At 35.1% G+C, this 72,089-nt stretch overlaps 3 protein-coding genes and 1 pseudogene across 11 annotated transcripts in view; 3 read left to right on the forward strand and 1 right to left on the reverse strand.

Moving 5' to 3' along the window:
* The window catches only part of LOC147409946 (large ribosomal subunit protein uL3y-like), an 8,820-nt gene extending 1,099 nt beyond the window's left edge, over positions 1-7,721 (forward strand). The window contains exons 2-11 of one of the 9 annotated variants that reach the window (XR_015175493.1): positions 1,703-1,970; positions 2,175-2,580; positions 2,688-2,750; positions 2,871-3,133; positions 3,938-4,118; positions 5,648-5,752; positions 5,904-6,205; positions 6,296-6,368; positions 6,831-6,885; positions 7,327-7,712. Coding sequence is in view for 2 of the 9 variants with exons in the window: in XM_086432131.1 (XP_086288257.1) it covers positions 4,594-4,906; positions 5,648-5,752; positions 5,904-6,148 (663 nt within the window). In the remaining 7 variants the exon portion in view is untranslated. The other 8 variants (XR_015175494.1, XM_086432131.1, XM_086432132.1 and 5 more) reach the window with 8 other exon arrangements.
* Positions 7,722-28,474: 20,753 nt separating this feature from the next.
* LOC147409947 (lignin-forming anionic peroxidase-like) lies at positions 28,475-29,986 on the forward strand (annotated as a pseudogene).
* Positions 29,987-35,328: 5,342 nt separating this feature from the next.
* Positions 35,329-35,931, reverse strand: LOC147409948 (uncharacterized). Its single transcript, XM_086432035.1, has one exon. The coding sequence runs from the start codon at positions 35,929-35,931 to the stop codon at positions 35,329-35,331; it is 603 nt and encodes a 200-aa protein (XP_086288161.1).
* Positions 35,932-37,390: 1,459 nt separating this feature from the next.
* On the forward strand, positions 37,391-38,917 carry LOC147409949 (lignin-forming anionic peroxidase-like). Its single transcript, XM_086460053.1, has 3 exons — positions 37,391-37,686; positions 37,778-38,135; positions 38,409-38,917. Exons 1-3 carry the CDS (start codon positions 37,453-37,455, stop codon positions 38,795-38,797), a joined length of 981 nt encoding a protein of 326 aa, XP_086316179.1. The 5' UTR covers positions 37,391-37,452; the 3' UTR covers positions 38,798-38,917.
* Positions 38,918-72,089: the final 33,172 nt, after the last annotated feature.

Consider the following 72,089-nt stretch of genomic DNA (forward strand, 5'->3'; position numbering starts at 1 on the left):
ATGAATGTACTCATCTTTTAAAATAGTCAGTTTTTCATTGCCATTTATCTAACTTGGGAAACTTTTATAGGTATATATACGAATATGGGGTGCCTGATACAGCTTTACTCGAAAAAAGGAAATGATTAACTATCTAAAATTTAGTGTATTTATGTTATATGAAAATATTTAAGAAAGTTAGTCATATTTTTAAACCTTTTGGACAGGCTTGTTTGTGTTATTACTTATCAGGGCTTAAAGAATACATATTCACCTTTCTTGCTTTCGTGGTGATTTGTACAAAAAAAAAAGTGTTGTTTTTAAGAGAGTAAAGAATTTGTTCAACTCTATGAGGCCAAGATACCTTTGTATTTGTTGGTCATCCATCAATCTCTATATTTATGGTATCCATTTTTATGATTTTGTCTCTAGGTGTGGAAAAATCATATATGGGTTGTGCTAGTCCTATTGATTTTTTTGTTTTGTCTGATATGTAGGATGGAGTAGCCAAATATATTGGAAAAAAGAAATAGATTTTTGGTGAATCAAAGGGGGAAGTCACTTAACATAGGGAAGCTTTTTGGTGGAATGATGATGTTCAAAAAGCTGTCAAGTCCAAAAGAAGGGTAAAGTGAAGGACTAGAGGAGGTGAGAAAATTGTTTAACAACAGAATAGATTGAGAAAAACTTCAAAAAGGTGTAAAAATGCTAAAAAGGGAGGCAAAAATAGGGGTGAAGTGAAGGACTAGAGGAGGTGAGAAAGAATTAACAAATGAATAGATTGAGAAAAACTTCAAAAGGTATAAAAATGCTAAAAAGGTATGCAAAATAGGGGAAGAGTGAAGGACAATGTGTTGACATCATTGAGAATAAGGTTATCGAAAAATGATTTTGATATATGAAAAAAATAGGAATATCAGGAAACAATATGATATTGTTTTGTGTTGGGCAAGTTAGCCATTGAGGCTGTACCATGATAGTCATGATGATGAACAAAGAAAAGAGGTAGAAACTTCATATTGTCATTTTTGACCCTGAGAATTAGAGTACCTAGTACGTAGTTGGTGGGAATATGGGGAAGGAAATGAGCCTCCTTGAAGTTAAAACTTGGTGACTAAGATGGAGAGATGCTTTTGAAATGCTGTGTGACTGATGTCAGATCTTTTTTAAGAGTTTGTTAAAATGTTCTGATCTTTTTTAAGTGATTGTTTCAATCCATCATCGAGCATTCACGCATAAACATAGGAAGAGACTTTCCAAATAAATTACTTAAATGGTGTCAAATTCAACTATGTTCCAAGATTAAAATAAAATGGGTGATTAGAGAAACTATAGCATACATGCTTAAATGTGCACCTATAAAAAAGTATTATATGCTCAAAAATTTTATTTGTCTTCTTGTAGTTATTTGCTAGTATTGTAGTATTTAAGAGATTTCTATATAAAATTATAATTTTTCAACTTCATTAACAGTTGAGGGTTTAAATTTACTTACCTATTAAATGTGTTACACCTGTAACACAACTTGATGAAACTCTTCAATGGAACCTTGAGGTCATGAGTTTAATTTCAACTCACCATACAAGAAAGAAGATAAACAAATTATTAGAAAATCCCTCATGTCGATGCACTGTTATCAATTATTTGAGGGTTTTGGATTGATCATGTTGTTATTATGTACTCTTGTCATCCTTGCTGACCATTTCATATCGCTTTTTCACAGTAAGCACTCTTGGAATGTATGCAGAGATCAGGACTCTATATACCACACCAAGATAAAATTGCCTATGCTTTGTAAGTAAGGTCATCTGAGAGAGAGAAATTTCAAAAGCATCATAGGTGGGAAACAGAAAACATAGAAGACTTGGACCAATGTCCGATTCAAGACGAGAACATTATCGAGAAACCTGATCCACCAGCCATGACGTTGCTTCATTATTTTATCTCAAGATAACATATCTTTTTTAACTGATGTGCATACATGTGAAAAGGTAAATGTGTGTTTATTCTATGTATTTTGTTTTTATGTTTGTTTTTGGATGGTTTGCTTTGTGTACTATCATGTTAATTTTCTTTAACGTGGGAAACATTAAAATCTAAGAATTTTTTATGATACTTTCGTGTTTTCAACACATACATTTGGTGAAACATTTCAGTTTTTTTAGTGTCTATTTGGTTATTTTTTCTTTGATCAGAATGTCTTGCAAATGAGAGTGCTCGGAAACTGCAAAGAACAACATTGTGTGAGTTTCCCAATCTGTTTGTTGAAGATATGTTGGTGTGTCCTAATCGGTATGATAGTGAGCTAGAAAGTCTCTAGTTTTCGTGAAAGTTCGTGGATTGATCTAAAAGTGGAAGCAGGTTCAGAAGCAACCATAAACTCAGCTGCAGCCGTTGCAGAAGCAGTAACAACAGTCTCAAAGCTCTTCTAAAGGAAGCGGGAAGTGGAGGAAAAAACTACTATTTCTGTTTCTTTTGTCTGGGGTGATTGGGTCCATATGGTTATTTTGATTCATAAACAAGAGTACAATTTTGTAGATGACAGAGATGCTTGCCAACATGTGTGATGAGAGGGCCCGGATGTTGCAAGATCAGTTCAATGTAAGCATAAACCTTGTCCATGCCTTGGTCATTCTCATCTCAACCTTCTACAATTAATCAGGTTATTCTATCTTTTAACCCAAATTTTGGTTTCATTCATTTTTCAGATCTTTTAGGTAGGAATCATGAAGACCCAATAAAATTAATTGATAAGAGTCATGAAGCATTAGGTAATACCCTTTGCACGTAATTACATAGATGAGGATCGAGGTTGGCATGTCTTTGGTTTCAATATTGTATTGTAGGAATTATGATGTTGACTCTCTCTTTTCCACAAAAAACTTTTGCAGCGTATATAGAAAGAACAGGTTTTGAAAGGCCACTAACTAGTGGAGTTGCTTACGCTTTGAAAGCTCTGCATTCTGAGAGAGCAATTTGAGAAGCTGCACAAATGGACAATAAAGAAAATGAAGACAGAGGACCAATCCCCAGTTCAAGATTACATTCTTGAGAAGTTGGATCCTTCACCCATCCACTATGAATATGCACCTATTATATTCTCCCAAGAAACTGTCTCCCATATTGTCTCCTTTGATATGATGTCTGGCAAGGTGTGCTTTCTTTTCATTGCAATTTTGTTTATTTTTTTTACTCTTATTTTAAAATAGGGGTAATAGATGGGGAAATCTAATGCTGGAGCATATATGCAATAACATAGTATGTGTTCATGTGTGTGTGTATGCATAGTTGTACAATCCGTTCCATTTCCATATATGAAGGACTGTCATTAATGAAGGGGTGACATATAACTGTGTAACGTCTTTCATAGTGTCTTCACAAGATCTAATAACATATAGCTAAAAATTTCTTAAATTTTCATAAAATTCCTTCAACTGTGAGAAGTATGTGGGTATCTATAATAGAGGTGCCAAGCCATAGATAGCTTCATGGAGTTCCTTATTAGGTACTACTACTTATCGAAATGTTTGTGAAATAGAAACCTTATATTGCTGTCTAAATGAGATTAATTCTTTTATTTTATTTTATGTTTTCAGTTAGCTTCCTTTCATTCAGTGGATACTTGAACAAGACCCCATCATCCAAAATTGCTTAGTTTTATCATTGCCATGGTTCTGAAATACCAAATGTATTGTTTTTAATTGAGGGTATTTTATGGACTGCTTATGTGTTTGGTGGGCATTATATTATGACCTGCTTATGCCTTTCACTCAATAGTTTGTGGATTCTTGATTACACACTCTTTTCTAAAGTTATCATCTTCATTTCTTAGCTATGAGCACATTTCTTGGTGCTTGACATGGATACAAGGTGTCTGACATGATACCTTTTGATCGGTATTCTTACATTCGTAAAGCGGATTTTAGATTTTCATTGCTGATGTTCTGCATTAGCGGAGTGTGTGAGGCTGCAGACTACAGTCCCCGAAGGTTATCAACTCCTAATCGAGTCCATGGCCAGTGCCTCTTCATACTGCATGCCTTCTTGCCTTCCATCGTGCCATTGAAGTTCGACCTTTCAATTGCACTAAAAGTGTCCTTGAACTGGCAAAGGAACCATCACATTTCTGTGTGGATGAGGTAAATGTATGTGGTCAAACATTATATGTATGCCATTTCTTCTTCCAATTGGTGTGAATATTTATTTTCCCCTAGTGGAGTTTATTTCTAAAAACATAACTAGAGGTCTTTCATGTTTGAGCTTATAATTCTCTGGTTATGTGGTCCTCTTTGGCTTCTAGCAAACTTTATTTAGGGCCCATTAGGATGGAACATGAAATATGGCTGATGTTATTTTTTAATGAGCCCCAACTGTGATTTGAATTCATTTGCATGGCTATACCCATTTTCTATTTGAAATTCATATGGAGGTCTTAAAATACAGTTTGCCCTGTTATAGGGGAAATGTGCTTTCTCTCTATAAATGTTAACTCCAATTTCATTTGCACTATGGAGTCTAGTTCTTGTTCAAATGTGGCTTAGTGTCATAGGTACGTTTTGAATAAAAGATTTAAGGCATCGTATAAAACTGTCCCTTTTACTCTTTCTTTTAGTTATGCATTATATGGTTGGGCTAAGATCGTCAAATATGGGCTTTTTTCACATAGTGTGTGTGGCCAAGGGCCTCCAATCTTTCTCATTGAGCTGGCCAGCAGCATTTGTTGTTCTTCACGCAGTTTATTTCTTCATCCACTATATATTTGCTCGTCAGGCAGCTCATATTGGAGCCTTGTACTTTTCATTTCTTGCCATGCACTTGGCTTCTGGTGTGCCTGGTGTATTGGCAGCACTAACAGTGGTGTTCAATTCATGTCTTTTTGGTGCAATAACACCTTATTATAGTGGTTGTGCTGCAGCTTATTATGGAGGTACATCCTTTTCTCTATAAAATATTTGGTTTTTTATTTTATTTTTATTTTATTTTTTTATGCTTGTTTTCAAATTAATTTCTCTTTTTTCAGTCTCCTAGGATTTAATAACCGTTTCCACGCATTCTTTTATCATATCTCATAATCGTATAACTTCTTTTTGGGTAATTTCCGTTCATGTTGTAGTGGCATAGAAAATGGCCCTTTAGCCATTCATATTTTTCACATTTTTCCAAACTGCTCCTACACTATCTCTTAGTTGGTCATAATAAAACATCATGCACGAACCATTGTTGGTTGTAAAATAATTTTTAGAAGTCAAGTTTCAAAGCGTGATGTTGGAAAAGATTCATAACAATTTTATATTTAAAATAAGAAGATAACTTTTGAAAAAACATATTTATCATGTGGATCATTGTAAAGATCTCAGAGAACTTTCTAATGGAATAATTTTTATCATATATCACCTAACTTCTGGGAAGTTTTGTCTTATGTAAAATTCTGAACGAAAGAGGCACATGGAGTCGCAACATGGTTGCTTGAAAATATTGTAAATTTTACAAGGAAATCTTTGTGGTTGTGGCCCTTTCTATGCTTTTAATTGATAATATTCAGGGTATTCACGAATAGTATAACAGTGACAAGGACATTTTCTACAGATTCTAGATCTATTGTTTATTGTTTTATGACAAGGTTGCCACTTTTTACTTTCTAACTCCTCGCTCAATGGGATTCATGCAGTGAGGGCCTTTCCTAAGGATGACCCAACAAAACCTTGTAGATTGACTGCATTTATGGGATACAGGTTGACTCACATTGTGAGAGATGTTGATAAACCTGGATCTAGTGAGCCTTTTCTCATTTATAGTCATTCTTGATCCAAGACCCACTCATTCTGACGCTGATGATGCTCTTGAATTTTATAATATATCTTTCTAAATTATGTTCATGTACTACTTACTATGTTGTACTTACAAATTCCTTTCTTTTAACACAGAGCTTCACAAGAAAGAAACACGTGAGGCAGTGACTATAATAGAGACACCACTTATGATCATCGTTGGAGTTGTTGGTTATGTGAAAACTCCTTGTGGCCTTCGTTCTTTGAACACTGTTTGGGCTCAACATCTTAATGAGGAAGTGAAGAGGAGATTTTACAAGGACTGGTGTAAGTTGAAGAAGAAGGCATTCACCAAGTATTCAAAGAAATATGAAACTGAAGAAGGGAAGAAAGATATTTAGTCCTAACTGAAGAAACTGAAGTACTGTTCTGTAATTCGTCTTTTGGCTCATACCCAGGTATTCCTTCTCTTCTTGAGCTTATTTAGTCTCTTTTACATATTGAGATGACCATATTTATATTTTACATCCCCATTTGTGGTTTTATAGATTAGAAAGATGAAGGGACTAAAGCAGAAGAAAGCTCACCTTATCGATGTAACCAGAGCATAGGACCTATTATGTAAGATGGTTTATGTTTCTATTAGTTCGGGTCAAATAGGTAGACATTGATGTAGCATAGTCAGTTTTAATTTTTGTTGGTAATCGGCTAATGGGATAATATTAACATTTTTCTTATGAAAAGGTTCAGCATAACCAATGTTCCATTTGTCAAAAACAATGATCAATGAAAGATAAGTTTTAGTCAAATGTAAACAAGTAATGTATTATTGACTTAGATGCTCAAGCCTAAGCTCGAAGTTACTTAGGACATGGGTGTGTATTGATCATTAGATATATCTTTAGGATGCATTGACACCTGATAGAGTCTTGAACAAAGTGATTTGATGTGTACGTGCGTGTGTGCACATATATTGTGTGCATAAACACACCATTTGTCAAGTGATATGTGAGCTTGCATAAATTGAACATGATCATAAGTATGCTGTGTGATCCACTTTTAAAGTTGTAGTCCTTGTTGCAGATCTATGGTGATTTAGAGGGAAAACTAAAACAGATGACCCTGCCATAGGTTGAGGGTAAGTGGTAGAACTTGTCATTTTCTATTGTCACTTAATATATTTTTGTACTTAGTATAAATTTTTCACTTATACAATTGCCATTATGATGGAATCAGTCACCTATGCATTTTTTTAGGTTTTTATAACTAAGACACTGAATTCAGCCACCAACAATAACCAACAGAAATAAGTGCTTGTTTCTACATTGATTTCTAAGATTACACCTAGAAAATACACTATGCACACTCCCTAGTCAGGATCCATGGCTACTTCTTCCCCTTAAAAGCTCTGGAACTCAAAAGTAGGCTATTTGCCCCCTTTCTTTAAAAGATGTGTTGGTTCATGGGGCAAGGTAACTATGATTTAATCTTTAACTATGGTCACACTTCTTTAACTATGATTTTTTTCTTTTACTTTATCAACTATGATTTTGATAATATTTTCCTTTTTTTTATGCAGGGTTACCAGGGACCAATATTTGAGTACTAAAGAGTTCATTAATGTTGTTATAGAGGAGCTGAGAGCAAGACTATTGGGGAAAGCAAAGTTGTAAACCCCTATCCAATTTAATAATATATGCACATAAAACACATTTAGAAAGCAATCATTCTCTTATGCCTGTTCTGTCTCTATCTGCATTATTCTCTTATCGTTGATCATTGTTGCCGATTTTGTTTAATATCATTTCATACAGATTATATCATTGTTTGGTAGTATCCACATGTTTCTGAATGTTTGTTACTAGAAAAATTAGTGTTGCACAATGGGGTTTTGTTCCTGTTGATGAGCGGATGCAAATAACTGATAAAGATGGCAATATGGTCTGTGATAAATTTTCTTAATGAGTTTGCAGTTTTTGATATCTGTTTCCAACAATTACTGATATGGTGCTTTAATATGTAGGTTCCTCATTTGTACTGCATCGGTGATGCAAATATGTGATATATTTATGAAAATGCTTTAATCATGTCATTCTTCTCTATCTCTTCACTCTATTTCTGAAAATGTTGTTCAGTTCAGGAAGGGTTTCTTCCCGCCTCTGGGGGAGAGAGCAAGTAATACTGGAATCTTCCGGAAACAAACCAATTCCGATAGAGGGAGGGGAAGCGATATTGAATAGATGAGTGGGTTGATAGGGAGGGCCGGCCGGAAATCAAAGAGAAGTGAGTGGGATCAGGAGACGCCTAGATAATTCTTCAATTTCTTTGAAATATTGTTTAATGCAATATCTGCTCTCTTAAGGAGACCTCGTGATTATGTTGCTTTCTCTCTCTCTTTGGTGATTCCATGTGCTTTGATGTCAGATTACTTGATCAGTTCACAACCTGAGTTGCACCCTAGATGACTTGTGTTACAATTATCTTAATGTGTTGTCCACCAAGATTGTTTAGCTCCAATTCTATTTGAAGTTCATATTGGTTAATGACAGATCTTAATTAGTTGCTCCATGCATTAATAGTTTGATATATATATAAAATGTTTAAACTGTTCTATCCACCGAGCCACTATTTAGCTTGAATTCTATTTTAATCATCAAAACTTTTATACTCTTAACTTTCTAATGAGACAGAAATGATATTTTTATTGAAGAAACATTATACTCTTTTTTCGTTAAGTTTGTAAATATCTTTCTCACTCTCTTTTGTGCTCAACCCATTATATTATCATGCACCGATATTTTGCCTTGTTTACTGCTTTTTTGTTTCATTTTTAACTTTTTCATCCCATGTGCCATGTTAAAAGAATTGTCGTATCCATCATTTCTATTTGAACTACCTTTTGATGGATGAAACATCTTACAAAATTTTTTTGTTCCATGTGTAGTTAGCTCGATTTTGAAGCTAAATAATAATTATTCATGGATTCTTTACAGGGTATGAAACCTATCAACTAGTTCTATTCTACTGTTGGTAATAGGTGTGCAGAAAAAAAAATAAATTAAAAACTTAATTTTTTTTTTATATAGTTTAGATATCGGTTTGTAATCTATGCCTAAAATCTCAGATTTAGAACATCAATCTTATAGACATCGGATTTTAAATCGATGTCTAAGATTTTTTTTTTATATATTTAAATGAAGATTTGGAACGGTTTTTAACCGTTCCTAAGTAACTTATTGCAGCGGATATTAAAATCCGCCTCTATATGTTGTATATTCTATTATTTTAAAATTGATGTATTGCAGCGGATATGAAGATCCGCTGTTATATGTTGAATATTCTATTAATTTAAAATTTTATCTATAACAGCGGATACTAAGATCCGCCGTTATATGTTGAATATTCTATTAATTAAAAAATTGATCTATTGCAGCAGATATTTATATCCGCCGTTAAAGATATTACATTTAACAGCGGAGCCTATTTTCCGCCGCTACATTTAGCGACCGAGGATCTTATTTCTGCTGCTCATCGCCGCAATATCTTTTAGCAACGGAAAAATTACCTTTTAGCAGCGGAAAAATCCGTCGCTGTAGACCAAAAATGTTGTAGTGTGATTTTTAATATTTGGTGTTCTATAAATATTCCGATGAATCACTTTAGGGAAGCCTAGTTTCCATAATGGAAGAACGGTTCACAACCGTTCTTAAATTATAAATGCATGTGAAACAACTCATGACCGTTTTAAGTTATGATACATTAGGAATGGCTTTAAGTTGTTCCAGACTCCAGAATGTGAAATGGCCTTACACCCTTCCAATTCATTTGCGATGCCTCGATAACGGATGGTCCTAAAGCCGTTTTACACTAATATTGGAACGGTTCAAAACTGTTTCAAATAGCCATATTTGGTGTAGTGATACTTCAAGCTATTGAGTTTTTTGTGGCCAATGTTTTAGAAATTTTGTTTTGAAGTTGGAACAACTTCATTGTAGTTTTCTCAATGTTAAGCAAACGCAACACTTTCCCTAATTATTGTTTTGCTTAAGATGTGGTAGGATTGTTTTAATTCCCTACTCTTGATGGATGGTTTACTTTCAGAGATGTTGGTATTATATTGGTATGTTTAATCTAATTTGGTTGGTTCTAGTGTGGCAATTATATTTTTCTTTGAAACTATTTCTATTGCTTGAGAATTTGAGATTATCTGTTGTAAGATTTCTTCAATGTGTTTATTGTGGTTTCTAGTGTGGCAGTTATAGTTCAATTTTTGTTTCTAAATTGTCTATTTTAAGATCATTTCTTTTACTATTATTATTTTTTAAATTTTTGAACAGAGTTCTAGTGGCAGTAAGTAGATTGGGAGATATGCATGCAATTGAGTTTACTAGTCAATTCTAAACCTTTCGACATTAGTTTTTCACAATTCATCAAATTATGATGAAAGGCCCTCATGGACCAGGCATCGCTACTTTTTATTATTATTATTATTTAAGACTGATCTTTGGATTCAAATTATGTTTTTATTTTTCCACAAGGCATGATCTTTGGAGATAAACTTGCACAAGTAAGATTTAGAAAACTTAAATAGTGGACTTCCCCACATCTAGTATTGTAGTTAGAAAGTGATAAATTGATTGTATGCCTCATTTGCAAAATTGCAATGATTTAAATACACAAGTTTTTGGGGTTTACTAGATTTCGATCAAGCATTAGGTTTCAAAGTTGCAATTCTTATTATGATTTAACCCCTAATAAGAGATACAAAATGTTATAATTAGTATGTTGTCAAGGGGTATATCCTTTATTTGAAGACACGAGTATCTTAAATGTTCAACAAAAATGTAGAGGAGCATGTCTAAATCACCCAAGATTTAATTTGGTTTATGTTATGTATTTTAATTATGTTTTTAGCTACTTTCATAAAGAACTTGGTACTAAGGAAATGCTCAATACCGAAGAATACACAAGGATGTTATCCATGGTCGATGAAGCTCAAGAATCATCAAGGCAAATTCAGGACAGAAGCCACCCGAGAAAGCGCTTTCGTTATAATGAGGATCACTCTTGTTGATGCATTCTTGAATGTTGTAAGTCCTTACTTCAAAAATAAATAGTTTGTAGATTGTTTGGTAAATGCAGAAAAATAGCAAAATGGTATATTCAATTTTTTATATATGATTTAAAAAGTTGTCTGGGATCACACACACACACACACAAATGAGTATATTCAATTTTTGTATACTCTCCCATTTTGCTAAAACACCCTATGAAATATGTGTTCATCTGAATTCAAATAGTATTTCTATTTGAATGGTTGATGGGCGCTTAGTTCTAGTGGAAACTGATTATGGGTAGTCATTTTGAAGAAAATTCTAAATGGATTTCTGTTTCTTGATAAAGTATGTGCTTTGAGATATATATAATTTTCTTACCTATCAGTTTCTAGGGAACATTTAACACAGTAATTTTACAATTGAGATAATGTTACCAAGGTACATGTAGGTTTAGAAGTGAGAAAGCGATAAGTTGAGTTGGCGAATCTATAGCAGCCCTTGATCCTAACCCTTGAAAGTTATAAAGGCTCAATCGACGTGCCCTTGATCTTAAACTTCAGGACTCCGACAGGTGGGACTGGCTAAAAAGAGAGGGAAGTACAAGTGCCCATAATGACTAAAAGTGAAAGGAAGTCATCTTCTTAGCATTTTGAAAACCCTAGAAACTCAAAAGCTAGAAACCTAACGAAGGGGTATACACCGAAACTAAATTACACTAATAAAGGGGAAGTATAAAAGTAACTGTAGCTCGTCAACCAATAGCAAGACCTCTTACTCTACTGCCCAAAATTAATTAATTACCAAGCAAGCAAGGATATGAGAGAGAAGTGTACCTTCCAAGATTGTTTTCAAGTGTTACAACTAAGAGAGAGTGAGGTGAGCATATTTTTATAAGCTTTATAATAACTTGCAGTTGTTAATGAATTGATGAGAACTTTGAATTAGATATCAATATTTTCATTTACTAGAATTTTATTTCGCTTAGAGATGCTTGGTTAGTTGGTCAAATGATCATTTAGTTTTATTTTGTCCATTTCTGTTGATCTGTTTTTATTTTAAAAAAAAAAATTGCACCTGTGAGGTTGTTTTATAAGAGGGAGGTCTTGTAGACTCCCCAAGCTGAGTTTGGAAGAGATTCACTCTTTGAAGATTTGAAATGTAACCAACACGAAAAGGAACTCACATCAATCTGACACAATATGAACATGAGCATGAGAGGGGAGAAGGGATATGGTTCTGGAGCAACTTGGCCAGATGTTACACTACTCAATTAGTGATTGATCCAAGGACAATTGGGGCCTCTTGGTATGCTTACTTTTCAAACAAAGTAACGATTGAAAGGAATTGTGACGAAAGTCTTTCAGCACTTTACGTTGTATTTTGAGGTGAATTACCCATATATATGTTTATTTTATTTTATTTTGTGATCAAATCATGTCATTGTATTTGTAACTACAGTTTGTTCACTTCAAAATTTTGAGAGGGATGATGGAATCCCAAGCCACAAGGATTACCTCCTGCAGCTGTTAGGTTCTTATTGTTGTGGGGGCAGATTGTCTAGGCTGTATTTGTTTCCTGATTAATCTTGCTTCCTCATTGTGGTTGGCAAGATGGGTGGAAATTTTATGTAAAATGGACGTTATTAAGTGCATAATATATATATAGATTCATTAATTGGGTTGTTAAAACTAATATTATGTGGTAGTAATTTTTTTACATGGAAAAAAAAAACCACTGTCTTGGGATGTTGTTTTCTATCATTTGACATTCCATGTAAACGACATATAAACAATAAGGCCTATATATGGTAGGTAAGATTTACAACAATGTCAAAAAAAATTAATTCATATTCTTAACTTAGCAGTAAATAAAGAAATTTTCTATAAATTATGCATTAAATAATAAAGAAATATTAGAAAGAGCTCTGAAAATTCTAGAGAGAGGATCTATCAAAAGAAAGGTTTAGGAGGATTCATTAAGCTCCTTTTGGGGGAGTAGACAAAGAATTTCCATACTTTCTGTGTGTAGGTTTTCCTGTAGGATTTTATGGCGGCTTTCTCATTTGACTCTTGGAAATATCTTCTTAAAAGGAGTAGTCATTCAATGGTTGATAAAACTCTTGATTTTTATCCTTAATCATTACAGGGGGATACAGTGGTACTTCCGGAAGCTGAAATTATTTCAGAAAGATTACGATGGGAAAACTCTCTGATTGGATACCTTCTGGGGAAACGTCATTCTTTTCCAGGATTGAAAATCGCAGTACAAAGGATGTGGAAAATCAAAGGAAATATAAAGGTGTTATCAATGGAGGATGGATTCTTCTTATTTAAATTTAGTAATGCAAAGGACTGTAATATGGTGCTAAATTCTGCAATTTGGAGCATCGGAGGTAGGCCATTAATTCTGCGAAAATGGTCTGTGAATGTCAAACCTATGCGTGAGATGTTCTCTTCGATTCCAATTTGGATATGTCTCCCTCAGCTACCAATCCAGTATTGGTCTTCAATTTGTTTGGGAAAAATAGGAAGTAGAATTGGAATTCCCTTGCATTTTGATGAGGCAACTGCAAATAGGTCTAGGCTTGGGTTTGCTCGTCTCTTTGTAGAAATTGATTGCTCTAGTAAATTCTCGGAGTTAGTCATATTAGAGAGGGAGAACGGGGAGAAATTTAATCAAAGAGTTACTTATGAATGGAATCCTAAACCTTGTAAAGTGTGTGAAATGTTTGCACATAGTAATAATCAATGCCCGAAAGTAAAGAAAATGATCCCTGCAAGAATTATCTCAGCTTGGGCTGCAAAGCAAGTGGATGAACCTGACAGTGGTCTGGAGGAGAATGGAGTGGATGAAGGAACGAAACAGGTTCTAGAGGAGGGAGAATGTGCAGACAGTGAGATAGCAGGTGAAGGCAATGAGATAGCAGGTGCAGGTAGGGCGGAGATCAATGGGGAAGAAAAAGCTGACGTGGAAGATTTGGAAAACAAAAATATAAGAAAGTTAAATTCAAATTCGAAATCTGGGTTGTTTGTTGAGGGAGAATCGGATGTAGTAGTTAAGGATACGGCATATGTGCTTGAGTTTACTCTAACAAAAGATGGGTGGATTGTTGCTAACAGATGTGGTGGGTCAAACTCAAACTCAAGAAAATCTGGTTCAGTTAATCCATTTGGAGCGAACTAGGCTGAGGAGAATCCGAATATTGACTCCAATCTTGAGTTAATTTTAAATGTACAACCAATGAAGATTACTAATGCTTTCCAAGCACTGCGGGATGAAGAAGAAAATCAACCTACTGATTAGATTCTGTCGGTAGATGATAGCACTAATGGCTTGACAGATTTATAGAAGGATGATTATGAGGTTGGTAGTAGAAATAATATCTTATTCCGGAAAAAACAGAGTATGAAGAATACAAGGAAGAAGCAGGTGGTTGAAGTTGTCAATAGATCCACACGGTCGAAGTCCATCCATATTAAGGGAAATCCAATTAAATTGTTATAATGTCTATTGGAATGTGGAATGTTAGAGGGCTAAATTATGCTCGGAAGAGGAAGGCCATTAGTGATTTCATTAGAGATGAGAAAATTGAGTTGATGGGTCTCTATGAAACTAAAGTTCACGAGGTAGATGCTTTGAAATTTCAGAAACGACTGGGCAGATTATGGAAGTTCATTGATAATTATGCTTCTCACTATTATGGTAGACTTTGGGTGGGATGGAATCCATTGTGCTTCTTTGTTCAAAAATTATTTGAATCAAATCAAGTCATTCATTGCATAGTAACTTGCTTGAGGGATGGATTTGTGAGCTGTATGTCGTTTGTTTATGCTGGGAATTATGAGAGTGATAGAAGAGTGTTGTGGACTGATCTTAGTCTGCTTTATACTCGGGATCCATGGATTATTTTGGGCGACTTCAACACAGTTAGATTTCAAGAAGAAAAGGTAGACTTGCTTCGGGCCGAGCAATGCAAGAATTTAATAATCTTATAAATTCGGTTGGTCTGCACGATTTGAGGACCAATGATGATTGGTTCTCATGGACAAATAAATCGGTTGGTGAGAGACGAATTTTATGCAGATTGGATAGGGCGTTAATCAATCTGTCATGGTTGGTTAAATTTTCTCAGCTGAGATTGAGTTATTTGCCTTGTGGTGTTTCAGATCACTCCCCGTTAAAATTGGTGTTTCCAAATAATTCTAGGGGGGTCCCAAAGTATTTAAATTTTTTGCGTTGTGGATTGGAAAACCAGGGTTGAAGGAAATGATTTTTGATTCTTGGAATCAAGATATAAGGGGAACTCCTATGTTTAAACTCACCAGGAAGCTTCGGATGGTTAAATATGGATTAAAAGAATGGAATAAAAAGTATTTTGGTAATATTCATGGTCGAAAAGAGAGGGCAAAGGAGAAATTGTATCAAGTACAACCAATGATTCAGAAACAACCAATGGAGAGTTCATTGCAAAACCGGGAGGTGGAAGCTTTGAGGGCTTATAATGAGGAACTAGATTTTAAAGAACAATTGTTCAGGCAAAAGTCAAGGGTTCAGTGGCTTTGAGAGGGGGATAGAAATACCAATTTTTTTAATTCTTTAGTGGAGACCAACATTGCACGAAATGGAATAATGGAGTTGGAAACGGATCAAAGAGTTCTGCTTAAAGATGAAGATCAGATTGGAGCTTGGGCAACATAGTATTATTCTTCAATGTTCCGTAATCCAAACAATTCTGTAAGTTTTTCGGTGCCTTTTAATTCTAAATTTTCTAAGGATCATGTGCATATTTTTATCAAGACCTATTAGTAAGGAGGAGATAAAATCTGTTATTTTTGATTCCCCGATAAATAAATCACTAGGTCCGGATGGTTTTGGAGTTGAGTTCTTTATCAATTTTTGGGATGTTGTTGGTGAAGATGTATGTGAGGCGGTGATAGATTTTTTTAAGAAAGGGAAGTTGCTAAAGGAGATTAATGCAACATTAATTTGTTTGATTCCTAAGGAAGAGAATGCCAATCATCTTGAAAAATTTAGACCCATTGCTCTCTGCAATTTCATTTATAAAATCATTTCCAAATTGTTAGCTAATAGATTAGCAATTTGTCTTCCTCAGATAATTTCTCCTAATCAATCAGCTTTTGTTAAGGGTAGAAAAATCCAGGATAATATTCTCCTTGCTCATGAAATGGTGTACAATTATCATAGTCCTAACTCTCAGCAATCCTTTTGTGCAAAAATAGATATTAGAAAAGCCTATGATTGTGTCAATTAGGAATTTTTGAAATCAATTCTCATTCAATTAGGGTGTCCTATTATTTGGATTGACAGAGTTATGGAATGTGTTTCCACGCATAGATTCTTAGTTCTTATCAATGGGTCGTCCCATGGGTTTTTCAAAAGTGAAAGAGGATTGCGGCAAGGAGATCCTCTCTCTCCTTATTTGTTTACAATAGTTATGGAAGCATTTTCTTGCATTCTAACTCAAAAAATTTATTCACATCAATTGAGTATTTCTAATATTTCAGGTGTTCCGAGAGTGTCACATTTGGTATTTGCAGATGATGTTCTTATTTTTGCAAATAATAATATTTCTTCAGCGTCATCTATTCGAGATGCCCTGAATCTCTTCTACAATGTCTCAGGTCTTCAAGTAAATGAAACAAAGAGTCAAGTCTTTTCAGTGAATCATGCAAAAATCAAAATCATATTCTGATGATTCTTAGTTTTTTGAAGGGGAATTTTCCTATTAAATATTTGGGTCTTCCTTTATTCTCTTCAAGATTAACTCATTCTCTTTATCAATCTTTGATTGATAAAGTTGCAAAAAGGATGGAGGGGTAGAAATCAAAATTGTTATCTTATGCGGGGAGATTAGAGCTCATTAAATCGGTTTTATCTAGCTTCTAAATATACTGGTCGACGTCTTTCAATATCCCGATAAGTGTCTTAAAAAAATTTGAAAATATCCTTAATAATTTCTTGTGGAGTGGTCCTTCCCTTGGTCATTCTATTCATCTTATTAATTGGGGAAAAATTTGTAAATCATTTGATAAGGGAGGCATTGGCATTTGATGAATTAGGGATATCAATAAAATTGGCAAGGCTAAATTATTTTGGCATTTGTTGGAAAATAATTCTCTTTGGACGGAATGGATGAGAGCCAGATATGTGGGAGAGGCTGATGTTTGGGGATGCCAACCTCCAAATAGTGCTTCTTGGGCATGGAGAGGTGTCTTGAAGGAAAGAGAATTTGTGAGGAAGCATGTTCGATTCTTGATTGGGGATGGTGAAGGCACTAAAATATGGAGAGATCCTTGGCTACAGGAAGTGTTATTTCTAGATTTGGAAATCGAATTATTAATCAATTTGATAGCCACAAGAATGCAGTGATTCGAGATTTCATTGAGGAGAATAGATGGGTATTTCCTAGATCATATAATGATCGTATGAAAGAAATTATTAATAGTATTTCATCTATACGAGTTCCTAAGATGTTGTTAAAAGATAGAGTAATCTGGAGACTTACATCAAATGGTCTATTTTCTACGAAATCAGCTTATGATGTGTTAGAAGGAGGTTAGGAATCAGTGGGATAGAGGAAGATCATTTGGAGTAGGAAGGGCATTCCAAGGTTTTCCTTTATTGATTGGTTAGCAATTCAAAGGAAATTATCGACTGTGGAAAATATTAACAAAAGGGGATTTAAATGAATTTCAAGGTGTGTCTTGTGCTGTACACCAAATGGATTTGGAATAAATGTTTGCAAGAGTTTGGAATTACAAGAGTTGTAATGGGTACAATTGAAGAGGAAATGCAGGTACTCAAAAGCATCCAATTTCAGGAAAAACAGGTTTATCAGATGTTGTATGTAATGTTCTGTGCAGTTATTTATCTCTGTTGGAAAGAGAGAAATCAACGGTTGTTTGCTGAAATATCTGTTCAAAAGGAAGTGATTCTAAAATAAGTGGAAGTGGTAGTGAGGCATCTATTTGATGGGATGATCATCGTGAACATTAATACAGAGGTGACGTTGCAAGTGTTGAAGAACTGGTCATGTGGATTTTCGTTGATTCCAAGATCAATTCAAAGTCTAATGTGGATACCTCCAATGACTAATGTGCTGAAAATTAATACAAATGGGTTGTTATCAATATTGGAAGCGATGCGGTTTGCATGGATGAGGGAGTTCAAACGGGTTTTGATCTTATCAGATTCAATGTATTCTATCAAGTGCATAAAGGGAGAGTTTAGTCCGTCATGGAAGTATGTAGAGACACTAATGGAGACCACAAATCAAGGCCAAGAATTTGACGAATGTGATTTTGAATTCCAATGGAGAGAAGCAAACAGGGCAGCGGATTTTCTAGCTAAATTGGGGGCTGTTTCGGATGGTTTTTTTATAATTCAGGATAGTTCCAATATTCATCAAGATCTTCTAAGAATTGTAGAAGAAGATTCATCTTGTATCTACACTCGTTAGAAGTGTTTCATTTTTAGGGAGAGGTCCCTTTAACCCCAGGTTATCAATAAAAAGAAAATAAAATAAATAAGGCCTATATACGACTAAAACTCATTTAGTGGGACCTACTATTACACCATATATACCACTATTAAAAAAGCCATTTTATTGTTGGTTTTTTTGTTTTTGTTTAATTAAGACATGAATGAAATCATTCATGCTAATCTTTAACCCAAAAGCACAGGAGGCAATATCTTGAACTGTGTTTCTTTAGTTTTTGGGTGTCTCTTAAGAATAATCAGCAGCTTTGTGCTACTGTTAACCATTGTGATTTTTCCCTTACAGGACTTGGATAGAATTACCCATGTGATGTGATTTATTGAGTGTTGGTTGTATACATGTAGAATTTTTCTCCATTGGCTTTTTTTAGCCATTTGATCTTTTGTTTTTATGTGTATATATCCTTCCAAATTACTGGTTGGTGTGGTGTTGTCTATCTTTATGATATATGAGGTATGGAGAGCAAAATCCTAAAGCAACACAATGTTTTCTTTTTGTCGGGAGAAGCACTGTTTCAGACCCATAAGAATTTAGAACACCTTACCATGATGGAGAGGATTTTAGGCTTATTGCCTTTGCACATGTTGAAGAGAGTGGAATGCGCCACTACAACATTTTTGATCTACAACGACTGTTTCTAGCAGCGGATGATTTTATCCGCCTCTGTATGTAATATTATTGCAGCGGATACTTTTATCCATCACTATAAATAGAACTTATTATAGTGGATACTTATATCCGCCGCTATAGGGCCCCTTTACCCCCAATCCAGTCTATATAGCAGCGGAAAAATATATCCGCTACTACAAAATATTGTTTTTATATAAAACGGGTTTTCTTAAATAAATATAGCAGCGGATCATAGTTTCCGCAGTTATAGAATACAATTTTTTCTTTTAAATATAAAAAATTCAGTTTTGTGAGTTCTTTCTATCAATAATTTTTTTTAAATTGAATATAACAGCGGATTATAGTTTCCGCAGCTATAAAGTATATAAAAAAAATTTCAATATTTTTTTTAATTTACTATAACAGCGGATTATATTTTCCGCAGCAATAGAATACAATATTTATATATATAAAATTCAATTTTGTGAGTTTGAATATAACAGCGGATGATGTTTTCCGCAGCTATAAAATTTTTTAAAAACGAATATAGTAGCGGAATGTAGTTTCCGTAGCGGAATTTGATATATACCGTCGGTTATAACAGCGGATAGAGAGTTCGACTGCAATATGATGGTTAGTTGTAGCGGATCGTTTAATTCGTCGTTAAAAGGTCTGTTCATAGGCAGCGGAAGATCGATCCGTCTGTAAATTGTCTACACTCTCACACGCGGAAAATGGAATTAATTTGAGAACGAAAGAAGAGGGCGCGAAATCCGTTTTTCCTTTTCCCTCTCATTTGCTCCCTCGTTACTTCGTCTGTCACTCTCTCTCGTTTTCATTGTTGTCTGTTGGTGCTTGTGAGAACACTTCGAAAAGCTAGATTGCAACATCCGGTAAGATCTCTCTCTTTCTCATGTTTCAATATTTTATTTTTAACAATTGATACTCTGCAACTCATCCATTTCTATCTGATTCTTGTTCATCCATGGATTCAACCACCCAATACGACTCAAATCTCAAACCCTAGAGTTCCATCGATTTTTTATTTGAGTTTCTTCTGCTAATTGTGATCTGTTAAACCTAGGTCTTTTTTTTTGTTGTTAATTATTTGAATTTGTATATTGTGATTTGTTAAACTCAGATATCTTTGGATTTCTGGGTTCCAAGGTTCCATCCAAGGTAGCTCATTTGGTTGGCTGTTTTAGATAGAATCCTAACAATGCGTGGAGTTAGAGCACTAGGGATATTTCTCTACTTCATTGGAGCTGAATTGCATGATTTATTACTTGCTCACACCTCTTCCTTGTGGAACATATTCTTTCATTATTAGAATCCCCCAAACTGTTGAAGGGGTTTAATTTGGGGGACATGTTGTAAACTATGTGATATTTCATTATAAATAGGATTCATGTTTAACTGATCTTAAATTTATGTATAAGACATGATTCTCGGTGAAAAATGATTCAAACCTAAATCTAACTCAATTAAGACTCAATAGAACTTAATATTTCATGGGTAACTCAAGCACTCCATTAGACTTGAACTATCTTAATAATTCATTACTCTAATCATGTAATTTTGATAGCTTTGTATAGTTTGTAACTTTCTTTGATAACAAAGTGTTGTGTTAAGGGGGATAGGCTTGCTCTTCTGTTAATTCGGGATGTAATCTAATGGGATTTCTCATTCTTGTACACTCTACATAATAGTAATACAATCCTTGCTTATTCAGTAAAAAATAAATAAAAAAAGGTAAAATCCAAATTCAACACTTCAGTTCCAACAAGTGAAACTTCTATTGAAGCTAGAAAGTTGACCAATTTTTAATATTTCCAAGTATATACGAAGACTGACATTATGTCAATGTTCGACGATCTGACTCAGGATGGTATGTGGATTCTTATACAATATATGGATGGATTTGATACAAATGGCTATCCTTAATTTGACTACCTATAAATTCCTTATATGTTGGTGTTCTACTTTTTGTGTTTTCACACCTGTTATGCTTTTCCATTGAAATAAAGTGCAAAATTTACCTTTACCTGTCTTATAGCTATGTTACATAATTGATACACAGCCCACGCTTAGAGGTGAGCAGAGTATCTTACCATCATACTAAACAAGGCATGGATGGCTTTGCCCACAAAACAACTCTCTTCTTTGGATTTTTAATCTAATGTTTATATATATTGCTCTTTCTTCCTAGTTTTGTGAGGAGAATTTCTAATACTTGCATCTAGGAATGCTAGATGTATTCGAGAAGGATTGCTCAAGCTTTTGACTGCATATATCTCCCCCAAATATCACTTTTCCCATTTTTTTCCCATAAATTCCCCCTACCTTGTGTTGGGAAGTTTTTGAGGTTATTCAATCGTCCAAAATTCAAGAAATTTGAGGTGATTTATCATGGAACATAAAATCAAAAGTGCCTTCACAATAAACAAGATTGATAACAATAGACAGTTGTTTATGGGATTGAAAGTGAGGGCTTTTAGTTTTATGAAATGCTTGTTTTTTGGGGAATAAAATAGGAATCCATATGATTGTTGGTGGTGGATTTGATAAGAGGGTTTGATTGAGATTGAAACTCCACGTAATGGAAACATAAAATATAAATGATTGTGGCTATTTGTATATGTGATAGATGCATCATAGAAAAGCCATGGATCTGGTGGTGGCAATATGAGTTATGATGAGATATGGATGATGGGGTAATAGTTGCAAAGGAACAACTATGAGTTCATTTTGCAAGTGAATGATGGTATAATGGCTATTGGTGATGGTAACAAATGGGGAAGAAGATGGTGCGAGGTATGAAAATAAAACAAAGGACAAAAATCATGATTGATTTCTTTGGTAAAAAGTTTAGCTATATTACCGATAAAACAAAGAAATCTTTAGAAATTCAAGAAGAACATTAGCTTGTTTGCTGCAACTTTTAATTGACTCACCGAGATCACATAGTCATCAGGGATTGATAGATTTGACTCTGCATTGGCACCAAATGATTTGATCCTAGAACATTTCCCTAAAACCATATGAAATAATCCAAGCAGCAAGGAACTTCCCCTCAAAACCAAAAGCTGATGCATGACCGGCTTAGAGTTGATCCACATGTCTCAGTGAATCCATTTTGGTCGGTTCCAAAGACTACTAGGAACATCGGATATAAAAGAAGAAATTCTTTTCAAAGTTAAACTCAATTCATTAGTCAAAATTAACTTCTCTTTACATCAAAGTAAATTATATATCTATAGGCTTTTCTTACTTAATCTTTCATCTATTTGAATTCAAACAAAATATGTCTACAAATACTCTTGATCTTATCCTCTCACAATAAACAATTAAATATATTATGGAATATTAAATTTATAATAATTGGAGCTCATAATTGTGCTTTTCTTCATTCTCCTCTTGTAGATCCAATTCTTTCGATAGAGGTTTAATTTGGTGTAACTCGGGTGCATCAGAGCATGTATTCTCCTACATCATTGTGGAACAAGTTCCAATAACTATTGAATGTGTGCTGACCATATTTTCAAGAAGAAAAATACATGTTCCTCTCCTTTTTCCAGTTCATTGCGTTTTCTGCATTTGTCTATGTAGAAAATATGCATTTATATTTTTGAGAAGCATAAATTTTTTTTGAGAATTACAATTATAATTTTTTTATTAATAGCAAAGAAGAAGGGTATGGAGATTTCACTTTATCATTCCACAAAAAATTTCTCACTCAAATATAGAACTAATTTTTTGATAAGTACATATATTTTATTGAAAGAAAAGGAAAGTGAAAGGGAGGTTGATGTGTGACCAGCCCAAAAATACAAGGAAACTAAAGTGTCCTTTATCATATTTCCTTGTCAGGGGTTTGGTATTATTTTTTCTCGTTGTTCCAAAATACTGGATTCTACCTGCGTATGTGCTGGCTATTTTCTCTATTTGATCTGGTGCTGCATTTAGTTCCATAGGCAGAATCCTTTGGAGTCTTCCTTTTACAGTGTGCTAGTGTGTATAAAGGGAATGGAATTCTAGAGCTTTGGAAGGAAAGGAAGAAGGCATGTATAGTGCAGTCCTAGGCATTGAAACAATTGTATTCTTGTGGTGAAAGCTCTAGAGGGGTTTTAAATCTTCTTAGAAGACTCTGTTTTTAGTTGGGAATCAGTCATGTTGCGCAACAACCATTTTGGTGCTTTGTCATGTAGTTTGTTTGTTTTATTTTGTTTTGTATCTTGTGTTATTTTTGTTTTGTTTTGTTCAGTCTGGGTTGATTCCTAATTGGTACTTGACCTAAAAAATGTTTGCTTCCCTTACTCTTTGTTTCTCTTCTGTTTAATGATATTGCTTTATCTAAAAAAGGGCACGGAGAGCCAACCTTTGAGGTCGATATGAACTACCAAGGAAATAATAAAGGAAAATGGAAGAGCTTTTACCCTTCTACATGAGTAATAGTTTCCACCAAAAATAAATTCTTCAACATATGCACGTCGATAGAAGGAATGTTATCTAAAAGATTCATTTCCTTTCCTTTGAAGGCCCTCCTATTAACTAATCGAAGATCATGTAAACTTAAGCTCTTTGATTGAAAGCACCATATCAGAAAGTTTCATTAGCTTATCTTTTAATGCCCTCCTATTTCTTATCACAAAGGGAAAACATCTTCATATCACTCACTTGCAAAGATTGAGAGTTGAGGTATGCCCACTATGGAAAACTTTTTTAACCGCTTCAGGGATAGTTTAATAAATCCCAAAATGGTGGAAAAAGGAGCTCTGAAAATCCTTAGACCATGTACAGTTTAACATAAAATTATCAACAAAATCACCACTCTCTTTACACATCGAAAAAGGTCAAAATTGTCCAATTTCATGAAATCACGTGATTGATAATTCAAATCCTATCCAAGGTAAAGTTTGACAGAAACAATGAGATTTTGGAAGGGATCTTGGACCCCCAAACCTTTAGATACTGGAAACGGCCCTATGTTGGGAGTGGGAGGGTCACCAAAAACTAGAAATGAACTATTTTAGGACCTATAGTGGGTTCTGCATGCTGGGTAGAAGATGCCTTCTACGGGATCCCAAACATTAAAAGGAACTCGTTGAGAATAAACTGTTCCAATTCCATATCCCACAATCTCATCTTTGTTCAAAAGGGAAATATGGGATAAATTAACAATCAGGAAATAAAATTCAAAGTGTAAATCATTCATAAGAGGAGAAGATATGTAACTATAGAACCAATTCTAAGAACAGCTCAAGAGGAGTTTAGATTGATTACAATCATTTAGTCTGTTACATTAGTTAGTGATAAGAGGAATGACAAACCTTAAAATTGGTTCTATCCAATTAGAACCATCTTGCAACTGTAATGAGATTCAAAAATTGCATCGAAGTGTTCACTTATTTATTTTTCCTTAAAACTCCATCATTATATGTAGTATATTTATTAGTTAAAAACTTATCTATTGCTGCGGATAGTAAAATCCGTCGCTATATGTAGTATATTTTATTTATAAAAACTGATTTATTGCAGCGGATATTATGTTCCGCGACTATAGGCAGTTAATCGATTGCAGCGGATATAAATATCCGCTGCTATATGTAGAATATTTCAGTGATTAAAAATGGATCTATTGCAGCGGATAATAAAATCCGTCGCTATATTTAGCATATTTTATTAATTAAAATTTGATATATAGCAACGAATATTAAGATCTGCCACTATAGGTAGAATATTCTATTCTTTTAAAAATCGACATATTGCAGCGGCTAGTAAGATCCGCTGCTATATGTACTATATTCTACTAATTAAAAAAAATTAACCTATTGCAACGAATATTGAGATCCGCCGCTTAATGTACTACCTGCAACAACGGAATAGAGTATTCGCTGCTATAGTTAGCGACGGAGGCAACTACGACGGATCTTTGGTTCCGCCGTTCATCGCTGCAATAGCTTTTACCGGCGGAAAAACTACCTTTTAGCGGCGGATTTTTCCGTCGCTGTAGATCAAAAATGTTGTAGTGTCGTATTTCTTTGAAACCCCTTTTCATTCTAATTAATCGATTTTTACTTTTGAAAAAATAAATAATGATTTTATTCCTTAAGTCAACAATCTTGTTATAATAGATATCTTTTCTTCGATATAATATATCTGTTTCTTGGATTCAAGTATAAGGTAGCGCTCCCTTAAATATTTTTGTTGTATCTGTTTATCCAGCTGGCACGCTAAAAAGTATGTGAGAAGGGTTAGGTTGAACTGGCCAAAGGGCTCAACATGTGTCACCTGTGTTTGTACTTGTCTAGAATGGTGATTGTGGAGTTGTAGAATGGTGGGTTCTTCTTAGTTTTATATTCTTACTGCTTTCATTTTTTCGGTTATTGTGTATTATTGAAGTATATTTTCTATTTTCTTACAACTTATTTTGGTGCCTTTTTGTTCAATTTGTGCAGCTAGCATTGGCTGCTTTGCATAGGTCAAATGAGGCCCACGGAGTTCTTCATTTTGAGAAGTTCTTAACTTCTTAATAAATTATCTTTCAGATATGCATTGATATTTTCTTGATATTGAACTATATTTTTTGTTCCAAGTAACAATTCAATTTTTTTCAGGTTTCATATTTTTCCAGATATTAAGAGAGAATTAAAACATTTTTTTATAAATATTTTCAAATGTTTCTTCAGGCACAAATAATGATTGGAATCATGGAGACTATACAAACCTCACTTATGCTAAATAGCTTGTATTTAGGTGAAAGTAAAGATCCTTAGGATTTTGAGGTAAATGGTTTGGGATTTTAGGTTGAGGTGGTATTAATAATTGTTTTTTCTTATTGGATATTATTTCTTTTATATGTTTTTACTGTGAAAATCAAAAACTTGTTTGGTTGACATAGTGTAGTTATCTACAATTAGCTACTAAAATTGTTTAAATAGAGTGAGATAATATTTTGTATTGTGAATGGTGTATTTTATTTTAATTATGGTGTGATAATTAATTAAAGAAATTGAAGTGTAATAAGTAAAATGTGGGGTGCCAATAACATTTGTTTCTTTATATGTGCAGTTTTCTTAAGAAATTGAAGTGTGATAAGTGAAATTTGGGGTGCCAATAGCAACTCTCTTTCTTTATATATGTGCTGGTATCATTTTGAAACGAAAATTTATTAAAAAAATTAACAACATTAGGAGAGGTTTTGAACCGCCTGAAATAAGATTTATTTTTTAAAAATAAAACGAGATTAGGGGCAGTTTTCAGCAGTTGAGTATTCTTTATCTTTTTAATTTTAAAAACATAATCAGAGGTGATTACAAACCACCTCTAAAAGTATTACAAGCATCTTGCAAACAACCGTCATTAATGGTAGAGAACCATTGTTAAATCACATGGATTAGAGGTGGTTTTAAAACAATCATTAAATCGCTTTAATTAGAAGAGGTTTTGTAACAGCTGCTACTAGGCCACTAAATTTTTTTGGTGACACTGTTATGGTAGGCATATGAACAAACTGCCATTATATCTGTTGGAAGGTTTTCATGTTATCGGAGGTGGTTTAAAATCGCCTCCCATACTTTCATATTTTGTAGTGTCTAGAGATTTCTCTAGGTAGGATAGAATGGTCATAGGTTCATGAATTGAGTCAATTAGCATAGAATGCCATGGAATTCACTTGGTTCTTGAAGAAGGTTAGAAAGGTATAGGTGTGAACTATCTCTAATGAGTTTCAATAAAATTGGATTAGAGAGATGATTCACCTTCAATGGGAACCAAAAAAGACTGTGAGTCAAGTTTAAAGGACAATGGAGATTACCAAAAAAAACCTTGGTTACGAAATGGATGCAATGTTAACACATGGGAATTAAGGAATTTAAGAAGGATTTAATTGAGGGAAATCTAAGTTAAGAGGGCTTGGGAGGTCATTTGTTGGATGAGATCTCGTGCATGCATGGACTGAATAACTGTCCAACTAAATTGGCTCTATAAAAGGAACGACCGGAGCAAGTTTACGTTGGATATGTGCAAACAAGGGCTAGTGCAAAATATACATGTGCACTGCATGAAGGAAGGTCAGAACAAAAATGACAGAGCAAAACTTGATTTAATTGTTATTTTACTGACTTAGTTTGAGTTGCTTAAGTGGACCCCACTTGTTTGATTAAAATTCTCTCGAATTATCCTCACCATTAGATTCAATTGAACCCTCGAGTTTATTTGATCAAATGGGGTGTCTACACAATTGACGTGTACCTGCAAAAATCGTAGATTTTCTACCCTCGGGATACACAACTAAACATCCCCATAAAACATGGTCAACTAAAAAAATATACGATTCTTGCATTTGCCACGTCAGTGAGTTTTTAAGTTGCCTGTCAAGTTGAGTTAAAAAATCAACACTAGAGAAAAAAAGTAGTCGTTTTTTGTCATTGCCATAAACCTATGAAATTTTTATGCTAAATGTCTTTAATTATATCTATATATATATATATATATATATATATATATATATATATATATATATATGAATTAATAATTGTAAATCAAATTAAATGATTTATCTTGTCAAAAGAGGATTTGACTTTTGCAAGATAACGCACTCTCGTCTATAAGTGAGAAGGAACGTACTTAATTGAAGAGTGAGGATCCAATCAAGTGTCCTGTTCTTAACCAAGGTCATGTGACACCCATTTTATGCCACGTGGCATTTTTGGTGACCCAATGACCGTATCAATATGCCGTCCATCCCTTGGTTAATCGACACGTAGAAGATTAGTTTGATTGGTGATGTGGATCCATTGATAATATCATTGGCTTAAAAATTATTTCTAATCGTTGGATTTAAATTCATTTCCAAGAGATTAGAGCTAGTGGATATAAAATTATCAAACACTGATTTTTAATCCGTTTGTTCACCAAGGGATGGACCACATATCCATACGGTGTCCTCCATACGGTGTCCTAAGCGGCATAAAATTGGGTGCTATCTGACTTTGATTAGGAATGGAACACTTGTATGGGTAATACATACATATGTTCCATGGACATTTGGGTGGAAACGACTTTTAAAACATTGTTTTGACTAGCATATAATGGACAAAATAAAAGAAAACTGGCTTCAGTTAGGATAATATTGGCGGGACATTCAAACTCACATCCATTCAAACTTGGCTGACATGAATGTTTGTATGGAATCATAGATGCTTTTCATTGAGATACGAGTGAAAAGCATCTATGATATCATATACATCTCCAAGGACTCCACGTCAGCAAAGTGTGAATCGATGTGATATTTCAAATCACTCCAGCACGGCTCAGCGAAGCCCACGTAAAACATCTTGCATTTGAATGCATGGTTTTGATGAAATCAAAGATAAATCTTAGAATCGGTCTCGTCATGTATATAGCTGCGCTGGAGAACAATTCCATGAATAGATAGCCGTCTATATTGAATAAACGTTACAACGTGTTGAACACCAATGCCCAATATATAATGAACGGATCACACCCACCATTCATTCATTCCTTTAAACATCTTTTGATCTCTCTCTCTCTCTCTCACTGACACACCCACACAACTGGCACTTATGATGATGAGTCCAATCAAAATTTCTAGTGTTTCCCTTGCTAGTTTTGTTGGTATGATGCTGTTGCTGGTAATGAACATGCCATGTGAAGCACAATTATCCTCTACCTTTTACGAGTCTAGTTGCCCAGATGCACTCACTACCATCCGAGCTGCGGTTAGGACTGCAATCTCACGTGAGCGACGCATGGCAGCATCTCTTATTCGCCTTCATTTCCACGACTGTTTTGTTCAGGTACTATTAGTAGTAATTTTTTTCTTCAAAACCAAAATGATTGTTTTGAGGAAGATTATGTTCTAAATCTTGGATATTCTTGTCTTGTAGGGTTGTGATGCATCGCTCTTGCTTGATGATTCTCCTTCTTTCACTGGTGAGAAGGGTGTCCTTCAGAATAACAGATCTGTGAGAGGTTTCGAAGTCATTGATGATGTAAATCTAGAGTGGAGAATGTTTGTCCAGGTTGGTATCTTGCGCCGATATACTTGCTGTTGCAGCAAGAGACGCTTCTGTCGCTGTGGGTGGACCAACATGGACAGTCAAGCTTGGAAGAAGAGATTCAACTTCTGCAAGTAAAACCCAAGCAGAAACAGATCTTCCATTTTCTACAAACAGCCTCGCTCAACTCCTAGACACGTTCAGACGTAAGGGTCTCAATGAAAGAGATATGGTAGCACTCTCAGGTTAGAACACGCTTTTCACAATTCTTCCTCACATGAACACAAGTGCAAATTTGATTTATATATATAGAACTTTGTATCAAACTATAAATTAAATATGTGTCAATTTAAACTGTTTAAGCTCGATCAAAGTGGAATCCTCCCCATAGACTAAAAATCAATTTTCCTAATATATTGTATCGTCTAGAATCTGTTAGTGGTATTTTATGATTATTCTTCTTGTATATATTTTGCTAATTAAACTTGAACTTATACTGATACCTACAAAAATGACAGGCGCACATACGATAGGTCAAGCAGCGTGTGTCACTTTCCGTGGTAGGTTATACAACAATGACACCAACATTGATGCTGGCTTCCGGAGCACCCGTAGACGTAATTGTCCTGCCAGCGGAGGGAATGGAAATTTGGCTCCTCTTGATTTAGTGACTCCAAACTCTTTTGACAACAACTACTACAAGAATCTAGTTCAAAGAAAGGGCCTCCTTCATTCAGACCAAGTTCTCTTTAATGGTGGATCAACTGACAGCTTGGTTAATGAGTATAGTAGAAACCGTGATGCTTTCTACTCAGATTTTGCTATTAGTATGGTAAAGATGGGAGATATCGATCCTCTAACCGGACAATCTGGTCAGATAAGGAGGATATGTAGTGTTCCCAACTGAAGAATGTCCCAATTTTCCATACAAAAGTATTTGTTATTTATTACTTTTAATAAGTGTCGTAGTATTGTGAGTTTATCTGGAAGTCACATGAGCTTAGCAACACCACAGTAGAATTTTTTTCTAATGTATAATTTTCTTCTTATTTTATATTGTAATCATTTATTCTTTTATTAATTTCAAGTGTGATTAATAGATTATCTCCTTACATGAAAAACAATTTCCTTACCAAGAAAGTTTTCCGATTTTATTAACCTGTGGCATCCAAATGCATGATATGATACCACAGGGTTGGATAAGATAAAATTCTAAGATCTTTTAGTAAAAAGACAAAAAACAGTTAATTTTCATGGTTGAATTTTAATTTAATTTGATAGTTCAGTAGCTGTCCTTTTTCAACAGCTGGATCAAGCTCTTTTCCAATATATATTTCATCTGAGTTTTCCAATCAAATCTAAGAAGATTTATCTTGAGGTCGCTTCAGGATTATTCATGACATTATCACATAGAATTCCAAAATCAAAGGAGTACAATTTTTACTTTTTAAAAAATATAACATCTTAGTATCAAGTTTAAAATTAGAATAATTAATTTAGGATAGAGAGTTTAGTTGATTTATGAATATTAGTATAAATATTTAATGAAAATTTTAACCATTTTCTGTTGATTGAGATCATAAATTTATAAGTTGGGGTGCCAATAGCATCTATCAAAATTTATTATAACCAAATAGAGACAAGTAATACTCATATGCTCATTGGATGAAAAACATCAAGGACATTGAATTGGTTTTGGGACATTGTTAGTATGCTTGGAGAGATTTCAATGTAAGTTGTTGGGATGGCTTACAATTCCATTGTGCTTTTATTAGTTTAATTCATGTAATTTCCTAGCTAGGAAGATTCTAGCACATACTGATTAAGACTTTTCAACACTACTCATCGATGGATAGTCACAACAACAACGTGACAAGTTGAAATCTTAGGGAAAGTGCAAAATGGGTTGTTTATAAGGGAAGTTTTGTAATTTTCTCGAACGTTGTAGATTTTTTTGAAAAATGTTTGTTTTGATTCGAAGTTGATTTTTTTAGTTCTAGATGAATTGATTGGCCACATGGTCAAAACATTGGCAACATTGTCATAAGCATAAAAATAGATACAAGGCACTAGTATAACGAGTGATTTTTTGCTCACAATGCTCACAGACTGTTCGAGGCCTGCCCCGTTAAACATGCAAGGGTAGTTTTGTAACTAATAAGGGTAGAATGCCATAGAATGGTCATAGGTTCATGAATTGGGTCAATTAGCATAGAATGCCATGGAATTCACTTGGTTATTGAAGAAGGTTAGAAAGGTATAGGTGTGAACTATCTCTAATGAGTTTCAACATTGGGTTAGAGAGGTAATTCACCTTCAGTGGGGACCAAAAAAGACTTTGGGTCAAGTTTAAAAGACATTGAAAATTACCAAAAAACCTTGGTTAGAAAATTGATACAATGTTAACGCATGGTTATTAAGGGAATTTAACAAGCATTTAATTGAGGGAAATCTAAGTTAAGAGGGCTTGTGAGGTCGTTTGCTTGATGAGATCTCGTGCACACATGGACTGAATAACTGTCCAACTAAATTGGCTCTATGAAAGGGACGACCGGAACAAGTTTACGTTGGATATGTGCAAACAAGGGCTAGTGTAATATATACTTGTGCACTGTATAAAGGAAGGTCAAAACAAAACTGGCCAGGCCATTTGGTGACCAATGACCAAGCAAAACTTGATTTAATTGTTACTTGGTTGACTTTGTTTGAATTGCTTAAGTGGGCACCATTTGTTTGATTAAAATTCTCTCAAATTATCCTCACCATTACATTCAATTGAACCGTCGAGTTTATTTGATCAAATAGGGTGTCTACACAACTGACGTGTACCCTGCAAGAACCATAGATTTTTCTACCCTCGGGATACACAACTAAACATCCCCATAAAACATGGTCAATTGAAAAAATATACGATTCTTGCAATTGCGACGTCAGTGAGTTTTTAAGTTGTCTGTCAAGTTGAGTTAAAAAATCAGCATTCTTATAAAAAAGTGGTCGTTTTTTTTCATTGCCATAAACCTATGAAAATTTTATGGTAAATGTCTTTGATTAAATATATATATATGAATTAATAATTGTAAATCACATTAAATGATTTATCTCGACGGAGAGGATTTCACTTTTGCAAGATAACTCACTCTCGTCCATGAGTGAGAAGGAACATACTTAATTGAAGACTGAGGATCCAATTAGGTGTCCCATTCCTAAACAAGGTCATGTGACACCCATTTTATGTCATGTGGCATTTTTGGTGACTCAGTGACCGTTTCGATATGCCATCCATTCCTTGGTGAATCGACACATAGAAGATCAGGTTGATTGGTGATGTGGATCCATTGATAATATCATAGGCTTAAAGAATTATTTCTAATCATTAGATTTGAATTCATTTATAAGAGACTATATCTAGTTTTTTTTTTTTTGGATAAATAGTATTCTATTCATTAAACAAAACCAAGACGGTCGAGATGATCAACTTGGGTAAACCTTACAACACAGAACTACTCGCGAATAGAGCAGCAAATGCTATCCCACTTGTACAAGAAATCCTCAAAACATAGACCCCTAAGCTCCTTATACACTTTTGACCAACAAAATATAAGACCCAAGATAGACATAATCACATCTGGGCACTCCTTATGTTTTCCTTCGAAAATGCGTCTATTCCTTTCAAACCACACCCCCCAACAAATTGCGAAAGGCGTAATAGTCCACAACATCTTTTTTGAACCCCCAAACGGGTGACCAATTGACGACCATCCCATGAAGATGTCCTTAACTGACCTTGGTAAACAAGTTAAAACCCCATAAAGCTTAAAGAAGTGAGTCCAAATACCATGAGAGAATTTGCAATGGAGTAGGAGGTGATCCGATGATTCTCCATTGTCCATACATAACATACAGCAACTCGCCCCAAACCATCCACGCCTCATTAACAAGTCCGTCGTTTGAATCCTTCCTAAAGCCGCCGTCCATGTAAAGAAGGCAACTTTGCTTGGCACTTTTGATCTCCAAATTGATACATGAGGAAATGATGAGTCCCCATTATTACACAAGGATTGATAGAAAGAACGAACTGTAAATCTACCATCCTTGCTTGCCGTCCACATCCTCTCGTCTTCCCTTCCCATACGTAGATCGATACTAGAAGTGTCTCCTACTAGCCTACCAACTTCTTGAAGATCCAACTCATTAATGTCCCTTCGAAATCCAAGGTCCCATGCACATTCTCCTCCCATAACTCGTCGAACAGATGTGATTGGTTGCCCTTTCTTCGAGGATATGGAATACAAGGTTGGGTAAACCTCCATTAGAGGTCGATTGCCACACCAAGTATCCTCCCAAAACCTTACTCGGTTGCCTTTACCCACTCTGAATTTTGTTCTCATCTTGAACAATGGGATGATCCTCATGATGCCTTTCCACAACCCGCACCCATAAGGTTGTCTTGTCGATCCGCTTTCCCACCCCATCCGGCTCAACTTGTATTTGCTTTCTATCACTTGTCTCCATAAACTGTTCCCATCGTTCCCAAACTTCCACAACCACTTACCCCTCAAAGCCACATTCATCTCCCTGAGTCTCTTAACACCGAGGCCCCCTTGCTTCGTATTTGAACAAATCTGTTTCCAATTCACAAGATGGTGTTTTCTATTCCCAAGTCTATCATGCCATAGAAAATTACGAAATATCTTGTCTAACCTTATTTCTACACTACGAGGCATTGAGAGAAGGGAGAGAAAATAAATTGGAATATTAGAAATGACACTTTTAATCAGAGTCAATTTACCTCCCTTCGAAAGATAATTGGCTTGCCACATAGCTAGTTTCCTTTCTATTCTTTCCACAATCGGGTCCCAAATCGCCACCCTCCTATATGGGGCCCCCAGAGGCATCCCCAAGTAAGACGAAGGAAGACTGCCCACCTGCCATCCCAATGAAGCTGCTAGAAGACTCACACATCTAACCTTACCGACCGAGAGTACCTTACTTTTCCTCGTGTTGACTGGAATACCTGACATCGCTTCGAAGCAACAAAGCAGTCCACCTAACCTCCTTGTCTGATCTATGGAATCATCCACGAAAACTAAGGTATCATCTGCGAATTGAAGGTGTGAGATAGTAACCGGGCCTGCCCCTGCTGAGAACCCTGAGAAAGAACCATTTGCAACCCCTCTTTCCATCATCCTACCAAATGCTTCTGCCACTATGATGAATAAGAAAGGTGATATAGGGTCCCCTTGTCTGAGGCCTCTCGAACTCCTAAAGTATCCTTGAGGCGTTCCATTCACCAAGACCGAGTAAGAGGGGGATGTCACACACTCCATAACCCATTTGATCCATTTCCTACCAAATCCCATCCTCCCCAGCATATATTCCAAGAACTGCCAATTGACGTGGTCGTAAGCCTTCTCAAAGTCCACTTTGCACACCACCCCTGTTTTCCTAGATTTCAATCTAGAGTCGATGCACTCATTTGCTATCAATACTCCATCCAGAATTTGTCTCCCTTTGATAAAGGCACTCTGACTGTATCCTATTAGCCCTTGGATGACCCCCTTCAATCTTTTGGCAAGGATGCTCGTGATGATTTTGTAACTCGTATTCACCAAGCTAATGGGCCTCATGTCCTTAATATCCTCTGTACCTGCCACCTTTGGGATTAAGGCGATAAAAGTGCAATTAGAATCACGATCCAATACGCCTTCTCTAAAGAATTCATCAATCAAGGCAATGAAGTCACACTTGATGACCTCCCAACATGTTTTGTAGAACTCCACTGGAAACCCATCTGGACCCGGAGACTTATCACCTCTCATGCTTGAAATGACTTCCCAAATCTCATCTTCCTCAACGGGTCTTTCCAACCATTCGCTTTGCAACTCAGAGATTCTATCAAACTGCAACAAATCAGGTTTCGGTCTCTCGCCCCCTCCATCAGTATACAACTTCGAGTAAAAGTCTATGATCCCCTTAACAACCACCTCTTCCCCTTCCAAGCACTCCCCATTCACATTCAACCTCGTAATGTGCTTGCTTCTATCTCGAGCATTGGCCATACTATGGAAAAATTTTGTGTTACCATCCCCTTCTTTAAACCATCTAATTCTGGATTTCTGCTTCCAACTGATCTCTTCCAGAAGTGTCAACCGCTGATACTTCTCACGGAGGTTTAGTCTCGTTGCCATATCATTAGTCGAAATGGGGTTCAACTCTTCCTTACGATCTAGGTCTTCAATTCTCGAAAGGATATCCTTACTTTGCGCATCCACCCTACCGAAGGACTCCTTGTTCCATTCTTTCAATGCCTTTTTTAAGGCTTTCAATTTCTTTCTAAATACCTCCCCTGCTGTTCCTGCAAAAGAAAAGCTCATCTACCATTCAGAAATCAGCTCCTTGAAATTGCGGTGCTTCAACCACATCAACTCAAACCGGAAAGGAATGGGCCCCCTGTTGAATGGCCCTACTGCCAATTGAATGGGGCAATGATCAGATACCGGATTCGGAATAGCTGTCTGGGAGACTTGGCAAAAAAGCGAGGTCCAATCATGAGAGACCAAGAACCTGTCCAATCTGTTAAGAGTGGGTACAGCTTGTTGGTTAGACCAAGTGAAACTTCTACCTTGGAGTGGAATGTCCACTAGGTTGTTTCGGTTCACAAAATCTCCAAAGTTCCTCATCCTAGAAGTAACCCTCGATCCTCCTTGTCTCTCGCAAGCGAACCTAATAACATTGAAATCACCTCCCAAACACCATGGACAGTTCCAATAGTTTCCCACATCGTCCAGTTCTTCCCAAAATTGTCTTCTCTCCCAATCTTTAGTAGGTCCGTACACTCCCGAGAACACCCAACTGTCTTCTTTTCCAATACACCGGCACAGGATAGAAACAGAAAAGGCTCCCACTAAGTAGTCATCCACCTCGATCAGCCTTTTATCCCAGACCACCCAAACACCCCCTGCTGTCCCATTTGCCATGATATGCTTCCAACCCAAATTCCTTCCTCCCCAAATGTCTCGCACTACCTCCCTGTCCACTTGGTTCAACTTAGTTTCTTGTAGTGTTAAAATGTGTGGCTTATGTGCCTCAACAATTGCCTTTACCGAAGCCCTTTTTGCCCTATTATTGAGACCACGCACATTCCAAGAGAAGAATCTAATCGTCATTAGCAACCTTGAGTTTTCTCCCGCTTCTTAGTACTAAGGACGGACCAACCTTGACCATATCCCCTGACTTGTATAGTTCCTGGGCTTCTTTAGCCAATCTGACTCTTAATTTCTTCGCCTTATTCTCATCTGCCATCACGACTTGTTTCCCTTTACTCATGCACCCTTGTTGTCTTGTCTCTTCATGTTCTACCTCTGTACTAAGGATTAGTTCCACCTCATCATGTATACTAGCTTGCTCTTCATCTAACGATTCGTTCTCCCTGATTACTGTACCATAGCATGCCCCGATCTCTTTTCGTTTCTTGAGTGCTAGTTCAAACAGAATCCCTGCTCCTTCTGTGTTTCCTTCATTAGATAACCCAGCAGCCCAACTAATCTCACTCAAATTACGAATAATCCAATCAGCTAGAAAGTCCACTGTCTGATTCTTCGATTTATTCCTTTCCCAACATCTTGAGCTTTCCGCACCCTCAACTATGGCCAAGGTGGTGTTACCCATTTCAGTTTCCAATTGTATTGCATCTTCTGTGACAGGGCTAAGGTGTTCTCCACCGAACTCCGACTCCCCACTATCACCCCCAACTAGTGGATACGAGGTTATCAAACACTACTTTTTGGTACGTAGGTCCACCAAGGGATGGACCACATATCCTACGGTCAGTAGATCAAAAAAAAAAAAAAAAAAATGCCATGGGCATAAAATATGGTGCCACCTGACGTTGGTTAGGAAAGGAACACTAGAATGAATAATACACACATATCTTCCATGGACATTGGGTGGAGACGACTTTTAAAACATTGTTTTGACCAGCATATAATGGACAAAATAAAAGAAAATTGGCTTCAGCTAGGATAATACTGGGGTGAGATTAAAACTCACATCCATTCAAACTTGGCTGACATAGATGTTTGTATGGAATTATTGTTGTTTTCATCGTGATACGAGTGAAAAGCATCTATGAAACAATATGCATCTCCAAGGACTCCACGTCAGCAAAGTGTGAATCGATGTGATTTTTCAAATCACTCCAACACGGCTCAGCTAAGACCACGTAAAACATTTTGCATTTGAATGCACGTTTTTGATGAAATCAAAGATAAATTTTAGAATCGGTCACGTTATGTATATAGCTGCGCTGGAGAACAATTCCATGAATAGATAGCCGTCTATATTGAATAAACGTTACAACGTGTTGAACACCAATGCCCAATATATAATGAACGGATCACACCCACCATTCATTCATTCCTTTAAACATCTTTTGATCTCTCTCTCTCTCTGACACACATAGCAAATACACCCACAGACAACCCACACAACTGGCACTTATGATGATGAGTCCAATCAAAATTTCTAGTGTTTCCCTTGCTAGTTTTGTTGGTATGATGCTGTTGCTGGTAATGAACATGCCATGTGAAGCACAATTATCCTCTACCTTTTACGAGTCTAGTTGCCCAGATGCACTCACTACCATCCGAGCTGCGGTTAGGACTGCAATCTCACGTGAACGACGCATGGCAGCATCTCTTATTCGCCTTCATTTCCACGACTGCTTTGTTCAGGTACTATTCGTAGTAATTTTTTTGCTTCAAAATCAAAATGATTGTTTTGAGGAAGATTATGTTCTAAATCTGGGATATTCTTGTCTTGTAGGGTTGTGATGCATCGCTCTTGCTTGATGATTCTCCTTCTTTCACTGGTGAGAAGGGTGTCCTTCAGAATAACAGATCTGTGAGAGGTTTTGAAGTCATTGATGATGTGAAATCTAGAGTGGAGAATGTTTGTCCAGGTTTGGTATCTTGCGCCGATATACTTGCTGTTGCAGCAAGAGATGCTTCTGTCGCTGTGGGTGGACCAACATGGACAGTCAAGCTTGGAAGAAGAGATTCAACTTCTGCAAGTAAAACCCAAGCAGAAACAGATCTTCCATTTTCTACAAACAGCCTCGCTCAACTCCTAGACACGTTCAGACGTAAGGGTCTCAATGAAAGAGATATGGTAGCACTCTCAGGTTAGAACACGCTTTTCACAATTCTTCCTCACATGAACACAAGTGCAAATTTGATTTATATATATAGAACTTTGTATCAAACTATAAATTAAATATGTGTCAATTTAAACTGTTTAAGCTCGATCAAAGTGGAATCCTCCCCATAGACTAAAAATCAATTTTCCTAATATATTGTATCGTCTAGAATCTGTTAGTGGTATTTTATGATTATTCTTCTTGTATATATTTTGCTAATTAAACTTGAACTTATACTGATACCTACAAAAATGACAGGCGCACATACGATAGGTCAAGCAGCGTGTGTCACTTTCCGTGGTAGGTTATACAACAATGACACCAACATTGATGCTGGCTTCCGGAGCACCCGTAGACGTAATTGTCCTGCCAGCGGAGGGAATGGAAATTTGGCTCCTCTTGATTTAGTGACTCCAAACTCTTTTGACAACAACTACTACAAGAATCTAGTTCAAAGAAAGGGCCTCCTTCATTCAGACCAAGTTCTCTTTAATGGTGGATCAACTGACAGCTTGGTTAATGAGTATAGTAGAAACCGTGATGCTTTCTACTCAGATTTTGCTATTAGTATGGTAAAGATGGGAGATATCGATCCTCTAACCGGACAATCTGGTCAGATAAGGAGGATATGTAGTGTTCCCAACTGAAGAATGTCCCAATTTTCCATACAAAAGTATTTGTTATTTATTACTTTTAATAAGTGTCGTAGTATTGTGAGTTTATCTGGAAGTCACATGAGCTTAGCAACACCACAGTAGAATTTTTTTCTAATGTATAATTTTCTTCTTATTTTATATTGTAATCATTTATTCTTTTATTAATTTCAAGTGTGATTAATAGATTATCTCTTTACATGAAAAACAATTTCCTTACCAAGAAAGTTTTCCGCTTTTATTAACCTGTGGCATCCAAATACATGATATGATACCATAGGGTTGGATAAGATAAAAAAAAAATGTTAATTTTCAATGTTGAATTTTAATTTTAAATGTGGGAGTTTAGTAACCGTCCTTTTTTAATAGCTTCAATCAAGCTCAATATATATATATATATATATATATATATATATATATATATATATAAACCGTCCTTTTTTAATAGCTTCAATCAAGCTCAATATATATATATATATATAGATATATATATTTTGAATTTCATATATTGTTTTTTCATCTGAGTTTTCCAATAAAATCTAAGAGGATTTGTCTTGTGGTCACTTTAGGATTATTCATGACATTATCACATAGAATTCCAAAATCGAAGGAGTACAATTTTTTACTTTTGAAAAAATAGAACATCTCAATATCAATTTCAAAATTATAAACAATTTATTTAGGATAGAGATTTTAGTTGATTTACGAATATTAGTATAAATGTTTTATGAAAATTTTAATCATTTTCCGTTGATTGAGATCATAAATTTATAAGTAGGGGAGCCAATAGCATCTCTCAAAATTTATTATAAATGAATAGAGACTAGTAATACTCATATTCTCATTGGATGAAAACATGATGAAAGACATTGAATTGGTGTTGAGATTTTGTTAGCATGCTAGGAGAGATTTCAATGTAAGTTGTTGGGACGACTCACAATTCCATTGTGTTTTTATTAGTTTAATTCATGTAATTTCCTAACTGAAATCGCCTCGACCCTTTTTCTCTAAATAGTGAAGAGGAGTCCGATTGGTAATTGGAGATTTTTAGAGAAATGAGAGTTGCCACCTAGTTTAGGTTTAGGAACCAAAAATAACTCTAAATGGAAATGGGTCGATCCACGGATTAGAGAGATGGGTACGGGGTCAAGTTACTGGGTTTGGAAGGCTTTAGACACCAAACCCGCTCGGTCAAAATGATCGGTCTCTACTACGATCCAAAACTATCTTAAGGTCAAACAGGGAAGAAAATGGTCAAGGCTAGGATCTAACCATCATCATCAATGTATATCAGATGTGCTAAACGAATCCTATGGCTAAAACCCTCTAATTATCATATGATTATTCTTCGAATTTCGCACAAAAGGGAAATTTTGAAAAAAAAACCTAAATCTCATCCCATATTCTAGCATTCAAAATGGTAACATTTCCAAATCATCAAAAGTACAAACTCATGGAAAATTCTCCAAATAGAAAAATTATAACTACCAAAACTGTTAAATTGGAACTTACGAAGTTTCTAACTTGGAAATTTGAAGTTTTTTAATCTAAAATTTGAAAAATATATGATGAGTTACCAAATTGGAAAATAAATTCTCTACAATAGAAAGTTTCAAAAAATGCAAATTCTCAAATTAGAAACTCCCAAATTTTCATGAACGTGAGCTTTCTAAATATGAAAATGTAGAATCTTCTAAATTAGGAAATTGATAAAATAAGAAATTTCTAAATTATAAATCCATGAACATATATTCTCCCAAAGTAGAAAATTGTGCAATCTCACATTAAAAAGTTTCAAATATTAATTTTTCCTATGATTCACACATAATTTCCCAAAATAAGAATTTTATGAAGATAAAGTCCCAAATTGAAAAAATTATGAATTTGCGATGAATCACCAAGTTGGAAATTTACAAAATAACAATAAAGAGAATTTCATGTTATCATACTCACCATATTGGAGATTGACAAATATCAAAGCACAAAAAATTTCTAAATTTGAAAAAGAAATCGACATTCAATCAATTCACTAAATAATCAAATGGGCATGCAATCATAATCTTCGATCTTCCCAAAACAATTCATTCAACAAAATGCATGTTTGTCAAGTCAAGAAGTGCACTAATCACATATGAAAATAAAAAAAATATAAATGAGAGAAATACATAAAAATCCCTAATTATATTAACACGCGAAAATAAAAAAGATATAAGTGAGAGCGATACATAAAAAAAAAACATTCTCCTAATTTTATCAGAAGAATAAATCAAAACATAGAAAAAACACATAAAAAAATTCTTCTAATCCTATTAATATGCCCAAAACAAATAAAATAAAATAAAACCTAAAGAAAATAGACAAAATAAATATTCTACGAACCCTATTAATATGCAAAATGAACAAAAATATAGAAAACATACGTAAGAAAAATTCTTCTAATCCTATCGACATGCAACAATAGATGAAAACATAAAAAATACAAAAAAATTCTCCCAATCCTACCGACGTGCAAAAATAAATAAAAATAAATAAATACAAAAACTAAAGAATGACTTACCTATAGAATGAAATAATATCGAATCGATTCCTTCAAGTCCAATCTAAAGACTTGCGAGTATTCCCTGCTGTGAGGAAAGACGAGGGCAGTGAGTGAGTTGTTAGGAGATATCCTAAGGAAGAATGCAGGTAGAGAGAGATGTGTTCTTGTAAGTGCTGTAGTAGTGAACCAAAAAAGGGGCGTTGTAACAATAATACGGAAAGGCTGGGCAGAACGTGAGTACAAGAGAGAGGGCAAGTTTAATAGAGAAGTAGAACGCAAGTATAAGAGAGAGAGTGGGTTTAATGGTTGAAAAAAGTGGGGAAGGATGGAGAGCAGGTTTAATGGCTGAAAAACGTAGGGAAGAGATCATAGAGATGAAAGAATAGAGAGAGAAGTTTGAAAGATTGAAAGAGAAGAAGACGTTTATAGGGATGTGGGCTGTTGTAGAACGTAAGGTGAAGGTAGTGTGTTGTAAGTACTATAATGGAGATGGGTGCAGTAAGGTGGACTGTTAGAGAAGGTGCAGAGAGAGTTGAAGACGATGGGGGTTGAGAGTTGGGGCGTTAGGTTGTAGAGGCTGTGTTGAGGACATGAAGTAAAAGGTCTGTTGGAGGAGGAGACATCCAGAGAGGGCTAGGAGAGGTAGAGGACATTAGAAGGGTGTGGGCTGTTGTAGGACAAAACGTGAAGGAGAGAGAAGAGGGCTTAAAGATGGCTGTAGCAGCCACGTTTTTGAAGAGAGGGTTGCTTTGTAGTGGTTGTATTGAGAAGAATAGAGGGCTGAGAGTGAGATGTGTCACAATGGTGTAGTAGGGTTAGGACGTGAGTGCGATGGGTCACGTTGGCTGCAATAGAGTGAGGAAGATGAAGTGGGCAGTAAGGTGTCTTTCTTCTCTATTTTTTTTCTCATTTTTCTTTTGTTGTTGTCCAAAACAAAGAGAGGAGAAATCAGAGAGAGAAATTGCAGAGAGACTTTGGGGAGAGGACTGGTTGAAGGGAAGTAAAGACGGAAAGAGGGTTGGGGAGGTGCAGAGGACATGACAAAAAGGACTGGGAAGTCAAAGAGGTGAGGACGTTGTAGGAAGGACTTGTTGATGTAGAGTGAGAAATTGATGGAGGAGAAGAAGGTAACAAGTTCAACCACCAAATGCCCCTTTTCCTTTTCATCCAGCTTCTTTTATAGAAGCTAAGTAGGCGTTTGGATAGGACTCCTTGACTACTTCTGACTCTTGCGGGGAGTTAGAAGTCGTTTGGATGCGTTTTGATGAACAATTCCTTCGAAAAGTTACTCCGCGCAAGAGCAAGAAATTACTCTTTGTGAAGAAGTCGAGAAAACTTATTTCTCAAAACTCATCTTGCGGGGAGTCAAAATCTAACGGTTCGTTTTACCAAAATACCCTTAACTTTATTAATTTTCTATGAAAATATTCCTAATTCATTTGCCCTTAAATCAAATGAAAGAAATATTTATTAATATTAAAAAAAAAATTTAATTTTGAGTATAATGGATTTAAACACATTATATTAATATTTAATATTTAAAATATTATATTATATTATATTAGTATTTATTATATTATATTATATTATATTAATAGTTATAGTTAAACACATTATATTAATATTTAATATTTAAAATATTATATTATATTATATTAATATTTATTATATTATATTATATTAATATTTATTATATTATATTATATTAATATTTATAGTTAAAATGTCAAAAACAATATAGTTTGAAGGCATATTATGACACTAAAAGACAGTCTGTCAATTTTTTTTTTAAATTTTGAGTATAATGGATTTAAACACATTATATTAATATTTATTATATTATATTATATTAATATTTATAGTTAAAATGTCAAAAACAGTATAGTTTGAAGGCATATTATGACACTAAAAAACAGTCTGTCAATTTTTTTTTTAATATTATGTCAAAAACAGTTTGTCAAATTTTTTAAAAAATTTTGAGTATAATGGATTTAAACATATTATATTAATATTTAATATTTAAAATATTATATTATATTATATTAATATTTATTATATTATATTATATTAATATTTATAGTTAAAATGTCAAAAACAGTATAATTTGAAGGCATATTATGACACTAAAAGATAAAAAATAGTAACTGGTATAATATAAGGGTATTCTGGTCTTTTTTCTAGAAGTCATGAGAAGTCAGTATGGTTCCCAAACAGATTTCCAGCACAAAAGTACTTTTGCCAGTACTTCACAGAGTTGATTGCCAAACGCCCTTTCCACACAGAATTACTTTTCCAGCTCCTCCATAGAGTACTTCAGCTCCTATTCTTTGAAAGAGTAGTTCTGCTCCTGGTATCCAAACAGGCCCTTAAAAGAGTATTCTTTTAAGTTTCTATTTGGAATTTCCTTTTGAAAAATTTTATTTCTCTTTTTCTTATTTTTTACACGTATTTCTCTTTTTTTTTTGCTTTTGATTTCCTTTTTTGGATAATAATGGTGGGACAATCCCACGCTACTCACCTTGTTGGTTGTCCCTTGTTAATGAGTTGTGATTGGTTGATAATTTTTATCTTGGGTTTTGATTTGAATTGAATTTATTGGATAGTTGGTGTAGACACCCCATTTTTGCAGTTACCTAATTAATCAACTTGTCAACCAGATTGCGATGGTTCCCAATGATGGATGGTTATTCCAATGCTCTATTTGTTACAAGATATGTTTCAGAAATTCGAATAAGGTATCTCAAGCAAATAAAACTGTAGAAACCACACTACGTTGAGAAAATATGACTCCAAAAACATAGAAATCATCATTTTTCAGACAAAAAGAAGTTTCACGATAAAAATTACTAAAAAATGATCAAATTACCAAAATACCCTTAACATCAAAACATCCTTAGAGCCTACATTACGCTTAGGAAAATCCTTTCAAACACATAAAATACAAATCGAAATCAAATAAATCATTTCACCAATTTTCACAAAATTTGACAAAATTACGAAAATACCCCTCATAAAGTTCACTATCATTTCACACAAAAAAGTTCATAAATGACACAAACCAATATTCCTATTGAATTCCTTACGAAAAATCGATTCTAAAACATCCTAAAACATTGAAAAACGACTTAAAACGCAAAAAGTCTTCTCCGAGGGTAAAACGATAATTTTACAATTTTAATAATAAAAAAATCTAAAATTAATAATTAAAATATTAATTAATATAAAGTGAAATCCTAATTAAAATTAAATTCAATCAAGTAAGACTTAAGTCAAAATCTTAAAATCAAATCAATCAAGTAAGATTTAAGTCAAAACCCTAAATTCTAGTCAATCAAGTCAAACTTAAGTCAAAATCCTAATCAATCTAATAAGACTAAAGTCAAACCCTAACCTTAATAGAATTCTAATTAAACTCTAAAACTATCTAAAAGAAACATAATTAAAATTTAAAACTATCTAAAATAAACATAATCTAACTCTAACTCTATCTAAAAAGTTCTTAAAAAAATCTATAAATAGGGGTCTCTATAACCTATTTTCGTATGAAAGAGAAAATCTTAGAAAAATTAGGTCAAGGAGCCTCCCCAACCCTCACAAAATCCTAATTTTGAAGTTCTAACCCCTTACCTATCATCTAACTCATAATTTTTACTCAAAAATACCCAGAAACTCTTAAAAAATATTCAAAAATCCATAGAAAATTAGGAAGCATTTAGATCTAAGGAGAATATACTTCATCTTGGAGATCCGAATTGGATCTAGTAATGAAAACGAAGTAAGGAATCATAAGAAATGAATCTCTCCGCCAACTCTGAGGGAATTATCGTTGTGATCATCTAGATATTTTTCATTCTTATTTTTTTTTTATTATTTAGGTCTTTTAGCAATGTAGTTTTATTTGAGAAAAGTAGAGACTAGCGTTTGCCGGGCGAGGTTGGTGCCTAACACCTTCCTACCCCGTAACGTGATCCTCGAACCCGTATTTTCTTTTATAGATTAGTGTTATTTATCTTTTATAGTCATTGTTCGATTCTTAGACTGTAATAACTAGGTGATGACTCTCAAACCTTAAAAATCAAAAGCGGAGCTGCGTACCCCGCGGATTGAGGGCGCTTTCAGTAGCGACTCTATTGGGAATAATTGAGGATCAAATTTGAAAAGCTCTAAGTATGAGAACATTGCCATTTAGACCTAATTTTTTTATGTTTATTTTATTTATTTTTAGTTTATTTGATTCGTTTATTTTTGGGATTGTATTATATTCTCTCGACGTCATTTTTAGCGTATTATTATGAAATATTATTTGCTATGATTCAATTTTGGATTGTTTGGGATGACCCTAAATAATACAAGATATTGAGAGAATGATGATGTGAAAAAATGGGTGTTGACCCATTTTTTGGATTATTTTTTGGGTTTTTATTATCCTTTGGTATCCTTTGATTCGATTTTGGATACATTGATTTGACATATATTTTTTTTATGATTCAATCTAAGGTCATTTTGGGATGACTTTAAATAATGAAAAATTCAAAGTGACATATGAATGGAGGATGGAATGAAATAGTTTGGGTGAGAGTCATGAAATTTTATTTTTGTTTTAGAAAATTTTTGGATAAAAATTTTTAGTACGTTACTATGCATGAGTGATAAGTTGTGAACAAAAATTATTTGTGAGTGATGCGCTAAGAAACAAAAAAATTACTTTTTTTAATGTTGTTTGTGATGAGGAGAAGATTCCAATAAAAAATCGTAAAAAAAAAAAAAAAAAAAAAAAATTATTTTTATGCGTGGTGTGCCTTTAGAAGAAAACGATTTTTATTTTTCATCTTCTTCTCAAATAAATTATTTGTGAGTGATGTGTTAAGAAACTAAAACAATTGTTTTTTTAATATTGTTCGTGATAAGGAAATGATTCCAATAAAAAAATTACAAAAAAAAAAAATAATTTGTTTCTAAAAAAAAAAAAAAGTCATCACCCCTTATCTCAACGATTATCATCCTATCCTCGATTCAATATTCAATAAAATCTCAATTTATTTTAGATCATCCAAAGTAACCCTTGATTGGATCATAGAGAAAGAGTCATTTTGTTTTTATTTCGTTTTGAAAAAAAAAACATTTGTGTCTATTTCATCGATTGGCCAATGATTGATTATTTTTGTGCCATAATTTTTACTTATTCGACGTGCCATAATCTTGATTGAGATATGTGTTTGACGTGTTTATTTTGATCTTGATATGATGGGTTTGTATACTATCTTGTTTGATATTTCTATGACACCCATGTTGTGATAATCTGATTTGGCCCATTCATTTGAAAACGCCCCGGGCACATACCACTAGCACATTTATTTTGTTGCATTGCATGCTTGCATGTCCCTTATAGCCAACGTGGCACTAGTGTGTGGCCCGGTCTCCTTGGAGATGCGACGTCATTCATGAAAACCATAACTCTAGTCACGTACCTTAGGGTATATAAAACTGGGATATCAGTACCGTTTGATCAGGTGACACTGAAAGGTATATTGATGCACCCAGGCTGGAGTGACCTGAGCCTTTTGTCCTATTGTAAGCCACACAGTCAGTCTATGTTTTTTTAATTCTAATAGAATAAAGAAGCTTTTGATTATCATGCAGGTAATAATGATTTGAGCAGAATGTCTAACATGAGGATTGACTTAGAGCTCACTAATCAAACTTAATAAATATTGGAATTAAAAAGTACACTCAAGAAATGCAAATTGGTGATACATTATCCTTATGGGAACATCAGAGAATAATAAATTTACTTGAAAAATTCAACAATGTTCTTGCATGGTCTCATCAGAATAGCTTGCACCAAAATAAATCAAGACATAAAGTCAAGAGTGAACTTCAAAGTTGAAGTTTATCGGTCAAAAATGATGTAGATGAAATTATCGACAAAGGAGCTAAGATCCGCAACAAAGGATCCATCATGTTTTTCACTCGAGAGAAAAAAGTTCTCATTCGTAAAAGAATATGAGATTTTCTTCGAAATTTGGAAATGATTGAATGAGTCAATGTCAAATACTAAAAACTCAATCACACTCAATTTCATAGAAAAAGACTGAAGATTTTTCCTTTTCAAAAGAAGACTTTACTTGACAGAGCAATCCACATACCGAGTTCCTGAAACTTGGACCAAGTCAAGTAGCAATACACCAAAGGAAGCCTCCTTTGGTCGAATCATTTATCTGTTTTACAAAAAAAAAAAGATAACTTTCTTTAGTCCCTCGCAGCCACTAAAGAAATCAAATAGTCTGTTTCTTTCTAAACCACACCAACCAACCTTGGGAGGGAAGTCTAAGTATGAACTACGTTTTGACCTGGTCTCAAAAGAAAAAAAAATATTTGGGGTACGTAGGCAACCTAAGTAGTTACTTTAGACCCGGTTACGCAAAAAAATGTATTCTCTTAACAAAAGTGTCATCTAAAAGGAAAATCCCCTATTGAAATGTTCAAAAGAAGAGAATGTCAAACTAGGGGCATTAGAAAAAATTGCCAGAAAAGAAAAGAATGCCAAACTAGGGGTATTAGAAAAAAAGAGTCAAAAGAATTTACAGAAAAAAATGACAAAAAAAGATAATATTAAACTAGGGGCATTTTGGAAAGTTGAGCCTTTTACCCTTTCTTTCTAAATCATGTCTTAAGCCCACCTATTAAGTCCTCCTGAATGTTAATTGACTCGATTAAAGTGTAGGGAACCAAAAAGCTATCAAGTTGAATATTCAAGATCATCGAGAAAAAAAGAGAAGTCCGCTAAGTCGAAAACCTAAAAAGACGACCTAGGCAAAAATTAGGGCATAACCATAAAAAAGAACGCCTGTTAGTTTGAAAACCTGAAAAGGCGACCTAGCCAAAAATCAAGACATCTTTAGAAAAAGAAAAGAAAAACCTACTAGGTTGAAAACCTGATAAGGCAACCTAAGAAAAAATTAGGGCATCATCAAATGGGAGGAAATATCCCATCAAGAAGAAAAATTCTGAAGGTAGCTTATGTAGAAACTAGAAAATGCAGAACCATTCAAGCCATTACATTTGTTTTTCAGTTAAGAGCTCACATCCGACGAAGAAAATGTTGAAGTTGAAAAAATCAGAAGTCATCTTGAACATTGTAAGATCTTCAAGAGTATGTTTACTTGTTCAAGTATTCGCTAATGGAAGATGTAGAATTATCAACCACTTTGAAGAGAAAAATCTTTATTCTAATATTTATCAAGATTTTTTAAGTCAAGCTCAAGCAATTTTCAAAAGAAATTCGAAAGAAAATGATCAATCCCTTATTGCACATATGATAATCTTAAGAGTTTTAAATTTAAGGGAATGTCAATTCTACTATCTGTTATATATCAGAGTCCATATTTTTCAAACATAATCCATTCCATCAGTCTCGTAGTCAAGTTCCAGTTAAAGCCAACCTTGAAACTAGGGGCATTTTTGAAAGTCATTTAATTCTAAAGTTTTGTTCTTAATCACATGATAAAAAGAAAATCTTACAAAACCTTTAAAGTCTAGCATGATAGGCCAATAAAGGCCTAATCTCCCGATCTTTGAGCTCGATAATACCGAGTCCTTAATTAATCTAAGCCCGAGAAGTGTGGCTCCAATAAGTTTGAGTCCGAGAAACGAGACTCAAACTTTTTTTGAATTATAGAATGAATTAACGGGATTGTTTAAGTTTATGTAAACCTCAGCCCGAGAAGCGTGGCTCCAATAAGTTCGAGTCCGAGAAACGGGACTCCAACTCTTTTTGAATCATAGAATGAATTAACAGGATTGTTTAAGTTCCTGTAAATCTAAGCCTGAGAAATATGACTTAGTAAGTTCGAGTCTGAGAAACGAGACTCCAACTTTTTTTGAATCATAGAGTGAATTAACAGGATTGTTTAAGTTCCTATAAACCTTAGCTTGAGTCCAAGAAGCGAGACTCCAACTTTAATAGGATTGTTTAAGTTTCTATAAACCTCATCTAGAGTCCGAGAAACGAGACTCTAGCTTTATTTGAATCATATAATGAATTAACAAGATTGTTTAAGTTCCTGCAAACCTTAGCCAGGTCCAAGAAGCGAGATTCTAACTTTAACATGATGGTTTAAGTTCCTGTAAACCTCAATCAGAGTCTGAGAAACGAGACTCCAACTTTGTTTGAATCATATAATGAATTAACAAGATTGTTTAAGTTCCCGTAAACCTTACTTCGAGTCCGAGAAACGAGACTCCAATTGTAATAGGATTGTTTAAGTTCCTGTAAACCTTAGCCAGAGTCCGAGAAACGAGACTCCAGCTTTGTTTGAATCATATATTGAATTAATAGGATTGTTTAAGTTCCTGCAAACCTCAGTCCAAAAGCGTGGTTCCAGTAAGCATGAGTCTGAGAAACGAGACTTAAACTTTTCGAACTCTGAATAAAGAATTTAATGAAGTTCCTATAATATCGTACGATTGTTTTCATTGCATAAAATGCATTTTGATTTGAATCCTTATTATTAGTGAGAGAAGATCTCTAATCATTAGGCATCACACCATGGCACACACGTGCACTTTTGCATTAGTCAGGAAGAATCTTCCAAAATTCAAGGATCTGACACCGTTAGTGAGAGTTCAGGCTCGAAGACCTGACACCTTTTAGTTCGGGGAGAGTTTAACCCTCAAGGATCTGAATGCCTCGACGAATTGCTAAATCAGCCTGCAAAATGAACTGTCATTAGCTTTGGCATTTAGATATCGTACTATCTACCAAAATAGATTTTCTATCTAGTTTGCTTCAACCCTCTGCCAAAGAGGGGCATCTGTAGACACCCCATTTTTACAGTCATCTGATTAATCAACTCGTCAACCTGATTGCGACGGTTCCCAATGATGGATAGTTATTCTAATGATCTATTTGTTACCAGATATGTTTTAGAAATTCGGATGAGGTATCTCAAGCAAACAAAATTGTAGAAACCATGCTACGCTAGGAAAATATGACCCCAAAAACATTGAAATCATAATTTTTCAGACAAAAAAAACTTCAAGATAAAAATTATTAAAAATGATCAAATTATCAAAATATCCTAACATCAAAACATTCTAGAGCCTATGTTACGCTTAAGAAAATCCTTTCAAACACAAAAAAATAAATCGAAATCAAATAAACCATTTCACCAATTTTCACAAAATTTGACAAAATTACAAAAATACCCCTTATAAAGTTCACTACCATTTCACACAAATTTCATACATAACACAAACCAATATTTCCATTGAATTTCTTACGAAAAATCGATTCTAAACATCCTAGAACATTGAAAAACAACTTAAAACGCAAAAAGTCCTCTCCGAGGGCAAAACGATAATTTTACTATTTTAATAATTAAAAATTTTAAAATTAATAATTAAAATATTAATTAATGTAAAGTGAAAACCTAATTAAAATTAAAGTCAATCAAGTAAGACTTAAGTGAAAATCATAAAATCAAGTCAATCAAATAAGACTTAAGTCAAAACCCTAAAATCTAGTCAATCAAGTGAGACTTAAGTTAAAATCCTAATCAATCTAATAAGACTAAAGTCAAATCCTAACCCTAATAGAATTCTAATTAAACTCTAAAACTATCTAAAATAATTTTAATTAAACTCTAAAACTATCTAAAAGAAACATAATTAAACTCTAAAACTATCTAAAAGAAACATAATTAAAATCTAAAATTATCTAAAAGAAATATAATCTAACTCTAACTCGATCTAAATTTTTTTTAAAAAAATCTATAAATAGGGGTTTCTATAATCTATTTTCGTATGAAAGAGAAAACCCTAGAAAAAGTAGGTCAAGGAGCCTCTCCAACCTTCTCAAAACCCTAATTTTGAAGTCTTAACCCCTTACCTATCATTCAACCCATAACGTTTTCTCAAAAAATACCTAGAAACTCTTTAAAAACACCTAGAAATCCATAAAAAAATTAGGAATCATTTAGATCTAAGGAGAAGATACTTCATCTTGGAGATCCAAATCGGATCCAGTAACGGAAACGAAGTAAGGAATCACAAGCAAGGAATCTCTCCACCAACTCTGAGGGAATTATCGTTGTGATCATCTATGTATTTTTCATTCTTTTTTTTTTTAGGTCTTTTAGCAATGTAGTTTTATTTGAGAAAAGTAGAGACCGGCGTTTGCCAGGCGGGGTTGGTGCCTAACACCTTCCAAGCCCATAATGTGATCCTTTGACCCGTATTTTCTTTCGTAGATTAGCGTTATTTACGTTTTAGAGTCAGTGTTTGGTTCCTAGACTGTAACAACTAGGTGACGACTCCCAAACCTCAAAAATTAAAAGCGGATCCACGTACCTCGCGGATCGAGGGCGCTTTCAATTGGTCTTTAATTTTTAATTTGATGTCTAAAGTTTTTCTTTTAATTTAAATTTGAATTTGGATTTGTTTTCAAATTTTGATTGTTTAATTAAGATTTAATTTCAATTTTATTTGATCGATTGAGTTCGATTATGGATTTTGAATTTGTTAATTTAGTTGGATTTCGATTTGAATTCAAGTTTCTTGATTTTGCATTTTAATTGGTTGAATAATTTTTAATTTGATTTTGATTAAATTTGTTGCTTGATTAAATTTTAATTGTTGCTTGGTTTTTAATTTTAGTTGTTTGATTTTTAATTTTAATTGTTTAATTTGAATTTTATTTTCACTAGATTGGATTTTTAACTGGATTTCGATTTGATTTTTTATTATGTTTTCCTAGGGATCGGGGTCTCTAAGTTGAATTTGGATGTTGAGGTGCATTTCAATCATTTTTATGATCTTTCCTAAATTTTTTTTCTTTTTGTCGATTTGGGTCTTGTTAGATGCGAAATCATGTTTTGAGTGTAATGGAGGTACTTTAGAGACTTTTCAGAGGTTCGAAATCTATGAAGGGTATTTTCGTCATTTTTTCAATTTTTATAGATTTTTATGAATTTTAGCATGAAGTTTCTTTCAATCCTAACGTGATTATTTCTAAATTTCAAAGTCTTAATTTCTTAGCGTAGCAAGATCTCTAAGTTATCGAACTATGTAACGAACCTAAAGCGTATGTACTTGCTAAATCGGGTATATGATGTAGCGATTCAAAACGTACGTAAATTTCTATATCGAGTCGTAATGAGTAAAGGGGGGTGAAAGGACTAGAAATGGAAGGTATCAGGAACAGTACTCACAAGCCTTCAAGTTATTTGCGGTTATCATTAAGAATTCATGACAACTAGGTGACGAATTGTCGAATTAGGTAGATGCAAAAATGGGGTGTCTATAGATGCCCCTTTTTGGCAAAGGGTGGAAACAAACTAGATAGCCAATCTATTGTGGTAGATAGTGTGACATCCGAATGCCAAATCTAGTGACAACTCATTTTACAGTCTGATTCGACAATTTGTCGAAGCATCCAGATCCTTGAGGGTAAGCTCTCCTAAGATTAAAAAATTGTCAACTCCTTGAATTTCGAGAAATTCTCCTTGACTGATAATGTAAATGCAATGCAAGTGCGTGTGTGTGCAATAGTGTAGTAATGATTTTGAAAAGGCGCACTTCCATTCTGCGCATTTATGTTGGGAGGATAATAAGCTTAACAGTGAAAAACTATGTAAACTCAACATAATATCTGAGCAACACTAAGCATAACTGGGCTTAACTGAGCATAACCTGAACATATACTAAGCATAATCTGAGCATCAATTTAGCATAATCCGAGAAAATCCCTGGCGATATGTGAGCAAAATCTGAGAAAATCATCGGCGGTATCTGAAAGTGCCCTAGATCCGCGGGGTGCGCGGATCCACTTTTGACCTTTGAGGTTTTGGAGTCGCCACCTAGTTATTACGGTCTAGGAACCGAATACCGACTCTAAATGGATAAAAAAACTAATCTACTGAAGAAAAATTGAATCCGAGGATCACATTACGGGGTAGGAAGGTGTTAGGCACCAACCCCGCTTGGCCAATGCCGGTCTCTACTTATCCAAAATAAGACTACATTGCTAACAAAAAATCTAGATAAAAAAATAAAAGAAATTTTACCTTCGATACGCAAAGATTATATTCACTCAGACCTGATAAACTCGCTCCTTGTACCGTACTCCTTTTTTCGTTCTGTCTCCGGATCTAATTTCTGATCTTCGAGACAAGGTATCTCTTTCTTGGATCTGGATCCTTCGAACTTGTTATGGATTTTGGGGTATTTTTAAAGAGCTTCTAAGTGTTTTTCAAGCTAAAATCGAAGTATGGGTGTTAGGTAAGGAGTTGGGACTTCAAAATTAGGGTTTATGGGAGGTTAGGAAAGCTTGTTGACCTACTTCTCTTAGGATTTTTTATTTGATACAAAAATAGGGTGTGAGGAACCCTATTTATAGATTTTTTTAAGGGTTTGTTTAGATAGAATTAATGTTTAATTAGAATTAGTGATTAATTAGAATTCTTTTAGTTAGAGTTATATTTTAGTTAGAATTATTTTAGGTAGAGTTATATTTTAGTTAGAATTCTATTAGATAGAGTTATTATTTAATTAGAACTCTATTAGGGCTTTGACTTTTGGTCTTATTTGATTGACTTTAAGATTTCTACTTTAGTCTTACTTGATTGACTTTAATATCTTGACTTTGGTCTTACTTGATTGACTTTAATTTTGACTTTAGTCTTACTTGATTGGCTTTAATATCTTGACTTTAGTCTTACTTGATTGACTTTAATTTTTTGGAGAACCCTCCTCTATTATATCTTTAATTCTTTGGACCACCAAATGGAGGGGTCCTTGAATAAATATCTTGGCAACCCTCAACAATTTTGCCTGAGAGCCTGATTGATCGATTTTTTTAGTTAAAATTTGTAAATTAATTTTATTAATGTTTCAATTTAGTTATTTAATATTTATTTATTAATTTCAAAATTTTTAATTATAAAAATTGTGAAATTATTATTTTGCCCTCGGAGAGGACTTTTCGCGTTTTAAGTCGGTTTTTTATGTTCTATGATGTTTTAGAATCGATTTTTCATAAAGAATTCAATGGAAATATTGGTTTGTGTCATTTATGAAATTTTTTGTGTGAAATGGTCGTGAACTTTATGAGGGGCATTTTTGTAATTTTGTCAAATTCTGTGAAAATTGTCGAAATGATTTATTTGATTTCGATTTGTTGTTTTATGTGTTCGAAAGGATTTTCTTAAACGTAATTTAGGCTCTAGGGATATTTTAAGGTTAGGGGTATTTTGGTAATTTGATCATGTTTTAGTAATTTTTATCGTGAAACTTCTTTTTATCTGAAAAATGATGATTTCTAAGCTTTTGGGGTTATATTTTCCTAGCGTAGCATGATTTCTATAGTTTTGTCAATTCAAAATATCTCATTTGGATTTCTTAAACATATCTAATAACAAAATAAAGCATTGGAATAAACATCCATCATTAGGAATCGTTGCGATCGGGTTGACGAGTTGATTAATTAGGCAAGTGCAAAAATGGGGTGTCTACAGATGCCCCTCTTTGGCAGAGGGTTGAAGCAAAACTAGATAGGAAATCTATTTTGGTAGATAGTGCGATATCCGAATGCGAAAACTAGTGACAGTTCATTTTGCAACCTGATTTAGCAATTTGTCGGGGTATTCAGATCCTTGAGGGTAAAGCTATCCCCGAACTAAAAGGTTGTCAGGTTATCGAGTGAGAACTCTCACTGACAGTGTCAGATCATTGAATTTTAGAAAATTCTCCTTGACTGATGAAACAACTGTGCAAGTGTGTGACTTAAAATCTGAGATAAATTTCAAAGAGTTTAAGTTGGAACTAAGTAAAATCTAAGTATAAAATGAATATAAAATGAATATAAAATGAGCATAAACTGAGCATAATTTGAGCATAAACTGAGTATAATTTGAGCATAGACTGAGCATAAACTGATCATAACTGAGCATAATCTGAGCATAATTTGAGCATAATTCCGAGAAAACCCTCGACAGTAACTGAGCATAATTTCGAAAAACCCTTGGCGGTAACTGAGCATAATTCCGAGAAAGTCCTCGACAGCATCTGAGCATAGTTCCGAGAAAACCCTCGGCGGCATCTGAGCATAGTTCCGAGAAAGCCCTTGGTGGCATCTGAGCATAATTTCGAGAAAGCCTTCGGCGGCATCTGAGCATAGTTTCGAGAAAGCCTTCGGCGACATCTGAGCATAGTTCCGAGAAAACCCTCGGCGGTAACTTAGCATAGTTCCGAGAAAACCCTCGGCGGCATCTGAGCATAGTTCTGAGAAAACCCTCGACGGTAACTAAGCATAGTTTCGAGAAAACCCTCGGCGGTAACTGAGCATAGTTCGGAGAAAACCCTCGACGGCATTTGAGCATAATTCCGAGAAAACCCTCGGTGGCATCTGAGCATAATTCCGAGAAAGTCCTTGACGGCATCTGAGCATAGTTTTGAGAAAATCCTCGACGGTAACTGAGCATAATTCTGAGAAAGCCCTCAGCAGCATCTGAGCATAGTTTCGAAAAAACCCTCGGCAGTAACTGAGCATAATTCAGAGAAGGTCCTCGACGGCATCTGAGCATAATTCCGAGAAACTCTCAGTGGTAACTGGCTGAGTAAAACTGAGAATGAAGGAATAAATCTGGGAAATAATGATTGAGATTGAATTTGGGAATGAATAGATCTGGGAAAGAATGAATGCCCTATCTCCTATTCTTGGTGAAAGGGTTATGAGTTAATCTCTAAGCACAACCAAATGTGAGATCCAAAATGCTTTTGTTTGAACCTCAAGGTTTTATCCAAAATTTTTATGAATTTAAAACCTGAGTTTTTATTTCTTTTGAACCTCAAAGGTTTTTCGAAAAATTATTATCAAGAGGGTAACCTTAAGTTTGGGGTTCCCATTATCTTTTAGGATTAACATTGCTCAAAAACAAAATGTCCCTGGTCTGACAATAAACATGTCATTGGAGATAATTGAACTCATCATGTAAAAAAATAAAAAATGCCCCTAGTATAAGCGGGAAAAGTTACATATTAAAGAAGAAAGAAAATGCCCCTTGTATGAAGGTTTGAAATATTTGATTACCACAAGCACAATAAAGACTCAACTTTTAATTTTGATTAATTTTATTGAAGGTTTTGAGTCAGGCTCAAGAGAACAAAATTATTTCCTTTTGAGACTCATCATAGAATTCACCCTTCTCTCCCTTGGTTTGCTTGGGGAAGTAAACATTTTCAAATCGATCGTAGATAAGATGCTTGTGACTTCTGAGTCTGTGCCTGGTTTAAGCTAAGTATTGAACTTGATCATTCGGACGTCTGATGTTTCAGCTCGGACTGCTGAAATCGCCTCGATCCCCGCGGCCGTCCGCTAAATAATGGATTAGGGGTCCGATCTACGTATCTCGGGGATTTTTAAAAGAATAAGGAGTCGCCACCTAGTTTAGGTTTAGGAACCGAAATTAACTCCAAATGGACATGGGTCGGTCCGTGGATCAGAGAGATGGGTAAGGGGTCAGGTTACGGATTTCGGAAGGTGTTAGGCACCGAACCCGCCTGATCAAGATGATTAGTCTCTACTACGATCCAAAAATATTCTACGATCAACATTCAAAGACTAAAAGTCAAACTAGGGTCCAATCATCATCAAATTGCATCGGATTTACTAAACAAATCCTACAGTTAAAATAATTGCATGATTTAATGAGGCATACATGACACAAAAGTTTAATGGATCAATTCGATCATATTTTGAACAATAAAAAATCGATTTTCAATGCCGCGTATATAAGATTAGTGAATTGGCTCATTGACGATATTTTATCAAAGAGATTCGATTTTTGAATCATTACATGCATTAAATTCAGTGGGTTAAATCACAAATTTTGAGTTGCCACGCGTCCTCAAATCAGTGGGTTAACACACAAATTTTGAGTTGCCACGTATCCTAAAATCAGTGGGTCGACTCGCAATTTGTTAATCAAAATAATCTTTGATTATTTTTTCAGAATCGCCACGTGTATTAAATCGGTGATTTAACCCACGTGTCTAATTTTAAAAAAATCGAACCAAATTTCCAATGTACCAAAAATCAGCGAGTTGACTCGTAATTTGTTAATCAAAATAATCTTTGATTTTTTTTAAATTGCCGTGTGTATTAAATCGATGATTTAACCCATGTGCTTAATTTGAAAATAAAACTAATTCAAATTTTCGATGTCCCCCAAAATTAGCGAGTCGACTCGCAATTTGTTAACCAAAAGAATCCTAATTTTTTGGAATCGCCACGTGTATTAAATCGGTGATTTAACCTACGTGACTAATTTTTTTTTTTATTCGATTCAAATTCTCAATGTCCCCAAAATCAACGAGTTGACTCATTGATTTTCCTTGAGAAAATCGATTTCTTAATTTTTCATGCATTCAAAAATTCATGAGTGGATCAATTCCAATATTAGCGAATTGGTTAAAAAAAAATATCAATGAATCTACTTGACAATATAAACACCCAATGAGCCGATCCACCAATTTGATATATGCGAGTTAATTCAATCAATCTAAAAATGGTCGAATCAATCCATTAATATTTCAAAAACTTAAAAGTTGCCATTAATGCCACATATATCCCAAAAATCGGTGAAGTGATTCAAATAAAAAATAAAATAAAAATAAAAGAAATAAAAAAAACAAAAATGAAGTCGAGAATAATAATAAAAAATATTAAAATAGAGGCATAAAATTTTCTTTTCCTAACCTATTAATATAAAAAAAATATATAGGAAACTACCTAAGAAAGTATTCTAATCCTATCAATACGCAAATAAAATGAAAAAAGACATCCACGAAAAATAAAATAAAATAAAAAATAATATTCTACCAACCTTGTTAATATGCAACGAGAATTATAAAAAATAGACAAATAAATGAGAAAAACAGAAAACATAGATAAGAAATATTCTACAAATCCAACTAATGCAAAAATGTAAAAAAGTAAAAATAAAAATAAGATCTAAAAATAAATAAACTCACCTAAGAGGGGATGACAAGGGTCGATTCCTTCAGGTACGATCTCCAAAACTCGTGACTATTCGTTGTAAAAAATGAAGGTAGCGGAGAGGCTGCAACGGACCTTGTTGTTGCAACGAATTAATGAGGAGTGAGGCAATGGGGTGTGACAAAGATAGGGTTGGAGATTGTATTGTTGTGGTGTCCCTAAAGGAGAGAAATAGATGATTGGAAGCCGTTAATGGAGACTATAATGGTGTTGAAACTAAAGGTAAATGGGACTGCTAATGGGGGTGTTGATGGTGCTGAAAATGGGGCTGCTAATGGATGTGTTAGTGCTGGTAAATGGGGCTACTAATGGTGATGTTGATGATGCTGAAAATGGGACTACTAATGGAGGTGTTAGTGATGGTAAATGAGGCTGCTAATGGTGATGATGATGCTGAAAAATGGGGCTGCTAATGGTGATGTTGATGATGCTGAAAATGGGGCTGCTAATGGAGGTGCTAGTGATGGTAAATGGGACTGCTAATAGAGGAGAAAATTTGCTGTTTTTTTTTTCTTGGACATGAATGGGTGCTGTTTTTTAATGGAGGCAGCCCAAAAAACGTTTTTTTTAAAAAAACATTTATGGAGAGGAAGAACATAGGGAAGGGTAGAGGTGCAAGGTAGAGAGAGGAAGGAGTGTTAGAGAAGAAAACGTGGAGATGAGGGAGACCACAACAGATTTTTAAAATGGAGAGAAAAAAAAAGTTGCAGGTTTTTCTTTTTCTTCAATGGCAGCCAAGCTAAAGATGTCTCTCCATAATTCGTTGCTTCCCCTCTCTTTTATAATGGTATTCCTCATCAAAAGGTGGGAGAGGGAGAGAGGGAAAGAGTGGGGAGAAAGAGGGAGAGAGGGGTGAGGACGTGAGTGTTGTGTGGGTGAAGAGAGAAGTTGGAGAAGAAGGAGTGGAATACGTGGGGAAGAAGAAGAAACGTGATTTCTTCTTCTTTTGAAATTTTTTATTTTTTTATTTTTAAAAGAATGAGAGAGGGGGATCCTAGGCTACTCGTACTACAGTAACTCTCCGCCAATGAGTCGTGATTGGCTAAGTTAATGAATTGATCTTGTTTCCAATTAGTTGATTTCGAATTTTTTTTTATTTTTTATTTTAATCGATGTTTTGATTTGAAATTTAATTTGATATTTTATGTTATATTTGAATTTGTATTGATTTTAAATTTTGAATTTCGATTAGAATTTAATTTGAATTTTGATATTAAATTTGGTAGTTTGTTGATTTGATTTCGATTTTATTTTTACATTTTAATTGGTGGGTGATTCGTTTTTAATTTGAGTTTTAATTGTTTAATTTGAATTTAATTTTTAATTTAAATTTTGAACGGGTTGATTAATTTGCGTTTTAATTTGAAATTTAAATTGATTTCAATTTTTAATTGGTTGGTTGATTGGATTTCGATTTAAATGTGATCGAATGGATTTTAATTTGTTAATTACATTTTTGGTTGGTCGATTTGGTTAATTGATTTAAAATTTTAATTCAATTTTGCATTTTAATTGGTTGAGTGATTTTTAACTTGATCTTCAATGTGATTTTGATTTTGATTTTGTATTTTAATCGGTTTATTAAAATTTAAATTTTATTTTGTATTGAAATTTAATTTGATTTTGCGATTTTAAATTAATTTTAAATTTTGGATTTTAGTTTAATTTTCAATTTGAATTTTATTTTAGTTTAATTTTTTATTTGAATTTTATTTTCCTAGGGATCAAGGTCTCTGTGTTAGAGTTAGATGTTAAGGGGCGTTTTGGCCATTTTGACGATTTTTCTTGAATTTCTCTGTTTTCATCATTTGGGTTCCGTTAGACTCGAAATCACATTCTGAGTGCAATGGAGGTACTTTTGAGACGTTTCAGACATCCGAAATTTATGAGGGGTATTTTCATCATTTTGATGATTTTTTACAAATTTTTACTAATTTCTCTATTTTCATCGATTTGGGTCCCGTTAGACTCGAAATCACGTTCTGAGTGCAATGGGGGTACTTTTGAGACTTTTCGGACATCAGAAATTTATGAAGGGTATTTTCGTCATTTTTGTGATTTTTACAGATTTTTAAGAATTTCAGCGTGAGTTTTCTTTCAGTCACTGTGTGAGTATTTCTAAGTTCTAAAGTTATATTTTTCTAACGTAGCGAGGTCTCTAAGTTATCGAATTGTGTAACGAATCTATGCGTACGTGCTTGCTAAGTCAGGTGTAAGATGTAACGATCCTAAGCGTGCGTAAATTTCTAGGTCGAGTAGTGACGAGTAGGGGGGATGAAAAGACTAGAAACGGAACGAATCAAGCTGTACTCACAAGCCTTCTAGTTCTTTTATATTCATCATTAGTAATCCACCAAAATCGGGTGACAAATTGTCGAATTAGGCAGATGCAATAATGGGGTGTCTACAACTGCTCTTAGTTTTTCTTCTGTTTTGCTTTGTTGCTCTAACTTTTGGCTAGATCGCCTTTTCCGATTTTCAATCTAGCAAGTTTGCTCCAACTTTTGCTTAGATCGCCTTTTCAGGTCTTTAATCTAACAAGCATTCTTTTTCTTTGCTCTGATTTTTTCCAAGATTGTCCTTTCGGATTTTCAATCTTGCGAGTTTGGCTTAATTTTTGCTTAAGTCACCATTTTCGGGTTTTCAACCTAGCAGGCTCTTTTTTTTCTTTTTCCTTTCTGAACTTATGGAATTGCTATCTGATCATGCTTTGCTATCTTCCTTAACTTTTCGCATGGTACTTAGGAGGACTTTTATAGGTAAACTTAGGACTGGGTATAAAAAAAAGGGATTTTGAGGTTCAAAAACCAGAATGCCCCTTGTGTGGCATTTTTTATTATTTTGCCTTGAATTTTCTTCCCCATTCTGAAGATATTTCTTTTTTTCTTTCAGATTTTTCTATATATTATTTTTTTGTTTTGATGTGTGAGGAAATAGATTTTTTTTTATTTTGATGTGGTCAGGCCTGAAGTAACTTTTCAGGTTGCCTACGTACCCGAAAATTTTGGGATCAGACTAAAATGTAGTTCGAATCTTCCCTTCCCTAGGTTAGGTGATCGGACTGAGAAAGAAAAAGGCATATTTTTTCTTTTTGAAAATGCTGCAAATGGATTGAGAAAGGATATGTTGAACTGGGTAACTGGGTAATATGAGGATTGATTCGACTAAAGATGGCCTCCTTAAATGTAGTACCATTTGATTTGGTCAAGGTTGGTTGGTTCTGGTAATTCGATTCCATCATGATCTTGAAACCTGATAGCTTTTCCTGGTAATATTTCCTTGATGATGAACGGTCCTCCCCAATTTGGTTTGAACTTCCCTTTAGGGTCAAAGATAGGTGCCCGATTCTCTTTGTGTACTAAATCCCTGACTTGTAAGTGACATGCCTTAATCTTTTTGTCAAACGCACGGGCAACTCTTCTTTGATAAGCTTGTACGTGATACAAAGCTCTTAGTCATTTTTCTTCAATCAAACTTAATTCTTCATACCGTTGACGAACCCAATCTACTTCTGACAACTGACTTTCCAACAAGACCCTGAGAGACGGAATTTCCATTTCAACTGGCAAGACTGCTTCCATGCCATACACTAAGGAGTAGGGAGTAGCTCCAGTAGAGGATCGAATTGAAGTTCGATATGCCCATAATGCAAATGACTGTTTTTCTGACCAATCTTGATGTGATTGACACATTTTCCTCATGATAGTCTTGAAATTCTTATTAGCTGTTTTGAGTGCTCCATTAGTTTGAGGACGGTAAGGAGATGATTTGTGGTGTGAGATTTTGAACTTTGAACACAATTTAATAACCTCAGCTTTGAAGTGTGACTCGTTATCAGATATCAACTCCGAATGTATCTCGTATCGACTGATATTTTTTTTTTGATAAACTTTGCAATTCGAGACGCAGTGAGGACAACATAAGAGGCAGCTTCGACCCACTTGGTAAAATAATCGATATCAACTAGAATGTATTCATGCCCGTTTGATGCCTTAGGCGATATTTTACCAATAATGTCAATTCCCCAAACTGAGAATGGCCATGGCGAATTTAGACCAACTAATTGAGATGGTGGCACATGTATAAGGTTCGCATGTATTTGGCATTTATGACAGGTTTTGACCATGTGATGACAATCTGTTTCCATCGTGGGCCAGTAGTATCTTTGTCTCATAATTTTCTTAGCTAACATTTTCCCACTCATGTAAGGGCCACATTCTACTGAATATAGTTCAACCATTATCTGTTCAGCTTGATCTTCATCAACACACGACAAATAAATCCCATCATAAGACCTTTTCTATAAACTTCCTACGCGCAGGATGAATTAAGATGCTAATCTTAGTAGGATTTGTCGTTCCTTCCTCGATGCTTCTTCCGAGAATTCTTGTTTTTCCAACACTCTCTTTATATCTGTGTACCATGACTTTCCATCGGGTAATCGAGTAGCAATGTTGATCTGATGGTAATATGCAGGTTTGTCTTTGACTTCGACAGTGATCGGCCTTAACTCCATGCCAGGAGGTAAATGGATTATCGAAGATAGGGTGGCTAAAGAGTTAGTAAATTTGTTATCTTCCCTTGACAAGTGTTGGAACAGGATAGCTTTAAACTTACTCACTAAGTTTAACAGATACTCATAATAAGACTTCAACTTTTCGTCTCTAGTTTTCCATTCTTCCAATGATTGATGTATGACCCAGGCTGAATCCCCAAAAACTTCAATTTCTGTAATACCCAGATTCAAAGTGGCTTCGAGCCCCGTGATGCATGCCTCATATTCAACTGTGTTATTGGTGTTAGAAAAAACTAACTTAATGACGATCGAAATGTGGCATCTTTCTGGAGAAAACAGGATAGCCTCTATTCCATACCTATTCTGATTTGCAGCTCTATCAAAGTGCAGCTGTCATGTTTGGTTCTACGGTTCTTCTTCAACATGCAAGATGTTCTCATCTAGGAATTGATTAACAAGCCTTATCCCTTCTACTACAGGGTGATTTGCCAAGTATTCTGTCACAGCTCTCCCCTTGATAGATTTTTGTGTAACATGTGTGATGTCAAACTCTGATACAACAATAACCATCGCGCGGTTCTCCCTATCAACGTCGATTTCTTGAAGAGATACTTGAGAGGATTCATCCGAGATAACAAGATAATTGAATGAGATAACATATAGTGTCGGAGTCTCTGAGTAGCCCATACCAATGCTAAGCAAGTTTTTTCGAGGGTCGAATACTTTCGTTCATACTCTATCATCTTTTTGTTGATGTAGTATATGGCCCTTTCTTTACGAGTATCTTTGTCATACTGTGCAAGCATACATCCCATAGCTTCTTCTATGACTGACAGATAAAGAAGAAGTGGTTCACCCGATGTAGGTAGGACCAAGATAGGTTGGTTTAAGAGATACTCCTTGACTTGGTCGAAAGCCTTTTGACATTGCTCATTCCAAATTGTTGGTTCATTCTTCTTGAGAAGCTTGAAAATAGGTTCGCAAACGTTGGTGAGTTGAGCGATGAATCTGCTAACATACTGGATTCTGTCCAAAAAACCTCGAATCTACTTTTCAATCTCAGGCGGTGGCATCTCTTGGATAACTTTAATCTTCACAGGGTCTACTTTGATCCCTCTTTGATTCATCACAAATCCCAACAATTTTCCAGAAGTTACTCCAAATAAGCATTTCTGCGGGTTGAGGCGGAGTTGGTACTTTTGAATCCTTGTGAGAAATTTTTCTGACTCAGCAACGTGCCCCAATCGTTCTTTGGATTTGACTATCATATCATCTACATAGACTTCAACTTTCTTGTGTATCATGTCATGTAGTAAAGTCGTGGCTGCTCTTTGATAGGTGGCTCCAGCGTTCTTCAAACCAAAAGGCATAATCTTGTAGCAAAAGGTTCCCCACTGTGTGATGAACGACGTTTTTTGCATATCTCGAGGATCCATTTTTATCTGATTGTACCTTGAAAAACCATTCATGAAGGACAACAAAGCGTGCCCTGTTATACTATCTACTAGAACATCTATGTGTGGTAAAGGAAAACTGTCTTTTGGGCTTGCTTTGTTTAGGTCTCTAAAGTCCACACACATTCTAACTTTTCCATCCTTTTTCGACATCGGGACGACATTGGCAATCCACTCAGGGTATTCTACTACTTCCAAGAATCTAGCGTTAATCTGCTTCGTAACTTCTTCTTTAATTTTTAGAGTCCATTCTGGCTTCATACGTCGAAGTCTCTGTTTGATTGGTCGAGCATCAGGATATAACGGAATCCGATGTTGAACAATGTCTGTGCTTGCCCCCGGCATTTCCTCATAAGACCAAGTGAACATGTCTTTGAACTTTCTGAGCAAGTCTACTATCCATTTGCGTTCATCGGGAGATAAAGTGACCCCAATCCAAATTTCTTGAGGACTTTCTTTTGTTCCGAGGTTGATAACCTCTACTTCCTCTGCTAGAGGTTGAGTCCGACGTTCATCTTCTTGTTTAAGTAACTTGATTATTTCAGGGGAAGGTTTTTCGTCAGAAAACTCTCCCCCCGAAGCCAGATTATTAGTTAAATTATTATTGCGCTTGGGGTAATAAAAAATTTCTTTCATTTCATTAAAAAGAGATGGGGTAACAAGACTCATTGCAGACTTGACAGACTCACTTGACTCAACAGGAAAAACAGACTCAGCAAAAACAACTAACTTACTCGACTCAACAGAAATAAAGGACTCAATTGGCATATCAGACTGAACAGGACTAATGGGACTAACAGACCCAGCCTTAACGTGCAACACAGGACTAATTATATGATAGTTAGAGAGATACCCAACAGCGGGTTTGATTACAGATTGGGGATTTGGGATCCCCTTCTCAATGGACAACATTAGGATACTATGATCTTTAATGAATAGTTGATCAATGCTGAGGGAGTCCAGATCGAGCTGCCAGTCTTCAACTTTCTTCTCTTTAACTTCTGTGCTTGCTTCCTTTTCAGGCCATTCCATGCCAAAGAAGATTTCAAACCCCGGCATACGAGTACCTGTGATGTGATCAATGAACGGCTCTGGGAACCCACGGTAACGGAAGTCTTCTCATTCTTTCATAAAATAGCCATTGAGGATCTTTTGATAGGACTTCATTTTAATGAGATTCGTGGTGCGTCTTTGTCTTTTTGCAATTGTCTTGTCCCACTTTGTCTTCCAATATTGGGCCCAATCTTCCTTAGTAGGCTTATATCCTAGTCCGAATGTGCCAACAACTTCTTTAATCACTGCTGCCTCTTTGATACCTTGTTGCTTGCAACCTAGGCCCATACCCAGGAAAAAAATCATTTTTTTGAACATATTGGCCATATAACAGTTAGATGTGTTCTGAATAGGAAAATATTCTTTCACCGAGTGATCCCATTGAACTGAGCAGATCTTCTCAAATTCGAACCCGCTAAGTTCTATCCCCTGTTGTTCTGGCTGAATCTCAAGCAGTGGCTCATTCTTGGCCTCAGTACTGTTTACGATTCCTACAATCTCAACATCTCCATGAAGAGTAATCACTAGTCCATCCTTGATAAACTTGACCTTCTGGTGTAGCGTGGAGAGGATGACTTTGATCTAGTATAACCATGGTCTCCCTAACAGTAAATTGAAAGAAGACTGGATATCAATAACTTGAAATTCCACAAGAAATTTTGCTATGTCTGTGGACAATCGAAGGTGCAAAATTCCCAGTACATCCCTCTTGGTGTTATCATAGGCCTTAACACCTTGATTAGTGGGTTTGAGGTCTTCAGCCTTAAATCTGAGACAAGTAGCCGTCTTCAAAAGGCAGACATTTAGTGTACTTCCGTTATCAATCAAAACCAGAGGTACCCTCATCCCGTTACAATCAACTGTAGTTTGCCTCTTCTTTTGGGAGATCTGAGTCCGAGAAGGATAGGATATTTTCTACATAAGTTGGCCCTATTATACTGGCTAGCTGATCTGGAGAAGTATTAAGGGAGACTTGGGCTGTGTTTAGTACTTTTAGAACAACCTCCCTATGAGCAGTGGAAGCCATGAGTAAACCCCATACTAAGATATTGACTCCTGATTTCTTCAACTGCTTGATCACAGAGTTATCTTCTTCGATGCTTTCTTTGATGGGATCTTCTCCTCTTTTCTTGCCAGGACTGTGAAATCGCCTCGACCCGTTTTCCACCAAATTGTGGATAGGGGTCCGATTGGTAAATTGGGGATTTTTAGGGAATAAGGAGTCGCCACCTAGTTTAGGTCTAGGAACCAAAAATAACTCCAAAATGGATCGGGTCAGTCCACGGATCAGATAAATGGGTTAGAGGTCAGATTACGGGTTTCGGAAGGTGTTAGGCACCGAACCCGCCCGATCGAGATGATCGGTCTCTACTACGATCCAAACTGTCCTACGGTCAACGGGTAAAGACTAGAGTCAAGATTATGGTCCAATCATCATCATCATCATCATCAAATTATATCGAATGTGCTAAATGAATCTCAAGGCCAATATTGTATCAAGTCTCATGTGATTTCTCAAATTTCGCACAAAATGGTAATATTTGAAAAAGCCTTGATCCTGATCTACGCTCCAAAGTCCATGTGGTAACATTTCCATCACAAATCCAAATATACAATGATTTTTTGATTAAACTAAAATAGGAATTTATGAAAATTTTCTAAATTAGGAAATCGAGAACATGAAATTTCTAATTTGGTAACTCATAGAATATCTAGATTAAATTTTGAAATTTTCTAAATTGGGAGTTTATGAAGATATGAGAATTTCTCAAATTAGAAATAAATTTCCCAAATTAGGAATTTCCAAATAATGAGTTTCTAATTAGAAATTTGTACAAAGGTTTCCAAATTAGAGAAATATCAATACTGGACTTCCCAAATTAGAAAATGACAAAATTTCCAAAATTAGAATATTCCAAAAATGAATCTTACCAAAAAAATGGGAATTGTGAACAAGCAAACTTTCAAATTAGAACACATGGTGGATCAACAAGTCGGTGTTTCAACAATCAAAACATTAGGGACATGGGGTAAATTAGTGAATCAACCGCTCACACATATATCCAAATTTTCCTTTAAAAAAGGGACACGTGGAAAATGTTAATCATTGATTGATGAAGTAATTCCCATATACATAGAGATCAATGAGTTGACTCGTGCTTGTTTTGTTAAAAAAACAATTTTAAATTTTCATGTACATAAAAATCAGTGAGTCAACTCAATGCCAATTTTATTAAAAAAGGTGATTTTGGAATTCCAATGTACATGCAAATCAGTGGATCGACTCACATGACAACTTTATTCAACAAAATGATTTTTGAAATTTCCACACACATACAAATCAGTGAGTTGACTCACGTGACAACTTTATTAAAACTCAAAATTTCACATTCCAATGTATATAGAAATTAGTGGGTTAACTCAATGTGGCCACTTTAAAAAAAATGATTTTTGAAACTCCCACACACCTACAAATCAGTGAGTTGACTCACGTGACAACTTTATAAAAAAAATGATTTTAGGAAATCCCACACATATAAATCAATGAGTTGACTCACATGCACATTATTCAAAAATCGATATTAAACTTCTATGCACATCAAAAAAACAGTGAGTCGATTTAATAATGAATAAAAAAACTATGACATTGAGAATAAATAAAAAACTTACCTTCAATCGAATAACGTTGGATGCTTGGATCCCTTCAAAAGCCTTGAAATATCGTGAGATGCCAAAGAATTCAAGATGAGGTTGTGATGGACGATAGTTGGGACTGCTATGGGTTCTCCTTAGAATAATGTGCGATTCATTCGACCTTTGAATGCATGGTTGTACGAAGTTGATGGCCACAGATATTGATAGAAGATGGAAAGGAAGAAGATGTTGGGGTGTTGTGTGATGGTGTTGACAGAGATGGTAAAAAGAGAAGGAAGGAATGATGGGAGAGTTTCTATGGCTGAGTAATAGTGGCAAGGATGAAGACGGTTGATAGGATAATTCTAGGAGAGTAGAGGCTGAGAGGGTGCTCCGTGAAAGGAGGAAGGATGAATGAATGGTGGCAACGTTGCTGCTGTAGGGACTGTAATGGTGAAGGTCTTAGTGCAACAGAAACAATGGAGAGAACTCCTAATGGTTGGGTAGCAAGGACGTGACGAAGAAGGGCTAAAACGAAGAGTAGAACGTGAAGGAAGGGGGGTGGTTTTAATGGTGATGAGGGCTGCTACCAATGGTGAAAAAGATGATTGACAGAGGGTGATGAGGGCAGCGGTGGCTGTCTTTCTTCTTCTTCTTCCTCCCGATTCCTTTCTTCTTCCTTTCTGTTGCTGTCCAAGAGGACGTGAGTGAGAGAAGTGAGAGATAGGGGCTGTTGCAGAGGTTGAGTAGAGGGGAGATGGAGAGTTATGACTTGAGGATGTGTAGAGGCTGTTAGTGGACTGATCTTAATGGCTGAGGGTGCTGTTAATGGAGGTTGTTAACGGGTTGGTCTCAGTGGCTACGAAGGGGCTGTAATGGGGCTGCCAACAGTCCAAGAAAGGAAGGTCGTGAATGGGACAGCAAAGGGGGTGCTGTTGGAGGGACTTTGGGGGCTGTAGTGTTGCAGATTTTTTGGGAAGAAGAAGGGGTAGCAATGGGCTATGGTGATTGGAGAAGATGAAGTCAGTGGAATCCCTTTCCTCTCTTTTTTATTTCTCCTTTTTCTTTACTTTTTTTTTCTCTATTATTTCCTTGATTGCTCTCCAAAAAACGTCAGCCCTCCTCCTTGATGGGTTCCAAAAACCAGTCTCTTTTATAGCAATCTCTTGCTATTTTTTTTGTCTATATCTTTCTCTCTTTTATTTATTTCTTTCTCTTTTTGTTTGTTCTACTTTATTTGTTTCTTTTTTTTGTTTTTTTTTTGTGTTTTTATTCTTTCTTTTATTTGCTTATCCTTTGACCGAACCAAGGAGAAAATATCTCTCTTTAAAATTTAGAAAAAATGGGATCATGATCCCACGCTTCACAACACGTGGTACGTTGGTAGATTACATTTTGATTTTTAATTTTGGTTGATGGTTTGGGTTGATTTTTAATTTTGGTTTGATTTTGATGGGTTAATTAACTTCTGGATTGAATGTTGATTTAATTGTTTAATTTTAAATATTTAATCTTAATTGTTTAATTTTTAATTTGAGTTTTACTTTTTTAATTGTTCAAATTTGAATTGTTGATTTGGATTTTAATTTCAAGTTGATTAGTTGATTTGAATGTCGATTAGTCAATTTTATCTTTGGTTGGTTGATCGCTTTTAATTTACATGTTGATTGGCCAATTAGAGTTTGATTTAAGTATTATCGATTGCTTGGATTTTTATTTAAACGTTAATGGGTTGATTAAATTTCGGTTTAGAGTTTTCAAATTAATTGTTTAAATTGTGAATTAGATTTTAATTGTTTAATTTTGAATTAAAATTTAATTGTTTAATTTTAAATTAAAATTTAAGTTTTAATTGTTTAATTTTAATTTTAATTATATTTTCCTAAGGATCGAGATCTCTAAGTTGGGTTTGGAGGTCGAGGGGCATTTTGGCCATTTTTTCGATTTTTGTCCATTTGGGTGAATTTTATCGTAAAGTTTCTTTCAATCGCAATGTGATTATTTCTAAGTTTCGAGGTCATGTTTTCCTAGCGTAGCGAGGTCTCTAAGTTGTCCAAATGTGTAGCGAGCCTAAGCGTACGTGCTTGCTAAGTTGAGTGTATGGTGTAGCGATCCTAAGCGTGCGTAATTCTATGTCGCGTGGCAAAGAGAAAGAAAGGCATAAAATTAGAAGAAAAAGGGAATTAGAAGGATGCTTCTCTCAAGCTTTCGAGTTCTTTATGCTCATCATTAGGAATCCACAGCAACCGGGTGACGGATCGTCAAATCAGGCGGATGCAAAAATGGGGTGTCTACAGACTGCAAGATTATCAACACAGAGTTCTTGTACCTTAAAAATTCTTCTCCCTCGAGTCATATGTCTAACTTTATCACAGGAGAGGGAAAAAGACTCATCTTCTTGAGTCAACAAGTATGGATCTTCATCTGTCAAAGATACAGGACTTTTCAGGATCATTTGAGCCAACAGGTAACTAGTGAATGCGGGACTACTGTAGCGAGGCGGGGATAAATAATATGTGTCATCCGAGGTTAGATCAAATGGTTCATAGTTCGTAGTGAAAACCTCATCAGTGAAAGTTATCCCAGTAAGGGGGTAACTAGGCAGTTTGACTTGGATTGGATGGATAAGAGAGACGAGATCGAATAGTAATGAGGTATGGAAAACCATATTCAGGGTTGGTGGAGGTTGATAGGTAGGTAGTGGATTAGTGGTGACATTTGGTGGGCTAGGGATTGTAACATTTTTGTTGTTAATAAGGTATTGAATGGCATGACACAAGGTGATACATCGATCAGTGTGATGGCTAGAATTTTGATGGAACTCGCAGAACAAGCTCAAATTATATCCAACTGGTAAGGGATTAGGCAAAGGTCGGGGTTGGATAAGGGTAAAAAGCCTTTTTTTCATCAATTTGTGAAGAGCTACGGTGAGACTTATCCTTAGATTGGTAAACTGACGCGGAGTTCGAGGTTGCCTTGGGTGAACCTGGTTATTAGTCCGGGCTAGGGGGAGCTGGGGTGGCTAACGTGTTGGCTATGTAGACATGGTTGGTACTAGGTTTGGGAATATAGGATTTCTTAGATTTGTTATCCGAGGGGTTAGAAAGAACCCTAGAGGCAAAGGCATCCTCGAGTTGGCTTCCGACTTGTAACAAAGACTCAAAAGTAGGGAGATATTGGGCCACTAGGTGTTGAGAATATCCTTGTGAGAGGTTCTTTAGGATAATCGCTACTTGTTCCTTCTCCAAAGGTCTATCTTACATTTGGACAGCCTTGGCCCTCCAACGATTAATGAAATCAGTGAATGTCTCCCCATTTTTCTGTTTAGTTGCCTCCAAATCCCTTCTTGAAGTCTTAATCTTGGTACTGTACTTATACTGATGCCAAAAGGCCTTTGACATGTTCTCCCATGTAACCACAGTAACTGGGTCTTGAGACATCAGCCAACGTAGTGCTAATCCTGATAAAGTTCTTTGAAACAATAATGCCATCTGTTCGTCGCTGAGCCCCATAGTACACATGTTGGTAACATACACCTTAAAATGTGTTTTCGCACATCCTGTCCCACTGAACTTGTCCATTTCAGGTATCACAAACTTCTCTGGCAAATGGATTATAGGGATGCGGTTCAGAGCTTCAATGCCTCCTACAATTTCATCGATACCCTTTATACTCTTCATAGCTGACTTCAATTGAGACATTCTATTAGATAACGCTGGATTTTCATCAACATACTCTTCATCTCCGTCAAGTTCGAAGACTTCATGTGGATGTTTCTCTTCTACCTTCTTTCCCTTTGGGTCATCTAGGGGATTGCCTATTGATTTCGAGGTCTGTTCAAACACTTTTACTTTGCCTTTTATACTGTTGATATCATTGGCAAATGCTGCCAAGATCTTACAGATCTTTGTGAGCTCAGATTCTGAAGCCATCTTTGCTTGTTGACTTGGTACTGTAGCTCGTTCTAACTGACTGGACTTACGACTCCAACTAGGAGGTGGACACTTGAGTTTAAGTGCAATGATAATCCTATA

Source organism: Akebia trifoliata, chromosome 2, assembly GCF_017979445.1.
Source record: "Akebia trifoliata isolate Shusen 1 chromosome 2, ASM1797944v1, whole genome shotgun sequence".
Classification (NCBI taxonomy): domain Eukaryota; kingdom Viridiplantae; phylum Streptophyta; class Magnoliopsida; order Ranunculales; family Lardizabalaceae; genus Akebia; species Akebia trifoliata.

What these genes read in the sequence shown, in the direction of transcription:
- LOC147409949 (XM_086460053.1), top strand. Translation starts at nt 37,453, where the DNA reads ATGATGATGAGTCCAATCAAAATTTCTAGTGTTTCCCTTGCTAGTTTT. An exon ending in TCCACGACTGCTTTGTTCAG is followed by an intron (nt 37,687 to 37,777) that starts GTACTATTCGTA and finishes CTTGTCTTGTAG; the next exon opens with GGTTGTGATGCATCGCTCTT. An exon ending in AGATATGGTAGCACTCTCAG is followed by an intron (nt 38,136 to 38,408) that starts GTTAGAACACGC and finishes CAAAAATGACAG; the next exon opens with GCGCACATACGATAGGTCAA.
- LOC147409948 (XM_086432035.1), bottom strand. Translation starts at nt 35,931, where the DNA reads ATGGCAAATGGGACAGCAGGGGGTGTTTGGGTGGTCTGGGATAAAAGG.